General features: G+C 29.4%; 6 protein-coding genes and 1 long non-coding RNA gene across 10 annotated transcripts; 3 read left to right on the top strand and 4 right to left on the bottom strand.

Moving 5' to 3' along the window:
* Positions 1-1,112: 1,112 nt before the first annotated feature.
* LOC112785746 (BEL1-like homeodomain protein 8) lies at positions 1,113-8,787 on the bottom strand. The gene is made up of 5 exons (XM_025829184.2): positions 8,619-8,787; positions 5,210-6,234; positions 2,723-3,117; positions 2,547-2,607; positions 1,113-1,701 (listed from the first exon to the last, which is right to left on the bottom strand). Exons 2-5 carry the CDS (start codon positions 6,209-6,211, stop codon positions 1,222-1,224), a joined length of 1,938 nt encoding a protein of 645 aa, XP_025684969.1. The 5' UTR covers positions 6,212-6,234; positions 8,619-8,787; the 3' UTR covers positions 1,113-1,221.
* Positions 8,788-15,218: 6,431 nt separating this feature from the next.
* On the bottom strand, positions 15,219-22,550 carry LOC112785723 (uncharacterized). Its single transcript, XM_025829165.3, has 10 exons — positions 22,080-22,550; positions 21,624-21,674; positions 19,723-19,845; positions 18,388-18,912; positions 17,214-17,653; positions 17,029-17,128; positions 16,880-16,939; positions 16,710-16,799; positions 15,785-15,904; positions 15,219-15,708 (listed from the first exon to the last, which is right to left on the bottom strand). Exons 1-10 carry the CDS (start codon positions 22,476-22,478, stop codon positions 15,391-15,393), a joined length of 2,226 nt encoding a protein of 741 aa, XP_025684950.1. The 5' UTR covers positions 22,479-22,550; the 3' UTR covers positions 15,219-15,390.
* A 2,117-nt stretch (positions 22,551-24,667) lies between these two features.
* Positions 24,668-27,869, top strand: LOC112785734 (ATPase GET3B). Of its 2 annotated transcripts, none has more exons than XM_025829179.3 (11): positions 24,668-24,948; positions 25,302-25,501; positions 25,594-25,656; positions 25,763-25,876; positions 26,301-26,375; positions 26,490-26,558; positions 26,645-26,710; positions 26,822-26,884; positions 26,962-27,060; positions 27,152-27,283; positions 27,482-27,869. In XM_025829179.3, exons 1-11 carry the CDS (start codon positions 24,810-24,812, stop codon positions 27,617-27,619), a joined length of 1,158 nt encoding a protein of 385 aa, XP_025684964.1. In that variant the 5' UTR covers positions 24,668-24,809; the 3' UTR covers positions 27,620-27,869. The 2 variants fall into 2 exon arrangements, with proteins under 2 accessions (XP_025684964.1, XP_025684958.1); XM_025829173.3 differs by having other exon boundaries at positions 24,671-24,948; positions 25,290-25,501.
* Positions 27,820-32,365, bottom strand: LOC112785714 (ABC transporter G family member 28-like). Its single transcript, XM_029297543.2, has 9 exons — positions 32,336-32,365; positions 32,008-32,081; positions 31,039-31,883; positions 30,311-30,607; positions 29,680-30,168; positions 29,447-29,595; positions 29,074-29,363; positions 28,718-28,857; positions 27,820-28,412 (listed from the first exon to the last, which is right to left on the bottom strand). The coding sequence occupies exons 3-9, from the start codon at positions 31,866-31,868 to the stop codon at positions 28,256-28,258; spliced, it is 2,352 nt and encodes a 783-aa protein (XP_029153376.2). The 5' UTR covers positions 31,869-31,883; positions 32,008-32,081; positions 32,336-32,365; the 3' UTR covers positions 27,820-28,255.
* Positions 32,366-39,875: 7,510 nt separating this feature from the next.
* On the top strand, positions 39,876-43,091 carry LOC112785707 (ruBisCO large subunit-binding protein subunit alpha). The gene is made up of 8 exons (XM_025829150.3): positions 39,876-40,125; positions 40,218-40,392; positions 40,561-40,682; positions 40,797-41,004; positions 41,097-41,242; positions 41,354-41,660; positions 41,876-42,327; positions 42,566-43,091. Exons 1-8 carry the CDS (start codon positions 39,892-39,894, stop codon positions 42,851-42,853), a joined length of 1,932 nt encoding a protein of 643 aa, XP_025684935.2. The 5' UTR covers positions 39,876-39,891; the 3' UTR covers positions 42,854-43,091.
* Positions 43,092-59,492: 16,401 nt separating this feature from the next.
* Positions 59,493-63,801, top strand: LOC112785689 (P-loop NTPase domain-containing protein LPA1 homolog 1). 2 transcript variants are annotated; one of them, XM_025829140.3, is made up of 9 exons: positions 59,493-59,634; positions 59,742-59,760; positions 59,902-60,050; positions 60,649-60,983; positions 61,252-61,333; positions 61,503-61,925; positions 62,030-62,776; positions 62,922-63,038; positions 63,169-63,801. In XM_025829140.3, exons 3-9 carry the CDS (start codon positions 59,919-59,921, stop codon positions 63,577-63,579), a joined length of 2,247 nt encoding a protein of 748 aa, XP_025684925.1. In that variant the 5' UTR covers positions 59,493-59,634; positions 59,742-59,760; positions 59,902-59,918; the 3' UTR covers positions 63,580-63,801. The 2 variants fall into 2 exon arrangements, with proteins under 2 accessions (XP_025684925.1, XP_025684928.1); XM_025829143.3 differs by having other exon boundaries at positions 59,742-59,765.
* Positions 63,802-66,110: 2,309 nt separating this feature from the next.
* Positions 66,111-71,251, bottom strand: LOC112785683 (uncharacterized). Of its 2 annotated transcripts, XR_011876324.1 has the most exons (4): positions 69,624-71,251; positions 69,356-69,408; positions 68,459-68,554; positions 66,111-66,464 (listed from the first exon to the last, which is right to left on the bottom strand). It is a non-coding gene; the product is annotated as an uncharacterized lncRNA (long non-coding RNA). The 2 variants fall into 2 exon arrangements; XR_003194236.2 differs by lacking the exon at positions 69,356-69,408.
* Positions 71,252-71,835: the final 584 nt, after the last annotated feature.

Genomic DNA, 71,835 nt, shown 5'->3' with positions numbered 1-71,835 from the left:
TCCTATAATAAAAAAAATAAAATAAAATTTTTAAAAAAGACTAAAATAAAATTTATATATAATTTATAAAAAAAAAATTGAAATTTAAAAGGGATATCACCCCCTTTTGTTATATGTGGCTCCGCTTCTGTACATAATATATTTGTTACTAAAACCTAAAAAGACACTGTTACATTTTTTCATATATAAAAAATCGAAATATTAATAAATTTATTTATTTGAATAAATATTAAAAATTTAAATTTTATTTTGTGTAAAAAAATTTTTTGTGTAATAAAATATTTAAACATTAGTTTTAATTATAGATAAATTTGTTAGTATTATAAAGCTTTTATAAATTATTACGAAATGTATCTGAAACAGATTGAGCAAAAATAAAATTTTTTTAAAAAACAGAGACCATAAAAAAGATGAAAATAACTAAAGTGCAGATTTCACATTAATTTTAAAATGTCTAATGTTTAAATTGGCAAAAATTTAAATAAAATAAATGTAAAATAGATTAAAAATACCTTAAATATTAATATATTTTATAATAACTTGGTCATTATAAAAATAATTTTATGTAATATAATAGATAATTATTTCTCTTACTATATGAAAAATTACATCACATTGAAATAGGCTAATCTGTATACTAAAATATGCCCTTGTCATGATTTGGGCTTGTCACTTGATCGAGGCCCAAAATGATTGGGAGACCTTTATTTTAAATCTCATGATTAAATTATTTGGGTTAGAATATGAAAACAAATAAAAAGTTTAATTTGCTCATAAATATAAATAGAAAAGTAAAATTCAATACTTGCTTAAATAAGGATCAACTCACTCAATTTTCAATTCTTAAAATATTCAGACAAACTTAAAAGTTTATAATTAAAAATCATAAAATTACTTATTTAAAAAATTTAAATTAATAAAAAATATAAATTTAAATAATTTTTAAATTTTTTTTATTTAACTCTAAAAAAATCAAATTATAAATTTTATACTATAATTATAAAGATATTTATTTAAAAAACTTAAACCGATAAAAAAATCGCATCATCAATAATTATATCCCTAATAATAATATAACGCCCAATAAACTAGTATCTACATTACCCCTTCCATCCCTTTAATTTCTTTATCAATTAAGCAAATTAAATGTTTGTCCAATATGAGAAATTGAGAATATAGAGGTTTTCCAATTGTCACGAGCTTGGCACGTGATGTTCCTAATTACCCTACGAAATCATGAATCATGTGCCCTCCAAAGTGGTGTCTAAGCTGCTCCTCTTGTTGTTGTTGTTGTGATCCTTCAACTCCATGCCTTAATTCCAAAGTTAGTGACACAGGTCCAAGTCCCCGAACCTCGGCGCCGACACCGACGCCGGCGCCGCGGAACGGCATCAAACCCATCAATGTCCCATCCATGCATTCCAATTTAGACCTCTTCTCTTGACTCCATTGTACCTCTTCATCATTGGCCAAGGATGATGATGATGATCCCATTTCCAAACACCGAATTTGCCTCTCCGAGATAGCGAGAGGTTGATCAACTAATACTTTGGCATGGTTGCTACTTTCATTGGAGGCTGAATTTCCCTCCCCCATTCTATTGCTAGAAATCTGATTGGCGCCTTTTGTTTCGAGCATGTGAATTTCCTCAACCATTGGCTTCCATACCCGGACTCTAGCATTTATGAACCAATTTGATACCTACATTATATTCATTATTTAAATTGTTACATGTATAATGAAACAAAGTAATAAATATCCAATTCATCCATGCAGAACACACAACAAAAAATTTATTGGTAATATTTAATTAGGACTATTCTTTATGTCTCATACCACAAATTTAGCACTAGTTCATGATTAATACACACAAACTATTTAGATATGAATATATTTTCATGTGAAAAAATATATCAAATTATTTAATAATTTTCATTACAAGGTCAAACCGTATCAATTCTTAAACAAATAATAGCTCATGCTGTGAGAATATAAAAAAATGTGAGAAAGTTATTAGAATTTATTATTTTTTATTATTAGTTAGTCATTAATATTTAAAAATATAAGATAAAATATGTTATTGGATTACTAGATTAAAATAACTAAACTAAAAAAATTGAATTAATAACTGAATCATGGCCAAAACTAATAAATTCTAATGGATTCTAATATTTCTCAAAAGTTTACAGTACTCTATATTCTTGTTTTCTTCCAATTGCACAAGTAAGAATTGTAAAAGAAAAATGTCTTAACATTTGGTAAGGACCCACTTAAAAGAGGAGTGGATTCTCTCAGTAAAAAAAATTGGATAGTGTCAAGTGTTTAATCTAACTATTTATTATTCTCTCTCTTATTTATTTTTGATCTCACTTATAAAATTAAAGGAGAGAGATCCAGTAGAAAAAAAATGGAGAAGATCCATTTCCACTTAAAAGTTAGAAGCAACCAAGAAAGTATGTCAAAACACATATCAAATCAAGCAAGTAGAAATAAAAAAGATCATAGACAAAATTATGCATTCAAAAGGACCGCCTCCTTCTCCAAACCTGATTTCTTGATAGACCAGTTTGAGTAGCTAGCATATGTTTATCTGTGTCCGTGGGGTACCTGAAAAGAATTTTCAACACCAAAAAAATTTAAAAAGAAGTCAACAAACTTAAAATTTTGGGGAGGAAAAAATATAATTATTCAAGTGGATAACAAATATAGCTTAGGAACATACGGATGAAGAAAATGCTCAAACAACCATGATTTAAGAATGGCCACGGCGCGCTCCGGTAAGCCGCGCTGCGGCCTCCAAACATGTTGTTGAGGTTCAAAGTCCATATTACCCCCACCACCACCGGGTTTGTTCCTCTGTAACCTCGCCATGTTCGACTCGAATCGGTTACTAGTACTCGCGGGGGCCGGCGGCATTGTCGGATAATCCTCTCCCAAGGCTTGACATATAAGCTTGAGCTGACCGGAGATGGAGTTCTTTAGGGACTTGAAGTTCTTTGATACTAACTTGAGCGCCAAGGAAACGTATGGGGTTGCAGAATTGAGGCCTGCCACTGTCTCAAAGGATGAAACCACCATTTGCATTTGTTGATGGTATTGCTTGTATCTCCTTGTAACCTATTATCAAATTAAAATTTTAATTTCCCTAAATAAAAAAAATTATGTATTGACACATTAGTAAAAATAAAAAATTTTTGCTTATTATTTAAAAATCATCTAAAGGTATAAATCTGATTTAATAGTAAAAATTCAGTACATCAAAATTAAAAATTAGAACTTATTACGCTTCATTCTAAAAAAAATTATTAATTTGGAAAAAAAATGAGATGTCTAACATACATGATTTTTTCAAAAATTGAGAATTATTTTGAAATAACAACTCTTGTAGAGCAATGAACACAGAAAACATATGTCCATAAAATAAAATAGAACATATAGTAGGAAACTCCATAACTAGAAGAACAATTGCAATTATTATGGTAAAATTATTAGAAGATGACAAAACCGAAAAATAATTACTCACCAAATATATACGGCAGGATATTCCTCACCTTGTAACTATGTTTGATAGAGCTTGGAACAAACATATTATTATTGGACTTTATGAAAGTGACAATGTGCAGTGTCCTTGCTTAGACTTTGAACTCCAAGTTGAATTTATAAATAATTGTGAAAAGTGAAAGCTAAGTGAACCCCAGCTAATTTGTATAAATATGAATATGACAAATGAATAATTTAAGATATTTTCAGTTAAACTAAATTATTAGCAACTCATTTTACCTACTCCCAAAATGAAAATAAAAAGACTTAGCTTGATTTAACAAGTTAAAAAGATTAATAATTAAGGATATAAATTATAAAACAAAAAGTAATTGCTATAATACCTAAAAGTATTGTTTAACTTATTATAAAAAATAAAAAATATAAAAACAAATAATTTTTAAATATTTAAAATTTATCACAATGCAAAAAATAAATTAAACAAAATTTAGACATTAAATTAATATAGGCAACACACATAGAATTCACCAACACAAAAATAACATTACCAACAATGAAAAATTAAATAGTAGGTGTGCTAGTATGGCAATAAAGTAGATGAGATCTTAATTCTTCTGCCATAGTCAACTTTAATTAGCCATTCCATTCAAAGTTTCAAACCAACAGTGAGATTATCAAGAACAGATGGATTTAGAAGGCACATTTGAAGTGAGTTACTGACACATTGGAAGAGTAACTGTACACTATTTATCTCTACTACTAAGCAATGATGCAATTTGGGTTTTTTTCCCCCACATTATCTGGGTGTCACATAAATAAACCTAACTAATAGTTTGTATGTTTGTGACCTAACTTTATAGCATCCACGGTAAACTAACTGACACCAAATAAATTAAAAGAGAAGCCATGCATGCTGCCTTAAAACACAGCCTTTATGTCACAACAGTTAATTCCTGACAAACACTAACCATACCAAATACATATTACACATAAAACTTTGGTCATCTCCAATAATACAATACTTCTTGAAAATTTTAAACACAAGAATTAATTATACATAATATTAGTAGAAATATAATAATTAATATTATCTTTTTTTATTAATTTAAATTTTTAGAATAAATAATTTCATAATATGGTATGAGATCTCTATGTCCGAAAAATCAAGAATTTAATATTATTGGACCCCAAAAAGGTAAAAAAAATTATATAAAACAAAAAAAGAAAAAAAATTATATGCGAAAATCAATCAAACCTAAAAATCTTTTTCTATCAACTTAAATTTTTAGATGGAGTAGTTTCGGAGTTTTTAATTTTGATATTAGTTTTATAGTAGTGTTTTTTAATAATATGTGAATTTTTGTATTTTTTTTTTCATATGGAGATCACAAATCTGAACTTTCCATTTGTGAAGTTTATTTTTTTTAAATTTTTAAAACACAAAACCTACCCTTTCAATTTGTGTTTCAGTATTAAAAAAAATTTTAAATGTGTAAATCGAATCCTTGGATTTGTGATTAACTCTATACTAAATTAAAACACACTACTTCTCCATAACCGAGTCTAACACAACAATAATTTCCATATGAAAAAAAAAACAGCCAGTAGTTTCGTGACAAAGGTGATGTATAAAACTATGTTTATTTCTAAATAATTTAAATTAAAGCAGGTTACTGCATAAAAAAATGAGGGCAGAGAAAAAACCAACCTCTTCTTGCATGAACAGTAGTTTGGCCTTATTCTTTTGGCACTCTGGCCGAGAAGGAGAAGAAGAAGAAGGGGCATGGAACATGGAAGAAGATGAAGAAGAACCTGCTGCTCCAACATTATTATTATTATTACTACTACTACCACCTCCCTTTTCAGAAACAAGTAACCCATGATCACTTCGATCATCATCGTTATCATCATCATCATCAGCACAAGTAGTAGTAGAAGGCCATTCTGATGTTGATGGAGCGGAATGGCGGCGGCAATATTCATCTAACAACTTTTGACATGGCTTCAAGAACCTTGAACTCTTTAAGATTGTTGCATATCCCGTGAATGGACCTAGTGGACCAACACTGTTTCTGTAATAGTAACTTGATGATGCAGGAGAAGTAGTTGATGGCTTCATCATCATCATTGGATTAGTAGTAGTAGAAGATTTCACATGAACATTTAATGGTGATGATGATGAGAGTGATAAGGACAACCCCTGATGATGATTATTCCAACCACCAGCAGCAGCAGCAGTAGGGGTATAATTGTCAATAACATAAGGATGATGATGCATTTCTGAGTTATTAGAAGCTGGCTTAAGATTCAGAATATCTTGCAAAGCCGCATTATTATTATTACTACTACTGCTACTACTATTCTGTTGTGAAGAAGAATAATGTGCAACCGTCACTATATGGTTGTGGTTATTAGCCACACTAGGACTTAGTGTTGCAAAATTATTGACCATGCAATTACCCGAGTAATAGTAACAGTTGTTATTAATCATACGTTGTTGTTGTGGGGATGAAGAAGCATAATAGAGAGATTGTTGTTGTGGTGGTGGTTGTTCAACATCTTGAAGCATGTTGTAGATTCTGGAATCTTGTTGGTGAAGTGAAATTTGTTCTTCAAGGTTTGTTGGGAAATCTTGTTGTAGATTCTGGAATCTGAGCTTGTCACGCCGAATTTGCTGTGCAACATGCAATTCAGGCCTTAAGCTACTCATTCCGATCCAACTAATCAATCCTCCTGCAATCTCAATATTATAATTAAGAACTCATCATTTATATATAATTATGTATAGTATTAATAATGTAAAATTAGTTAAAATAACAAAATTAGTATATACTTGACATCATCTCATTAGAAAAGTGTTATTACTATGAACATATATATTTGCCTTTTCGTCTATTGTAGGTTTAAATATTCTATTAGGACAGATTTAATTATTATAATAGTTGATTATTTATAAATTTGGTATGTGGCTAATTTTTATTATTAAATAAAAAACTAATTATTTTTATAAAATATATTGACATATATATTTATACACAAATATATATAATTAATTATTAATATCTATATAACATTTTTGTATTGTATATATTCTAATTGATTAAAAGAAAATTAAATTGAAATTTTAAAAATAACAATATTTTTTACAAATATATAATAAAAAATCTTTTAAAAACAAAAAGTGTGCCTTAATCTTTTCTCAGTGCACATTAGAGATGATAAAACCAAAGGAATGATTAAGAAAAAGTATAGGATATTAATATATCATCTGTCAATTTATTATTAATAATAATTAATTATTATATTTTAAACACGTATATAAGGAGATACATCTAAAAAATATATTTATAAAGACACTTTTATTAGACATAATTATAAAAAAATATTTTTATTAGATACATTTACAAAAACATTTTCATTAAACATAATTATAAAAAATTCTATTAAACATAATTATAAAGAAGAATTGGCAGAAATTAATAGAATTTTTGTTGGTAACTTAGCGGAATTGAATGATTAATTAATCAAAGGTGATGAAGGTCCACACACTCCCAACTAGCGGTTACAATAATGCGTGAGATAAGAGAGGGGCCAGGTTGGGAGACAGCAAAATTAACTACCATGAGAAACCAAACAACAAAAATTAATTACTACTCAACAAGCTAGGATTAGATGTTATTGAAAGGACACAAATGTGACCAACAAGGTTTTCGGTACAAACATTTCTACTATTTGAGTCTTTTCCCTTCATCTATCTGTGTCATGAGAAGACATGCAACTTGGGGGAGACAACAACATTAACTAGGCCATGAAAAATGTTACTATTTGTAATTAAAAACCACATTAGGTGTTACAAAAAGACAGATGTATGAGGCCAATTAATTAGGTTCCACATCTAATAATAAAGAAGGTAATTATTAAGACATCCTATTAATAAAAAACATTATTATTAAATAATTAAATAAAAAAGGCAAATTGCTAATGCATTGAAGGAAAAAAAATAAAAAGCGCAATATTTAAAAAAATTTGATATGCTATTAGAGCAAACAATTGAGTAGATTTTAGACTTTTATTAAAAATGTAGTTAATAATTTGTATATAATATAATAGAAAGTAAAAAATTAAAATATATTTAATTAACATATACATCAGTACAAGACTAAGACACTTTACTAAAGAAGTGTTTAAACCTGAATCATAAAAGAACTATATGTGGTTTAATCAAATTTTTGTTTAGACTAATTATTTCTTCTTGTTGCTAGTTTTCAATTTTCATCCTCATTAATCTTTCTACTTTTAATAACTTAGCCAAAAACTAAAGAAACAAAAAAAGAAAGAAAAATGTATATACCCCTATATATAATTAACAAGCTAGCCCTTCTTCCGTACTAATAAGCATCATCAATAATATTATTAAATTTTTCTCCCTTGATATATGAAACTATTCCAACCACCAAAACAAAAACAGTGCATTATCTCAAATATTTCTGTCGGTAATAATAATAATAAACTATCACAAAAGAGAAGAACTTATCAACACAGAAAATAAGAACATAGAAGAAGTTGAAGAATAAGCTATCATATATATATATAATATTAAGTAATAATAATAACTCACGTATAAGCTAACACCACATATAATACACTCACTGAAACCCTAGCTTTGTGATGATCTCTCTCTCTCTCTCTCTCTCCAATTGGATCTATCTATGTATCTATGTATACGTGTGATGAGGTTGGTTTTGAGTAGACTCACAAGTCCACAGAAATCTTATTATTCTCTGCTTTGAAACCCCAAAAAGAAGTGAAAACAGAAACAGTAGGAAAGAAAGAAAGAAGAAAGAACAAGGAAGAAAATATATACTTGGAGACACCTTGATAAATGTGCATATACACCTCACAAAACAAACCACGTTCAAATTTAAACACTAATTAACAATATATATATATATATATATACAATATTACATACAGAAAAAAAGAAAATACAACAAAATATATAACCTAGGTAGAAGAAGTAGCAGAGAGTTCAATGAAGAAAAAGAAAAAGGATAGAACTAACAATTAAAAGGAATAATAATTTGAAAAAAAATCATGTGATGCACAAGTGGTGATACCTTGAATTGGATGAGAAGATCAGAGATGACGGAATTAATAGAGTAGCTGCAATTTTTGGGAAGATTCTGAGAGATAGAAGAGCGTGTTGGAATGAGTGGGGAATAGAAAGTGGGAGAGTGTGAAGGTAAGCTAAGAAGAAGAGAATAGTGGCACAAATGCTTAAGCTTTAATGTCACATTGTAACCTTTAAATATAAAAATATCTTTTTAAAAATAATAATTAACATTTAATTTAACATATGATCAACAAATATTATTATTTATAATAAATAATAATTTATATTCATATTTACATATATTTTCTATACAAAAAATATATAATTTAAATTTATATTTATCAAAATTTTGTACACATATAAATTAATATAATTTACACTTATATTTTTTAAAATTTATACATATAAATTAATAAAATTTATTTGTTAAAATAATTTAGTATTTGTATTAACTAAATAATAAATAAAATTATTAAAAATTACTGTCCTGGGAAATTTTCCTAATATATATATATATATATATATATTAATATTTTAGATATTATTTGTATATAAATTACTATTTTAATTTTTTTTATTTATTTTTGTGGTGTGGTGCTCCTCCAACATTTGTGGTCCCTTGTTCCGTTACTTACATCCACACCTTGTCTTCCTCTTTACCCTCTTTTTATTCTGTGCGTTTTCCAAATTCTGTCATTCTTCTGTGTCTTGCACTCATTTTCTTTCTTTTTCTCCCACAAAAGGATATCATGTTTCTTGTTTTCAATATTATTATCATTGTTTGTTTGCAACTCGTTGTTTTTATGTTCCCTTCAATTGAAATTTAGCTATGAATAATAAATTCCACATATATCTTTAATCAAAATTTTATCCACTTTATATAATAGTTTCTTATTTCATCTATTAATTTAAATATCCTTTAATTTAGGGCTAAAAAATGATATAGATCTTGATTGCACAAAGTATTTAAAATTTAAATTTGAGTGTGGAACCAATTTTGAGTAATATTCTTTGATAATTTTTTTTTTATTTTCTCATAATTTTATTTCAACTAGTACTATATATACATTACATTAACATAGATATAAGCAACTAACATATAGGGCTGGTAATAGGTAGGGTAGGGTAGGGTTTGGACTGTACTCTAACCCTATCCGCGAGTTGACAATTTTATTAAAATTCTACCCTATTATATTCGCGGGTTGAGAATCTCTCAATTCTAATCCTACCCGTACTCTAAAGTTCTAAACCCTACCCTACCCGTAGAAATCAAATTTTTTCAAACTAAATATAAAATTTAATCATTTCAAATTTTATACATATTAATAACATAAAAAAAACTAATAGTCTAAATTACTAAATTAACTAACTAATTTAATAGTTGTTCACTGTGTACCCTATCCTACTCGCAGGCATATCCGAACCATACCCTACCTAAACAAATTGGATCGAATTGAATATCCGTAAATAGAGTATAAATTGTCACCCTATTAACATTATTCTCACATGCACATGTGTTGTTGTGTAGGGGCTACCTTTCTTTCATTCTTTCATTTGACAGAGATGAACTACTAGAATGGAAAAAAAAAAAACAAAATAATATCACCTGAAAAGCTTTTATTTAGGACAATTTATTAGATACATATATAATTGTTTATATATTTTTTTAGTTTAAATTTTTAAAATAAATAATTTTATAATATAATATTAAAATTTGTAGGGTTAAAAAAATTAGATAAATTTCCATTTTTGTTATTCTTAAAAAAATAAATTTAAGATAAACTAACAAAAAAAAAGTATACACAAAATAACCAATGTTATATTATATAAAAAAGGTAGATATGGAAAAATGGAGATGCATTATATATGAACAGTGCAAGTAAAAGATGACTGCCTCCTGCAACCTGGGTTTTGAGAACCTCCAAAACTCTCACTTGTATTTCTCTTTCACACACTCATTCACTCTCTCTGCCATTGATGAGTTAAAAGGAGAGAGAGAATATGCAGGTGACGTCATCTTTCAATCACTTGCTTAGCTTCTTGTATCAATGTTGCCTCGTATGCCCAACTTCATCACTTCACCTTCCTCTTACACTCTTTTAACTTATATTCAAATATCGTAGGGTTTTTAATCAAATTAATATTGCAAAATATTCAATTATTCAATGTGCAATCACATAATCCTCTTGTCCTTTAAGAATCATATTTGAATTTTTTAATATTCTATTTATTATAAGAGTTTAATTTTGTGTTGTCAAAAAAATTATAAATTATTTAATTAAATTCATAAATTTAGATAATTTTTAAATAATAGATTTAAAACTAGTTAGTTTTTTACTGATATGATAATATATAATTAATTATTTATGTAAAATCTGACAAATCAATAATTAATCTATTGCGAATTTAAATTTTATTTAAAGATTAATTATTATCCTGTGAATTGCTACATAAATAAAAGGTTATAGATTTAATTACTTTGTTGCTTCCTATAATTTTGTAAAATTTTTAATTAGGTCTCTATATTTTTTTCTTTTAATTGGGTCCTTGCACCAAATTTTTTTTTCAATTAGGTCCTTCTTAGTAGTAATTGGCTTAATTATATAGGGACCTAACTAAAAAAAAATTGGTACAAGAACTCAAATAAAAAAAAAGTATAGAGACTCAATTGAAAAAAAATTGTTGCAGGACCCAATTAAAAGAAAAAAAAGTATAGAAACCTAATTGAAAATTTTACGAAACTATAGGGACCAACATAATAATTAAACCTAAATAAAACGAAATTCAAATTCTAACACTTGTTTAAGTAAACGAATAAAATAATCACTCAAACAATATTTAAATTAGTTTTTGCATCAAACTCTTTATCACTATTAATAACATAATATAAAAAAATTAAATTTTTATTATAATAACCACAAAATACTTCAAATGTTTATATTGCATATATTATAAACTTAAATAAATGTCTTATTTTTTCAATTAATAATCCTTAAGTATTATATTTTTGCAATTAAGTGTTTCAAATCAATGAAGCTAGAAAAAGAAAAGGATGTTTAAAGTTAAAACAAGGAAATCTTAATTGTAGTGAGGTAAGCCAATCACGTCATTACAGAAACCCTAGCTAGCTGTATGGCTGGGGCAGCTATAGCTAGCATATCACACCAAAAAATAAATAAAAAAATAATTATTATTATTAATAGAAACTCTCATAAAACCATTCCAGTTCCAGCATCTGCCTTCCCTCCCTCTCTGTGGGTCTCTGCATCACTCTTCAGTGCTTGTCAATGTCACCTTTTGTTTATTTATTTTTTTATTTCTTTTCCAATCTCACTACTCTACCTATTGTCTTCACTATTTTGCCACCCTGCTTTCTCTATATTCACGCCACTGCCACTCTCTGGACTCTACTGCCCTTGACATGAAACCCTGTCCCTTCATCTAAGAGTAACCACACTCATCAATATTTACATCATTACCACCAATTATCATAATTACAAATACTAATAATAATCACTTTTTATTTTTTAAATACATAAAAAAATATTTTTTATAGAAAGATGGATTAAAATAATATAATACTAAATAAAAATATTATTTACATATTAAAATTAGTTATTCTATATTTATATAAAAATATGTATATAATTTAATTTATTTTTAATATATATTTTATACTGATAATTAATTTTAGTAGTTATTTTTAATTAGTATAGGCCTAATATTATTAAATACTAAATATTTTTTTTATTTATTGTTTTCATAATAAATAATTAATGACTAAATATTGATATCTATATTTCAACCTAAAAAAAAAAGAGTTTACATTGTATAAAATAATAGAAATGTATTAAGTATTCTATACATAATAACAAGTACAAATGGCTCATGTCTATTGTCTAGTATCAAGCACTTGTGCCCTAGTAGTACCTAAGCTTTATTATCTGCTACAACAACATAAGTTAAAAAGGAAAGTAAATTAAATATTAATATAATCATTAATTGGATATGGTTTTATTATGATTATGTCTTTGCCCTCATGTTTTATTTGAACAAGTATGAGAGTTTTTTTAATATAAAAAAAATAAAATTTTCTTCGTCTCGTTTTGCATGTGTAATATACTAACATATGTACTTATGATGAGTTATTATACTTTCAATAACTGTTTTTTCTTTTTTGTAAATTCTAGAAAGAGTGAACATACACATGAAATATTTTGCTTCCTAATAGGATACTGTTGTGGATAATTATGTAAGCTTAAGTTAATCTTTGAAAATGTTGCAGGAAATTATATATATATTTTTTCTCAACTATGTGAGTGGAGTGGCATGATTAATCACAAGTTTCTAAGCATCTATTTTAGTAAAAAGAGTGACAAAAATAAAAAAATAAAAAAAAAGAATTTAGAAAAACAAAAATTCCTTATCACTGAATGGATGTGATTCCATGTACAGCAATAGGGAAATACGGTGTACATATATATGCTCCAAAGTGAAGTGAGAATATGTATATATATAGGGACGAAATTTCACAAAGAAAGGGTACAATTGGACATGATTTATCAGTCACATTTTGACCATTCATTTGCTTAATGACATGAAAGCATATAAAGAATTTATATGTGGGGTCCCTATGTACATTAGATGGAACATGTTCTGTTTTTCAACAATTCAACTTATTCATGCTAGGTACAGTCACACTTCAATTCAATTCACATAATTATTATTATAACATGCTTTCATTGGTTTCAACCTAGCTACTATATATCTTAGCCACAAGGGATAGTTGAGAATCACAATCATGAAACCTTTTTTACAAACATAAGATAGTAGAATAATCATTATACATTTTTTTCCTTAATTTTATGTAATTATTTTCTATCATTTTTTAGAACAATTATGTTATTTAAACAACATTATTGATAAAATGTATGACTAAGTTGAACATCATATATATAGAATGTTTGTGTGTGTCAGAAAATATACAAATGCCAAAAATATTATGTACATTATATATTTATTTGTGTATTAATATATATATTATTTTATATAAATAATTAATTTAATAATTATTTTTTATATATACATAATATGGTTGATAAAAATGCTTTGGCCCAAGCTATTATATTGGTGGAGCTTCAATTGAATTCGGATGTTTTGTAATGTTTAAGCCCAAATAAACATTGAAGTTAATCCTATTTGGGCCTACGTTGCATTATAGTGGACCCATTTGAAGTTTTAGGTAATGCCCAAACAACTAGCTCTGGCCCAAATATAATTGACCCTATATTGGCAATAAAATTTAAAAAATTAAATTAAATTAAAATTTTACAAAATATTACATCATTAATATAGTAATAGTTTTCTAGAATATTATTCTAAAATTATTTCAGGACACAGATCTAAGTATCTAACATACATAAATATAAACACTATATTTAAATGAGAGGAATGGAAATGTTGAAGTTGCAAGGAATAAGGTTGTTGCAATTTCCTTATTATAATTTTGTTCCAAAGTAGAAAGACAGCAAAGTGTAACAATATTCTGTGTGTAGCCAATTATTATTATTATTATAAATTATATCTCACCATGTGATGTGATCAAAGAGAGAGAGGGGGGTTCCCTACTTAGCCTTCTTTTTTAAGTTTTCATAAGGGGACATGTATGTCATGTAATCATATCTTTCTTGTCTTATAATCTATTCTTGCCCTAATTAAAGATAGTGTAATTCATACACAATAAAAATAAAAATCAAAAGAGTATTATAGTAATTAAACTTATATCTTTTTTACTTTTAAAATTTCTTTTTCTTAATGTAATAATAATATAGGTAAGGGAGCAACTCAGATAAAGACGCTGAAAACTTTTCTTTATAAAGGTGTTTTTTAATAATTAAAATTTAACATATATAATCAATTAAATTGTGTTATTTTTGTTAAAATTATGCTAGGCAAATTGATTTGACCAAAAAATGGTGAATCAAATCTTGAACTGATCTAAATTAATATTATTTTTTTATAGAAAATGATTATAATACCCTATTATAGAAAATGACTAAAATACTTCTATTATATATATATATATATTAATTTTAAGAATCCTAAATTTTAGTATTTTATTTTTGGATTTAGAATTTTTAAAATATATATATAATAAGAGTGTTTTAATTATTCTCCATAATAAGGGTATTGTAGTTATTTTTATAAAAAGATAATATTAATTTAGACTAGTTCAAGATTTGATTCACCATTTTTTCGGTTAAATCAATTTATCTAGCCTAATTTTGACAAAAATAATATGATTTAATCGATTATATATGTTAAATTTTAATTACTAAAAAATATCCTTTAAAAAAGACATTTTAGACGTCTTTATCTGAATGGCTCCCTATAGAAAAATATAGCTCTTCTATATTATATACTTCTCATTTAAACTATTCTCTACCCATGTCAAACTTTAAACTTGATATCTTTAGCAATCATTTATTAAAAGTAGCAAATGATATAACTATTTGTATTTTTTTTTATTTTGGCTATAATTAGCAAGACAAAAAATTACAACACAAATAGAAGACTAAGAAGAGAATACTAGAATAGTAGCAAATAATTGGTGAACTATACTTCTATAATTATTATTATTGACATTTAGATACCAAAAAAGTGCAGTCTATTAATTATAACAATTTTATATACATATTCCATCACCTTCAAATCATGTTTTGTGTTCTATAATTGACTAAAGAGCAAGCTAATAAGGAAGAGAAATGTATGTATTTTTATATTGTCAACAGATATTGGAATTCATAGTCATAGGGAATCTTGTCAACAATTGTAGAAGCCTTAACATTATTATTATTATTATTGGTTCTGAAGCAATCCACCATTGATTTCCTTAAAGTACCAGAAGTAGGTAACTGGTTACACACCCAATCCACCAATGAATCTATGTCTGATGCAAAATCATGCATGTTTCTGAGAAGTAGTTCTGGGAATCCAATCCTTTTTGTGCTTGTTGCCAAAATTGAAGCTTGAAGATAATCTAGTTTTGATTTCTCCAATTCAGATGTAACTCCTTCAGATGTGTATATCCTCACCTACATAAATAATCAATCATATGCTTTAATTGCAAAGTATTATCATCATTATTATTGATTAGTTAGAAACACTTACAGCTGGAGAAGAACGAGTTCCACAACAGAGAGCAAATGTGACATTAGGATCTATGGATTCAACTTCATATAGTTCACCAATTTTTGACTCTTTATCTTCCCGCTCACCCTTCCTCTGCACCTAAACCATCCATGGAACATGGATTAAGGTCCAGTTTGGGTAAACAACTTAATTAAGTTACTTTTAAAAAAATAGCTTAAACAATAAATGATTATATTAAAAGTAGTTTATAAATAAATTATTTTGTGTTTGGATTTTTAGTTCTAAAAGTATTTATTTTATAGAAATGTGATAAAAAGTAGTAGTATTATAAAAGAAGTCTTTTTTTTTTAACTTCTCTTGTAAACTACTAAATAGCTTCTTAGAAAGTTGCAATTTAATTTTGAAAATTGCACCCGACATTAATACTACTACTTTCATAAGTCAAAAATTTAAAATAGTTACTTTTAAAGCTTCCCAAACAAACCCTAATTTTTTTATTATTTTTCACTTTATTTAAATTAAAAGTTATTTTAAACGAGTAGACTATCATTTCTATTTATAAAAGTTCTTAATGTTGACAAATTTACTCATAAAAGATGAGAAACTATCATTTCTACTCATGGAAGTTTGAAATATTAACAAATTTATCTATGATCATGTTATGTGTACATTAAAATCATCCAGTAATATAAAATATATATTAAAATATAAATACACATTAAAAATAAATTAAATTATATATATATTTATTAATAACTAATTTTAGTGGCGAATTTTTATGTAATTAACGTTTGGATACTTTTATCACATAAAAATTATTTTTTAACAGTATAAAACTAGATTCATTGATTCATTTGTTATGCATTCTAAATGTTGATGGATAAAGATGATAATTTCCTCTTTTATTTCAAATCGAAGAGATTGGTTGAGCCTAATTACATACCTCTTTGATATTAGAAGTAGCTCTTTTCCTCAAAATGAAATGCTCTATTTCTTGAGCATTTATTATGTTGCCTCCTATATTGAGAGTTGCCTATATATACACACAAAGATTCATTCAATTAAACATTTAATGTCTAAACTCTTATTATGTGTAAGATCTTTCTACTCTACCTTGTTCATCAATGCAAGTAGCTTTTCTGGTGTGGATGGAACTCCATATTGTATAAATCCCTAAAAGAAAAAATTAATTAATTAAAGAATCAATAATATCATATAGAGAAATTGAACATAAAATTTAAAAAAAAAAAATTGTACCATACATGCATGATACAAGCATTGTACACATTAATCCAGAATGCTAACTTCTGTTGACAAGTAAGACATTTCAAATCAACTGTTTGAAGATTACTCATCAAGATCCTGCATATGGAAAAAAACAATGCTATTATGAATTGATAAAAAAATGTACTAATTAATCAAAGTCATGTATGTTAATTAAGCAGACCTTAATTTCCTTAGTAATGGAATAGAGGAAGGATTTGAGATGAACTTAGGATCCATAGAAGAAGAAGTGAATATAACCAAGTTCTTGTAAGGACCAATGTCCCTTGGAATAGACTCTTCAGTATCAAAGATAGCATAAGGGTCTTGTTGCCTTGCTTCCCTTTGAAGCATTAAGTTTGATTTTGTGTTTGATGTAGTGTCCACTCTAAAGCTTCTTGAGCTTAGTGAAGAGTGCATAGACCTTAAAATTGGACCTGATTTCTCCAATTCCATTGCTCTTGATGTTCTTAGAAGCCTCACATATATGAAATTCAAACACTTCATTATGCTCTCTGATAGCTTGTTGGGTTGCCATTTTAGATCATTTTCTTCTGAAAGAAGTGGATCAAGTAGTGATCTTGTTGGAAGATCTAGGTACATCTCTGGATTACGTTCCCTAAGCTTACAATTATCAAATTAGATAGTGATTGCAAATTAGTAATAATGTTCACATAATTGTTGCCAACAATAATATAAGGTACATGGCTACATGCATGTGGATAGAGGTGAGCACGGGTCGGTTTGGTTCGGGTTTATGGTAAAATTAGAATCGAATTGATCAAAATGTAATTGGTTCATTTTGGTTCGGATTTATAATTTTTTGTATATGTACTTGAACCAAACCAAACCGATTAAGAACGGATTGGTTCGGTTCAGGTAATTGGGTATTCGATGACTTTAAAATTTATAAAAAAAACTAATTTTTTATCTTAAAAATTCAACAAGTACAATAAACATGTAACATCAATAGAAATAATCCAAACATGTTAAACACCAAATACATTAAAAACTAAACTCATTAAGATCAAAACATATTAATAGTAAATAATTATTGTCTAATAGAAAAGCCATATATATTTTAATTTTTGTTATTTAATTATATATGATTGGGTTCGCAGGTTGGTTCGGGTTTCGCACTCCGGAACCAATACCCAAATTAATTACTAACAAAGGTCATTGGTTTAGTTTGGATTGGACCAATTACCTATTAGTTTCAGAACCAATTTAATTAGTTCGATTCAAATTCAGATAAGTAATTGGTGCCCGCTATCCGTGCTCACCCTTCATGTGGGGAAAATGAATGTATAGTAGTAAGAAAATGAAAGCTAAAAGAATAGAGTGAATATGTTACATACCTTAGGTGATGGATGGCGAGGGTCTCTCATAGGTGAAGGAGCTTTCACCATCCCATTATTAATTTTCCTACCAACAACTCTTTCTTGATGAAACTTGTTATTATTATTGTTTTCTTTCTGTTCAACTGAATTCTTCATCATCATCATGAACCCTGTTTTCTCATTAAGACTACTACTAAGCTCATTATTATTACTATTAAGAGCATAGTAATCACCCTTTATAGCTTTGCTTATGAAATGAAGTGCTTTGGTCTCATATGCCATTCTTTCATGAACACTGCTTCTATGATGAATAGGACTTGGAATTGGAATTGGAATTGGTGCAGAAGTAGGGAAATGATGATGATGATTGTTCACATTATAAGAACCAGAATTATTGTTATTGCTCAAATTCCATGATTTTGATTTTGTTTCCTTTGTGATCTCTTGTTCATGTTTCAAACTTGTTTGAAGATGGTTTATTTGGATTTCAAGTCTTGATATCTCTCCCTCAACCATTACTAACTCTGCTAACAGTTCTTTCATCTGCACAAACAATATTTCATGATTCAAATATTATTATCTAGTTTAATTATTTAATTTGTTGCCATATAAATACATACTTTTGCTCATTAAGTATGTAGCATGCATTTAATTTTTTTAAGATTTAATTGTTCTGTTAGTCTTTTCACCGAATTTATAATTAAATCTTTATACTTATTTCTTTTTAATTAGATTTCTACACTGCTTTTAATTTTGTAATTAGATTTTTTTGTGTCAAAAATATTAAAATTAACAGAATATTTCTTCTAAAAAATATATGATAAAAAATCTAATTAGATTCTTGATTGAAAGTGTCTTTAATCTGCAAAAAAATATTCTGTTAATTCTAATATTTTTCATACTAAAAAAAACTTAATTAAAAAATTAAAAATAGCATAAAGATTTAATTAAAAAATTAATTATAAATTTAATGAAATTATATAAATTAATAAAATAATTAAACTTTTTTTTTAAATGTCACAATATGTTAACTATTGTAGAATAGTATACCTTCCGTGCGTATTCCATAAGACTCTTCAAGATCTAATCTATCTAGCTAGAAGAATATTTTTATTGTTATTTATTCTCATAAAAAGAAAAAAAAAAACCCATTAGTCTATGACAGCATAGAAGGCATAAACCTCAACTGTTTGGGTGGCACTAAAACCTACTCTTCTGTTTCTTTTAATTTATCACTCTTCTTTTTCATATATATGTATATGATTGTGAGATTTTGATTAAAAAATGACCAACTACTATGAGAAATTAATCTAGCTTAGCCAGAGAAAAAGAAAAATAGAATAATGGCTTTACCTTGGGAGGAAGAAAATTGGGAATTGATGATAAGGTTGAAACATTATTTGGTCTATTATGCACCATCTCTAAAATCTCATGAACCTTCTCTTCTTGGTCCAATAACTTTTGAAGCATAGAGACCTGTTTATTACATTCAAAATTAAATCATCTATATAATTATTTTTCTAATTTAGGTGAAATGCTAAAATAGAATTTATTTTTTAATAAATGTTATTAGTCTTGATTAGATTTGTTTAATAAGTCCCATATTTGGCCTAACTTTCTTAACAATGCTCAAATTAAAATTAATCCTTGCCATGGTACCATATGAATTTTCCAAATTTGCAATCATTAATATAATTATATAAGGGAGTTGCTCCGATAAAGACGCTTAAAACGTCTTTTTATAAAGATGTTTTTTAATAATTAAAATTTAATATATATAATCGATTAAATCATATTATTTTTGTCAAAATTAGGCTAGACAAATTAATTTAACCGAAAAAATGGTGAATCAAATCTTGAACTGGTCTAAATTAATATTATTTTTTATAAAAAAATGACTACAATACTCTTATTATAGAGAATGATTAAAATACTCTTATTATATATATATATTAATTTTAAAAATTCTAAATCCTAACCCTGTGATAGAAAAATAAAAGACTAAAATTTAGGATTCTCAAAATTAATATATATAATATAAGTATTTTAGTCATTTTCTATAATAGGGTATTGTAGTCATTTTCTATAAAAAAAATAATATTAATTTAGATCAGTTTAAGATTTGATTCACCGTTTTTTGTTCAAATTAATTTGTCTAGCCTAATTTTGACAAAAATAACACAATTTAATCGATTATATGTGTTAAATTTTAATTATTAAAAAATGTCTTTATAAAAAGACGTGTTCATCATCTTTATCTGAATAACTCCCATTATATAAAGATGCGTTTAATTTGTGTTTTTATTTTTAGTATTTTTTGTTTTAAAATTTTGCAAAAATAATAATATCTTATTATTATTTTTTTATAAAATTCTAAAACAGAAAATAAAAATACAAACAAGGTTGAGGTTGATGAACTTTGAATATTACTAGAATAGTTAATTAATACTATATGTATAAAATTTCCAATTCAAAGGTGTTCCTTCATTTGAGGAGTATGGATCTCATTCACTGCTAGTTCTCCATGGTTTAAAATAGCAAACTTATAGCTCCAAGGTTTGTACTATTTTATTTCTATGAAGAGGAAACTGATAAATGAGTCATAGCTTTTTATCAAAAGAGAACAAACTATAAACTATATATATAGTGATCTAAGTTCATTATCACCATGATCTGATCTTTTGAATAATATGTACTTTCATAATAAATATTTGGTTATGGTTGACGTTTTATGGTGCTACTAAGTCAATTAATGGCAATAGGTGTTCCCTACAAATTAAAAGGCTACAACACATTGCTATGCTTTTCTTTCAAGGAAAGAATTAAACTAGTATATTCTAATTTTTTTTTAACTGATTAATCATAGCCCATGATGAAAAACTAGTTAATTAATTAAGGGTTATGCTAAGTAACTAATGATTTTCTTGAACAATATGAACAACGGGTTTTAAAATTAGCCCAATTCAAGTAAGACATATTACACTCTAAATTACTCATCTAAATCTTAATATTAAAATAACCATCCGCACACCTAATAAATTGAACATCAGATATATCTATTGTTCATATTGTTTCATATTTTTATTGTCTACCTATACTTTTTCATTAATTAATTAGATCAATGATAATTGCATTTTACATTAATGTTTACCACAAATTAATTAACCTAATTTGTTCATTAATTCTTCTAAATTAACACTACCCTATGCATCAATATTATTCCTACTATGGAATCAAAATATTAATCCACTTACCTCTCTTTCAAGTTCCTCTTTCTTTTGCTGCCCAGAAATTTTCTTCTTCCTCTGAAAACAAAGAATAAAAGAAGGGAAATAATAATCTTTAGCTTAATTAATTAGGGAAAAAAGGGATAAATTTATACATTATTATTACTTTATCTGATGATCATAAAAATGAAGCAAGTAATTAATAATCACAATAAGTTTTATCCACCAGTATCAAATTATTAGGAATTGCAACATAATATAAATAAATAAATTTTCTTTTTACATGTAAATTTTAAAATTAATTATTTTTGTTACCTAATAGCAACTTGATTATTGAAAGTTAGGACTTAGGATAAAAGAATTTTACTAAACCATCCCTATACATATATATATATTTCTTCAATAATGTTGATTAAAATCATGATAAAAGGTTAAAGATTAAAGATTGAATTGTGCTAATAATATTATATTAAAGAGACTTACAATAATATCATTGGAGGGAGAGCGAAGCAAAGAAGAAGAGGGTGGTTCTAGTTGGCTGGCCATGGAAGAAGAAACCTCACTACACCCAACAATGTTAGTATTAGCACCCCAACGCCTTGAAGAATAGACATTAAAACAACACTGTTGTGTTGTTGTTGGAGGGCTTCCTTCATCACCTTCATTACTATTATTTTTATTATTATTATTATGGTTAGAAAAGGAGGTTATTGATGATGACACAAACTTGTGACCCAAGAAAGACCCATCACTTCTTCTAATACTATTCTTCTTCTTCTTGTTGTTGGCTTTGTTTATTGCATGAAAAGATGAGAGGGAGCTTTCAGGGTGTTGATGAAGAAGAAGAGGGTGTTGTGGATGCTGGTGAAGGTGGGACATCATATCATACAAAATAATGAAATCAAATTATAAAATGGAAGCTATTGTGGCGGTTTTTGGTTTGCCGTCACAATTTTGGCGTAGCTTGCAATCTTGGTTTCTCTATATAGCGGTTGATGAACATGAATCATAAGAGTCTTCTAACTCTTTTTGGGTACATATTCCGAGGTATAATATAATCCAAAATTTTATATGATTTTGTTACGCTTTGGTCATTTTTGTTGTTATTAATTAAAGAGATATATAGATATATAACCTAGATAAAATAAAATTTCAAACATGGAAACTTATTATTATGTTGGAAACTCAGTTCGACTTCACGTAAAATTGATAGTTGAGAGTCGTTAGATGATTTGACTGATTTGACTAAATTTTTATCTAACAATTGTTAGTTATCAACTTCAGATAAAGTCGATTGCATTTGAGTTTTTACCTATTATTATTATTGTTGTTGTTTTTATTTGGTTGGTTGATGTAGTAAAAGGTGGCTTTGTACTTGGGAAACAAATTAAATAAACAAGAAATTATATGATGGGTCAAAGATGACAAAGTTTCCATATGGATTATTACTTTGCAACTCTACCGTACCAAATCTTAAATGTATGTGAATAGAAAATAATTACATTTGAGAGACAAAAAAGGAAAGGATTGTTATACCTTGGTTGGTGAATATATAAACGAGATCACTCTTTAATAAATTCCATCCACTTACGTACACTATAAGAATATTTAGTATTAGATAAAGAATAAGAAATTTATTTTAATTAATTAAAATTAGTTAACTTTAGTGTTTAGATTTATAATTTAAAATTTAAAGTTAAAAATTTATGATTTTAAATCTAAAATTTAAATTAAACAAAATAATTAAAAAAAACTGCTATTAATTAAAAGAATTCAACTATATTTATTAAGATCTTGTGATATGGAAGAGAAAAAAAAAAGAGATTCCTTTAAATCTAGGTGGCCGCCATTCTCTTAATAATATTTATTGCTACCATGAATTTATATGGACCAAGCTAAACTCTACAAAATTTCATTTCATCATGTTGCAAGCAAAGCTTCCTAAATCCTAAGTGAATCATAGCCAATCTATCTTTTGCACAAAAAACTGATTGTAAATTAAATCAAACTCATTCTATTATGATTATATCTAACAAATAACAACCACCAGAAATGAGTATTGCTGTATTGGAACAACTAGAAAGTGGAATCTATAAATATTTTCAAATCTCGCTATGTATACACATTATTTTAACATTAGTCTTTTTTAATTAAACATAATTTAAATATACAATAATTAACAACTGTATTGTCATGGGGATGTTGACACTTAAGAGTATGTGATAAGCCAATAGTATTATTTAAAAAAAGTAGTTGAATATGTTGCATGGGCTTCAAAAACCTTAAAGCCACAAATAGTTTATTTGGGTGTGATAATTGAATTTTTGGAGGCCCAAGAAAAGGTTCATATTTAAATATCGTTTAAATACCCAATCCATTTAAAGCCTTATTACACAACTCTAGCTATTGGGACATTACTGAGAGAAAAACAAAAAAGGGAAATTGGGAAATTTTTATGAAAAGCCAATTGGACCTTTATATATTTTGGTTAGGACATACCAAAAAAAAAAAAAGAAAAGAAAAAAAAACTAGAAATATATAAAAAAATTATCAAAAAATAAAATAAAAAATTTTATTAGATTGAAATTTTTGGATTTTACAAAAATAAAATAAATAAATTTTTATCTTATACTTTTAAAAATTTATTTGTCTAAATAAAAATAACAATATGATTAAAATAGAAATTTATCTATTTTAATTTTATAAAATTTAAAAATTTTAATGTAATAAGATTTTTTGTGGGACAAATTTTTGGAATTTGAATCTTCTAAAGTTTGAATTTTACTTTAAAGAGTAAAATGTGATCTTCTATTCTTGAATAATTTCTCTTTCATATTTATTCTTGGTCCTACCTATATAAAATAAATAATGATAAATCACACTTTATTCTTTAGAGTGAAATTCAAACTTTATAGGATCCAAATCCAAATTTTCGATTCGAAATTTCTTAGTAACCTCTTGATAAATCCTCTAAAAAGAAAAAATATAAATTGTGTGTTTGGGTTCTTATTAAACTTCAACGAAGCACAGAACAGAATTGGATTAAATTATGTTCCTGAATTTCTAAGTTCCAAGCTTGCACATATTTTTGACAAAGCTAAATATTTTTTCCCCTTTTTCAGATAAAAGAAAAAAATAAAACATATTTTGAAAAATTAAGACACTGCTTTTGTTATAGCTCAGCTGCTTCTGCAAAGTGCAAAATCTCTAACAATGGCGGCGCTGCTTGGGCACATTCTGAAGACACAAAAGCACTCTTCATTCATTCGCAGTGTTACCAGAAGAACCATTGACACTAGCTTCTTCTCTTCATTGCATGAACCAACGTTCAAAATCACTCCTTTGTCTCAAGGTATTTTTCATTCTCTATCACCTTTCACAACGGATCATATGAAGTCTATGATCTTTCAGTGTTTACGCGCCTGTTATGCTCTGTTTCTTTGTGGGGTTTCGGAAAAGATCGTAACTTTGGTAAAAATTAATAGCATTTGCTAGAGCTAGAGCATGCTTCACTTTGCAGAGGTGTTACACAGTCTTAGATAGTTAAACAAAAATCAAATTCATATTAGAATTTTACAACATATTGCACTTGCATGATGGATGATAAATGTGGGATAATATGCTCGGTTATTATTACACTTATTGTTATTTTGATCAGTGGCTAAGATTGTGCACTATATTTTAATAATGTAGTGAGGTTGCTAGGATCTTGCACAGAAGGTGTTTGTGGATTTGACGAGATGGTGACGGGGAAGGAGAGGAAGTATTACATGCTTGGTGGGAAAGGGGGTGTGGGAAAAACAAGCTGTGCTGCCTCCCTTGCAGTGAGATTTGCAAATCATGGGCACCCCACTATGGTGGTTTCAACTGACCCTGCTCACTCCTTAAGCGATTCTTTTGCTCAGGTACCTAAGGAGACCAAGAAAAATCTCTTGATTGTTTAGTAGTTCTTCAATATGGATAAAACTTTAGAAGTGTAATGCTACAATCTCGTTAGGATTTGACAGGTGGTAGGCTTGTTCCGGTTGAAGGAGTGGAGTCACCATTATATGCTCTCGAGGTACTCATTTTGATTGAAACAGAATTGAATATTAAACTAATAGTGCTCATATGTTTCTATTTGTGAAACCGTTTCTCGCGTTCTATTGAATCTTTGTTTGGGGCAGATAAACCCTGAGAAATCTATGGAAGAGTTCCGAGCAGCTAGTCAAAAACTGGGTGATGGCATGGGTGTAAAGTCTTTAATGCAAAGCATGGGACTTGGAATGATTGCTGACCAGGTAGTTTCTGCTTTTAATTATGAGTGTTTCTTAATCTAGTGTTAAGTTCTAAGCATTTTTAGGGGCTCATAGTTTGCTGTATATTTACCCCTATGATAATCACATGAATAAAGTACTACATACTTAGCATAGAATATTCTTCATTACTATCAAAGTAAAACTCATATTTTGCTACTATTGACTGTCGCGAAAGGAGCAAATCAGAAATTGCTAAAACATCTTTGAAGATTCTGAAAATTGAGAAATTCTCTTAAGTTTGGTAATCTGAATCGCATTGTTTGTCTTGTGATGCAAGTTAGCAAACCATAATACTTTTATATCCATTTTAGTCCATGTTTCTTTCTTGTCTGCATTAGGATATCAGTGACTCAATGTCGAATGTTGGCATAACATTCCTTTGTCTTCTTTAATGGAATTGCCAAAGTTAGGGGATTTGAAGCTGGAAGAGCTCCTGAGCACTCCTCCACCTGGAACAGATGAAATTGTTGCAATTTCTAAGGTAGGCTAGTTTCATCTCCCCCCACCCCCCTCCTCTCTCCTTCTTCCTTCTAAAGCCAAGCACTGAGGATCATGTGCTCAGATGATTTTTCTTGATTTTGTTGCTTTGTTCCAGGTGATGCAATTTCTTGAGTCACAAGAGTATAATATGTTCAGTCGAATAGTTTTTGATACAGCACCAACAGTATGTAACAGTTATTAGTTCACTTATTATGTATTTGGATTTATTCAGATAAAATGAAGATTTATGTCTCATAAATTCCTCAATAGGGTCATACACTTCGGCTACTGTCACTGCCCGACTTCATGGATGGATCTGTAGGCAAACTAATGAAGGTATATGATTCATGTGTGTATTAAACTCAACAAATATACACCAAGAACTAGCTCAACTAGTCATCTTCATCTATGTTAGAATTCACTAACAAAAGCAATTACCTTATCCAGTTGAAGAAAAAAATGGGTTCAGCCTTCAAATCTTTGCTTGGGAAAGAACCTCAAAATGATGGAGTAAGTTATTAAATTGTTATTGTAAAGGCTTTTTCCCCACTGTTGAAATTTTAAGTATTCCATATTTGAGCTTGCAGCCGGACAAGCTTGAAAAACTTAAGGAAAGAGTAGAAAAAATACGGGATCTCTTCCAAGATTCAGACACTACTGAATTCATAATAGTCACGATTCCTACGGTAATCCTAAGTTTCTATTCTGCATGGCTTATTGATTTTGATATTGAAATAACCAATTACATTTTGATCATTTGATTATGAACTCTTCAAGGTTATGGCAATCAGTGAATCCTCAAGGTTACATGCATCCTTGAAGAAGGAAAAAATTTCTGTTAAAAGGCTTATTGTTAATCAGGTCTTGCCTCCTACGTCAGACTGCAAGTTTTGTTCAATGAGAAGAAAGGTATTCATGAATGTGTATTATGTTCTTTTCATACTTTATTATTCTTGAATTTTTTTTTTGGTCATTTGCTGAGATTAATCTTTTGGGAGACAATTAGGATTTTTGCTAGTAACTCTTGAATTGAGTTGGGAATTAATAATATCTGTCTTTTTCAACATTCTTCTATCCTTTCTGATCACCAGTTCTAACAATTTGCAGGATCAAATGCGTGCAATTGAAATGATCCACAATGATTCAGAACTTGGTGGTTTGAGATTATGCCAGGCACCCTTAGTTGATATGGAGGTAAGGGGTGTCCCGGCTCTCAAATACATGGGGGATAAGCTTTGGAGGTAAAAACTTACATGATCGAAAATAGATACGAGTCGAGGACTTTTAGAATGTCTTTAGCAACTTCTCTAGAATGATTTTTGCTTTATTTAAAGAATCTAATAGGTTCTTTCGAATGCTTAATGTTTGTATAACTTTGTTTTGGCTCCTTTAACTACGTGCCGATGTATTGTTTACAGAACTAGCAATTCATGCGAGCATTTATTGAAGGAATTGAAAGAATACATAAATCTACAAATTGGTTTATAGTGTCATACATACATATCATACAACTTGGCTTATCTGCTGCTCTCATCACCTCCACACCAATTGATGGAGGCATCAAAATGATTATGCTAAACTTAAATTTGATGTTTAGTCTAATGCAGAACTTGCTGTTGAAATATTCTTGGAACTAATATTTTAGTTGAAAGTTAGAAGGGTAATATCTCTCTCTAATGCTACACTATCCACAGCTAACAACTCGTATCATACTTTTTTCTCTGATCATCATCTGTTCCTATGAGGATACAACTCATGCCACATTGCTTTACAAAGTTGTTGAGCACAGGTCATGAGTTGTAGCACTAGCTAGCCAGTGTTGTTTGAATTTGCCATGTTTACTCTGTACAACAAGAATTCAGAGGGGTTGAAGAGATGAACCTACTTCTTCTGGAATGTTATCATACAAAAGAATGCAAGCACACGACTAATTACTCCAGTTGCTACAAGAAGGCCTAAACATTGATACCAACGGTTGAGATCATAGCCACTCTTATAGAGTGCACCACATCGACTTATTAACCAAACTCCAGCATATCTGCATAGCAGAGAAATCCACTTAAGAAATCAACATAAAAACTCTCTATAGATGAAAAAAGGGTCTTAAGTACTTACTATACATAGCAAGAAAAGACATTCTTATTCATTAAATACTTAGATTCTTAATAATTGCATTAAAAATGTAGTTGTGTAACTATTAATGTTTCTTTTTATCTGTCATTGTCACTTTTTAGTACATTATTAAATCAATGTATCTGAGTACGAAAATTCAAGAATATAGGAAAAAAAAAAAGTAAGGACAAAAGGAATGGAGTAAGATATTTGAATAAAGTCCAAGTATACCTTTTGGCATTTGATATAACAAATGCTTCAAGAGCCCACCTTGCGTAGCATATGTCTGCCACAAAGCGGATGAATCCATTATTCTCAGAATTTTCATAGGTTGCGATGAGTGTCAAAACTACTGGAAGCAATGCAGACCACTGCATGATACACAAATTTTCTTGTCAACATGATAGCAAGACATTAGGAGAAACTTTTAGTGTACTTATATTGTTTCCTATAGTAAGTCAATATATACCCTTTCACTATTGGATGCGAATCTATTCTACGTGGATCCTGCATTTGGTCCAATAGTGAAAGGGTACATGTCAGTTAGGCGTACGAAGCCAGAAGAGTAAAAAGACCGTAATGCTAACCAGCTGGGCTGGACCAGGTTCAAGGAAGATTGCTAACACATAAGCTATGCCAGTAACACAGTACACCAAACATAGCAGAACAGCATAGTTGGCTTGAAAAGAAGATCTTGGATTGTTGAAGAAATAGAACATGGAGAGATACATCAGAGGTTTGATGAGTGTACTGAAATGATCAACTGTGTCCTTTGAAAGAAAATATGCAAGGCTGCTCATGCCAGAAGCACTCTCCCTCCAATAGTGCAACTTATCCAAGGAGAAGGATCTCAAAGCCGCGATCTTCGAAAGGAGTGCTGAAAGCAAAACATTATCAGATGACAAAGAAGCATTTTGGTTTGCATAACAGGTAAGGAGATTTGCTTTTGATGACACTCACATACTGCTATTACTGTGTATGTATAACCAGTTGCTCCAAATGATTCATCACTCATTTTGGCTAGTGTTCCTAGGCAAAGTCCTGCTAGAAGCAAGATCATAAAGTCCACGGCAAGTGATCTAGCTTCTCGTAGCCGCTGCTTACCAACTCTGCAGAAATAATAACAGATCAAATTCAGGTTCAATGGATGTATATTATTTCACTGAAATGTTGTTCTTCTTTTTGTAACTTACCTCCCAAGAAAGTACTTGTATTGGGTGAATGATCCAGGTGTCTTCCTATTGGACAAATCGTGCGAAGTCAAGAATTTATAACTGAAATTGTCCCTCTTCATCTCAACACTGGCCTTCACATCCTGCCAAAGTTCTCCAGCAAAAGATGGACCAGCATTGTTATCTGGAGTGGAAGCTGCTACACTTGGTGAACCAGTATTGTTAGTAGACATTCCTTCAATGAGTTCAAGCATATCCATCGGCACAGGGTAGCCGTTATGAAGCATCCATCTAACAGGTAGTTGTTTCTGGCTCACTCCTGACCCTGCTGGTATCTTTATGATTCCTTCTAAAATGTCAATGTAGTAATCCGGAGGGTTGACGCGGTCAGGGACAACAATTCCCAAGCCAGAAAAGTACTCTTCCACCTTGTTCACTGGTCCATGATACACTGTAAGTCCTCCTTTAGCTAGCAATATAAAGTCATCAAACATCCTGAACAATGTGTAACTGCAGATCACCAAAAGAAAACCATAAAAAAATGAGAGTATACAACTGTTAGAACTGATTGATTTGATTATGCAGCTCATGAACTCATAATGTTAAACTATGTTCAAACAACACTACTATTTGGCAAAGTTCTTGAGATTACCTAGGTTGGTGAAGGACCATACATATGTTAACTCCTTCAAGGGCTTCACGTCTAAGAGCTCTAAGAAGTAATTGAGATGATGAGCTGTCCAAACCAGAAGTGGGTTCATCTAAAATTAGAAGTGAAGGTTCCATCACCATTTCGAGTCCAACATTTACTCTTTTCCTCTGTCCTCCGGAGATTCCTCTCTTCTCCACCGTACCAACCATAGAGTCCCTAATTGCCTGCAAACCCAGAGCCTCGATGACTCTTTCAACCACCAAGACTTTCTCCTCTTTTGGTAGATCAGCCGCGAGCCTACATTGACATTAAAATGTAGTTGGTGGAAAAAAAAAAAGGGAGAGAGGATGCTTCATGAGCAAGAAATGCATTCAACAAGGACCATTCAATGTAGACCTTCTAATCTGAATGGCATGTGAATAAGAACAGCTAAACAGCTGTTTCTTCATAAATTCTCGAGTTAACTCATAAATTCTTGCAGGGTCTTACAAGTTTACGTCCACAAATTGAGTGTGCAGGATTTACTATTCATGGAATGCCTTTTTCTTTCCTTTTTTTCTAATTTGTCTTTGAAAACTTTTGACTATAAGCTGTTTTGAAGAAACATCTTTAAATGCAAAAATTAATGGTAGAACTCATCACAAACTATTTTGTAATGGAATGCAATGATGAGTGGACTGATCATAATCCAACAATTTCTCAAAGATTAAAAGTGATTTATGATATACCTGCATCTGGCACTGAACCACAGATTTTCCTCCACTGTCAAATTTCCATGAACAATATCATCTTGTGGCACAAATCCAATGATTTTCTTGTACGACCGAATTGGCGATTCCTGGCCGTTTACAAGAACTTGACCAGTTGTGGTGCATCCAGCCGCTTTCCCAGTCAAAGCAGAAAGAAATGTTGTCTTGCCGGCCCCAGATGGTCCCATAACTGCTGAAACCCGGCCGGGAAACAATTTACCTGTCACACTTCTTAATAGGTGTTTGTTTTTTCCTTTCAAAGTGAGTGTTAAATCTTTAAATGCAACCTCAATGGTAGGCCTTTTCCTTATCTCAATCTCATTAGCCATTGAGATAACTCCAGAGAAGGTCATGTTCTTCATTTGTTCCTGTAAGGCCTTCTCTTTCTCAATCTGATTATATGCATACTTGAACACTTGACTCTGAGTATGCAATTGCTTACCCTTTGGTGCTTGCTTCTTAACATTCTTATCCCCTATCTGAATATTAAAACCTTCTTGGCTATCAGGATCTTCCTCAATGTCACTTATTATCTTGCTGAGGTTGCTCTTGTCCTTTTTCTTTGCTTTTGCAGGGGCAGAAGGTGGTAAGGTTCCTGATCCCTTGTTAGTCTTTTGGCGTGAAAATGTTCGTGACAAACTCGATTGCAGACCTACTGCGTGCTTCTTGGCTATGTCTTTTGCTGATTTCCATTTTTCTCGTGCTTGTGTTTCTCTCACGTGTGCTGCAGCCCTTTCTCTTGATTTCGCTTGTCTTCTTTCTCGAGTTGCAAGAACTTGATCAGAGCAGTTATATATGATAATAAGCATGAAACACACTCCAGCCTACATTCACAATTTGAACAAGGTAAAATTCTACAACACTTTCCATAGACTCTAAATTCATTTGATGTCACATAAAGCATGCAACAAAAGAATTCATATGATTATATGTGTAAAGTTTACTTACAAAGACCAGGACACCATATGCAGTAATATTCTGGTTTTCTGATTTAGGTTCACATGTTGCCAAAGTGAAACATCCTGGGGAAGATACAAAATCAAGAAAAAAGGTTATATATAAAAAGAAATGGTTAGTGGAATGTTCATACACACTCGGAAAATGATAGTATCTTCAACATAATAATTAGGCATGTTGCATGCATTTACCCAACATTTTATGACACACCTAATACTACTTGAGAAAATAATGAGAATGGAACATAGAAGAACATGACTAAATATGATAACTTTAACTCAAAAGAAAGGAGATCAGATAAAAGGCAGGGAAATCATACTCTCTTGAGCAGTAGAACCTGTTCTGCAGTAATACCTGCAATTAGTACATGAAAGAATTCTCATTTTCACAACAATGTAAGAACACATATCAAAGAGAAACTATACATACATGGTTATAGAAACAGAAAACACCGAAATTAAAACAGAAACCAAACAAATGGTGTAGAAAGAAAGAAGTAGAAGTTGAGTGATAATAATGAATATATACCCCTTATTGCAATCATTTTTTATGATATTAGATGGACAGAATGCTCCTGGAGCACAAAAAACCTCTGCACTGCTTCTAATATCAGCCCAAATATCTGCTCCCCCACAAGAATGGGTTAACTTTCCAGGAGGTATCTGATAACGATATCTGCATTATTGATTCTGCTGATAAATATTAAAGTATGCCAAAAAAAAAGGGAGAAAGAAGAAGCAGTGAAAGTGTAACTAAAAGGGACTGCTGATAAATATTAAAGTATGCCAAAAAAAAAGGGAGAAAGAAGAAGCAGTGAAAGTGTAACTAAAAGGGAAGCACTTACGGTTGACATACTCCACTTGTTGCGTTCAGAGTTCCACGTGGACAATAAGCTCCCAATGGACAAGCTTTAAAACAAAAAATATATTAAAAAAAAAAACAAAAATTAAAATAACAGAGAATAACATTGTCATAAAATTATTTTTTTCAAAAATTAAGCTGATAAGAGGTAGTGCATGAATGATTATAGAACTATAAACCTTTTTATTATAGAAATTCTGATACTATATTATGAAATCATTTCTCCTAAAAAGTTAAGATGATAAGATAAAAAACATGAATCATTATATCTTTAACAAACATTAAATTTTATTGCTCGTTCTTAATGTTAATCAACATTTAATATCGAGAATGGTTATGAATAGACAGATACGTATTATGATGAGCAGTTTAGTCAATTTAACGATTTTCAACTATTATTTTTATGTAACTAGTTATTGAGAGACTTACGTATCATGCAAGTAAGACCAGGAGGGCAAAAGAAACCTTCACAACAAGGTTGGCAATCTGAATTTCTAACAGGTATGTCCTTCTGGGTGCTGTTAAGCTCTACTTTCTCATTAGCCTTACATGCCCATCCAGGCTCACACCCATTTAGCCACGTGCTCGTATTGCAGTTCACATTCGGGTTAACAAACCTTTTGTTGCTTTTAACCAGTGATGAATACATTTCAAGCTCTGAACCTATGCACATGCGCTGTGTAATATCTCCTGATGAATGGTAACAACAACATAACACACCATGCAAATCTATATATATAGAAACAAATCCAAAAAGAAAGTAGTACTTGAAACGAATCTATAAGATTAGATTCAACAATGTTACGTGTACAGCAAAATCAGCCTTCAAAGTCAGCTATCAGTAAAAGATATATATTGAAATACGAATACACAAATACAATTGTAGCTGATTTTAATAACTGATTTTGGCGTACAAATAACATTTTTGGATTATAAAGATTATATTCTCACATACCTTGTAAATTTTTGGCACAGTTGGTCAGAAAAGAGAGATCACTGGAGAAATTGAAGGCACCATCCCAATCTCGGTCCCTGAATTAATTAAGGTAGTTATTATGTTACATTATTTGAATGATCAATCAAAAGAACAACACATACAGAAATGAATGAATGAATGAAGGAATGAGAATACAGACGCATCCACAATGCAAAATCCCAAATGTTTCCTGATTGAATCCTTGAAGACGTTGGTGTAACTACCCATGCTTTTGTACATTTCCTGTGCAAATAACTGAACTGCAGCTTCATTGGGGAGGCCGGTGCCGCCGCCGGCCGCGGCGCCACCGCCGGGGGCTGTTTGAGAAGACGCTGGCCCCACAATGCAGCTCAATACAACAACAATTGTAACAAAGTTAACCTTCTTCCCTAATATCTCTATGTTCATCATAATTCTAATTAATCACAAAAAAGGATCTATTTATTATTTGTTAGTATTGCTATTATTATTTACAATGTTGTTGTTTCTGATGATGATGATGAGATCACAACAAAAGGGTGAAGAAACTCATAGGAATTACACATTGTGAAAGTGTGTTGAGGAACAATGGAGGGAGAGAGAGAGAGAGAGGTATTCGCATTTTCCAAAGAAGAAATAATTAATGGCGGCGAGTGTGTGGTGGGGGAGCAGCATGCATTTGCTTTCTTTCTTGTGCCTTTAATTAAAATGGAACGTAGAAATTGGCCATGAAATAATAATGGTTGAATAATAATGATGAAAACAACAAACATGCATGCATGCATGCATCAATGCTTATTCTTGCATTGTAAATAGCCTTGTCTTCCAATCACGACACGTGTCAAACATTTAGTACCATGCTCTCAAAATCAAATGCCTCCAACCTCGCATAGCTTATATTTTTTTTGTAACCTTATATACGGTCGACTTTACGTGAAGTTATAACCGAGAGCGGTCGGATAATTTGATTGATTTGACTGATTTGACTAAATTTTTATATAACGATTCTCAATTATCAACTTTACATGAAATTGACTGCACCTGAATTTTTACTTTTTTTTTCTCAATAATTTCATTTTCAACATTATATACTTAGGATTATTTAATAATTGTAATATATTCACAATATTAAATTTAATCAGATTTTTCTATATATTTACCTGCTTAGGAATAATAAATTATAAATCATTGTGTTTCACCATGAAAATCTAAAAACAAATATTTAGAAGTTAATTATGCGAGTGTGAATCCTTCCATTTTATTAAGATTACAAGATGTTCTTGTAAATGATGATAATACCAAATATATAGGCAGTGATTTCAAATCTAAAATTTAAGCATATTTTTTCACTAATTTATATAAGGTAGAGTTTTTTTTTTCTTTTTTGAGGTGATAGTGTTAAAGCTTGTAATACATTTTATACATTTAAGTTTTTTTGTTAATTAAGTCGTTTAAGACATAATATAATAAAAATCAATTATGACTACCATTATTTTAAATTTTATTGTTTAATTTAATTACACTTAGTTTATAAAAAACTAATTAAATGTGTAGTATTATTCTATAAAAATATTTGATAACCAAAAAATTACCAAAAATAGTCAGAATTTACCTTATTTAATATTTATTAATCTAAATAAGTCGGATTATTTTTTATTAATTTCAACTTTAATTCCAAAAATGATTAGTTGTTTGTTTTTTAGATTCGAATTTAAGAGTACAATTAAAATTATTGAATTTATCAACGCCTTTATTTGCATGAATATTTAATCAAATAATAATTTGATGTTTTCACTTATTTATATATTCTTTAAGAAAATAAAATAAAAACTATTCTATTGTTTTCTTAGTTTTAGACCATTGTCTACGAAAAACAACATTATGAATGAAAAAAGACGAGAATTCAAAGAATTATATGCAACATATAATATTGAGTGAATACTCCATCCGATCCTGACAATTATCTCGAAAGGATAACGAAGTCTTTAAGAAAAAAAACACTCAATCTGGCGTCTGTTATTTTTTTGGAACTGATTAGCCTGTGTGCAAAAAAAAAACATTAACTTTTTTTTGACAAAGGGACCTCGTTGTTCTTTCGAAGTAATTGTCAGGAGCTGAATTGAATTTTTTTTGTTAAGGACCTCGTTGTTTTTTGAGGTAATTGTCAGGGGTTGTTTTGAGTTTTATTCTATAATGGGAGCCACTTAGATAAAAATGTCAAAAATATTTTTTTAAAATATATTTTTTAAAAATTAAAATTTAATACATATAAACAATTAAATTGTATTATTTTTATTAAAATTAGACTGGACAAATCAGTTTAGTAAAAAAAATTAATAAATTAAATTTTAAATCGGTATAAATTAATATTTTTTTATAAAAAATTACTACAATATTCCTATTATAAAACACAACTAAAGTAATCCTATTATATATATATATATATATATATATATATATATATATATATATATATATATATTAAAAACTTTAAATTCTAACCCTATAACAATAGAGAAGAAAAGGGTTAGAATTTAGAATTCTCAAAATTAATATATATAATAAGAGTATTTTATTCATTTTATATAATAGGGGTATTGTAGTCATTTTTAATAAAAATAATATTATTTTAGACGAATTCAAAATTTGATTCACTATTTTTCGGTCAAATTAATTTATCTAATCTAATTTTGACAAAAATAACATAATTTAAGTGATTATATATATTAAATTTTAATTATTAAAAATATCTTTAAAAAAAGATATTTTCTATGTTTTTATAGGAGCATTCCCTTCTATAATATTCTATAATTGACCGACTTGATTTGAGTAATAAAATTAAAAAGGGATATTTAAACTCGAAGAAACAATAATGAAAAGCACAAAAATAAAGATCTTTCCAAAAGTTGGGAATTAAAAGGAAAAAAAAGCTAACCTAATTTCCTTTTATATTTATTTATTTATTTTTTAATAAATTATTACATATAAAAAATAAAATTTAATTTCTCAATATTTATTTAAACGGATAAATTGAGCCGATCACTCAACCAAAATACTACAGCAGATTCAAATAATACTGACAATTTTTTTTTTTCTATTTTGTGATGGTTTCGTAAACAGTCGCTAATTTTCCGCACGCTTATGTTGTAGTGCAAACAATTTACTTTTCCATTTATGTATTTGGTCTCAGCTGAAGCTCTTGATCATTGCTTGGATCACTGCAATTTCATTGGCAGAAAACCCTACACCAAGGTTTGCAAGAACATCATACTCCAACCACCCAGTGTCACCACCACCATTTTTCACACCTTGATTATCATTGGTGTTCGATGATGATGGTGGTGGTGGCACTATACTTTTGCCGCCAGTTGCAGCGGCTATGGAAGGTTCGGCGTGGCGCAAGAGCCACTCAATTGTGTCACCATGAGTCTTGTGCCCTAGCTCGCGCGTGAGCTGGAACACGCGCGCAGCACATAACGGTGGCAACAGAATGCGACTTTCTCTTCCATTAACCTTTCTGTGACGATCTTTATTATTAATATTATTATTATTATTGATGCTAACCTTATGAGGGGGTGGGGTATTATTAGAAGAAAACTTCATGAATTTTGGTTTTGTTATTACTACTTTTTGTTTCTTATGTTTTGTGTCTGTGTCCTTGGATCATTCAATATATAAAAGGGATCTTATATAGTAGTCTTATTCTCCCTTGAAGCAACGGTTCATTAATAAATAAAAAGAACTATTTATTGTTCAAAATATTCAAAGTCAATCTGAGGTTGATCGAATACTCTTATAAATGGTAGACTCATTGATTACTGTTACATATCATGCAATGCAAGTAATTAAATGAGTATGACCAATTGAGCATATTAGGGCCATTAAAAGTAAATATATAAAGTAAACATCCAATACGGTTTTTGTCTATTTTTACGAAAGGCAAAACGATTTCTGGCTAATAAAAAAGACACTTCGATTATTCTAATAAAAAATCCGTTAAATAATAATAAAAATTAGTTTTGTGAGGATTTTATTTATATTTTGTGAGGATTCTAAACCTCTACAAAATTCTTTTCAATAGTATAACTAATTACTACCATTACTATCATTATTTTTTTCATTCTCATTATTATTAGGCCTACCTCTATTATTTTTATTGCTTTATCATCGTTATTATCTCCTCTACCATCATTATCATCACCAATGCCAATATTATAAACATTAAAGTTCTCTTCTTTCATTTTTTATTTGATGTAATTTTTTTCTTTAAAAGGTATCTGTACTACAATTTTTTTTATGACATCATTTTTATTAATGGTTTTTCTTCACTTCACCACTATTGATAAATGAATTTTCCAAAAATAAACTTATCAATAGTCTGTGGAGGTTTAAAACCCCATAAAATACAAATAAAACTCCCCACAAAATTAATTTTTATTTTTATTTAATGGATTTTTTAATAGAGAAATTGTATTGTCCCAAAATAAAAAGGTTGAGGATCGAAATGTCATTTTTTTTATAGGAATGCTTTGTCCTTCGTGAAAATAGACAATACTTACGAATTTACTTATCTTATGCCTTAAACACACATGTTAAGTTTATAAATTAAAATTTTTTTATTAAAAATATAAAAATATTTATTTTTTGATATGTTCATTAAATAAAAATATTTAAAATTTCTCATTAATAATAAATTTATCATGTAACTTAAAGACATATATTAGTTAAATCTATATTTTATTAATCAAAATCATCTAATAGTTTATTGACATAATAAAAATTAATTTAAAAAATAAATAGACATATAAAAAAAACAGAAAAAAAGACTTGATTCGATTTAATTATAAAAATAACTTATTTAACCATATTTTTCTAAAATAAAATAATATACTTTATTGGTCACCAACTTAGCTATTTATATAAAATATATATTATAATATATATATAATGACTAATCTAATAACTACTTTTTAGTATTCAATAGTGTCTTTGTTTTAATTTTTTCTTCTATTTCTAGTTTTTAGTATTTTATGATTAAGCACTAAAGAAAACAATAAGTTATAATGAAGAATAAAAATTGAAACATGACCCTAATATACTTATTACTATTTATTTAGACCAAAATATCTCTTACTCCCTTATTAAACAAAAAATTACTAGTGTTTTCAAGTAAATTTGTTATTCTAATTCATATAGGAACTTTTTGTATAATAAATAATTAAATTAACAAAATAATAGATGAAAAATAGTTAAGAATTTGAATTATTATTGTAGAATTTTTTTTAAAAAATATGGATTGATTCTTAACCAAAAAAGTTAATTTATACCTATCTTTCTACATAACTAATTATTACTACTTTGACTTTTTATTGTTATAGTCTCTCTCATCTTTTATTTTGAGATTTCATAGAGCGCATTTATTTAGATTTTTTTTAATTACTATTTAAAATGACCCATTCAAACACACCCTTAAATCTTTCACTAGTTTAGTAGAAATATAAATATGTTTAGAGAAAGTGTAGATACAAAAGCAAATAATATATTTATATTGTACAATAAAATTTGAATCTGTCTAACTACAACTAAAAATAATAAAATAAAAATAAGATAATTTATTTTTTATTAGAAACTACATAATCAAGTTAACTCTTTTTTCTTTTCCTGTTAAATAAATTTGACATATATTTGATATTCACAAAAAAATATTATATTAGTATAAATAAATTTAATTATTCGTTTAGTACAAGATTAATTACTATTATATATAGTAATTTAATAATTAATTTTTAGATATGATAATCATATTTTTTAAAATTTAATTTTAATATACTGTCGGTGTAAAATAATTTTACACGTATATTTAATTACGTAATACCATATCATCAAAAATAACTATTATTTTTATTAACTGCGCGAATGATCATCTGAACAAATAGATATAATTATATAATTATATAAAATATTTTACATGCTTAGTCCATTAAAATTAAACTAATTTTTATTGGCATAATATGATGGACCCAAAAGTAAAAGGGTTGTTAATCCGAAATCCGACCCGGATGAGAAATAGGGCCTTGGAGAAATCTGGAGAGAGAGGAATGTTCTGGAAACTGAGATTTGGTATCCATAAAGGAGCAGGCCCAAACCCTAACTTTTGTGTTCACTTTCCAGTTTCAGACACTCTTCTTATCCATTCCTCACCCAACACACACACACTCTCTAAGTCGTTAGCATCAATGGCCTCCGCAAACGCTCTCTCCTCCGCCTCCCTCCTTCGCTCTTCTAACCGCCAGGTACCATACCATCTAACTAACTAACTAACTAACTATTACAACAACTCTTAACTACCTCCTCACACTTTCCAATGTGAATATTTCTTTTTCAGAGTTTAAGCAGCAACAGGAGGCTGAACCACCAAAACAATGGCAGAGTCAATTACCGTCGCTTCTCCGTCAGAGCCTCCGCCAAGGAGATTGCCTTCGACCAGAGCTCGCGCGCCGCCATTCAAGCCGGTATCGATAAGCTCGCCGACGCCGTTGGTCTCACCCTCGGTCCCAGGGGTACGTACAATCCTGCTTAATTTTATTTCATTTCTCGTTCGTTTTTGCATTTTAGATTCGAATCGTGTAATTTCGAGCACCTCTTAGAGGGACTGTTTTGATTTTATAAGAATTTACAATGATGCTGAGGTTTGGGAACTGTATTTGCCTATTTGGTTATTTTTGAAGGGAGGAATGTTGTGTTGGATGAGTTTGGAAACCCTAGAGTTGTTAACGATGGTGTCACTATTGCTCGAGCTATTGAGCTCCCTGATGCCATGGAGAACGCCGGAGCTGCTCTCATTAGGGAGGTATGCGAGGGATGGTTTCAATTTTTTCAATTGTAAAAATCTGATAATGGTTTGGTTATTTTGGTGTTAATGATGATGATGATTATTGATGTGTGGCGAAATTGTTTGGACAAGGTTGCTAGCAAGACTAATGACTCAGCTGGCGATGGGACAACGACTGCTTCGGTTCTTGCTAGGGAGATAATTAAGCTTGGACTGCTCAGTGTGACCTCTGGTGCTAACCCTGTGTCTCTCAAGAGAGGAATTGATAAAACTGTTCAGGGTTTGATTGAGGAGCTTGAGAAGAAGTCCAGGGCTGTCAAAGGAGGAGATGACATCAAAGGTGTTATATGCTATACCATTTCTCTAGGAATGTTTGTTATACCTTGAGGTTTGGTAGACTAATGATGGTTTATTGGTCTGGTAATGGAACAGCCGTTGCTTCTATCTCCGCGGGAAATGATGAGTTGATCGGGCAAATGATTGCTGAGGCAATTGACAAGGTTGGACCAGATGGCGTGCTATCCATTGAATCTTCATCCTCATTTGAGACTACTGTTGAAGTTGAAGAAGGAATGGAGGTATAACTTTTCTGCTGTGGCTAACGGGTCGCTTCTTTTCCACTCTCTAGGGAATCATGATGAGTTTATATTCACTTTGTAATTCTTATTATTTTGCATTATGTGATACAGATTGACAGAGGATATATCTCCCCTCAATTTGTTACAAACCCTGAGAAGTCGATTGTTGAATTCGAGAATGCGAGAGTCTTGATTACAGATCAGAAGATTTCGGCAATTAAGGATATAATTCCACTGTTGGAGAAAACAACTCAATTGAGAGCTCCCTTGCTTATCATCGCTGAGGATGTCACTGGGGAGGCTTTGGCTACCCTTGTTGTGAATAAGCTGCGGGGCATTCTTAACGTTGCTGCCATCAAAGCTCCCGGTTTTGGTGAGCGCAGAAAGGCCCTACTTCAAGACATTGCTATATTGACAGGTAGGTGAAATTCTCTTCTGTACTTGATTGGATACATAGCACATCAACATTTGTAATGGTGTATGGTGTATGGTGTATGGTGTATTTGAGTGCAAGGTGTATTGATTTGTCAAAATAATCAGAGTTCTGTTAAATTGTTAAGTATATATGATCATGAGATGGGAATTATGACAACGATGTGGCTGACAAGTTGATTTTGTGCCTTCAATTACCAGGTGCTGAGTTCCAAGCCTCTGATCTGGGATTACTTGTTGAGAACACCTCAGTTGAGCAGCTTGGTATCGCTCGCAAAGTAACCATCTCCAAGGATTCTACAACTATGATTGCTGATGCTGCATCAAAAGATGAGTTGCAAGCTAGGGTTGCACAACTAAAGAAGGAGCTGTCAGAGACAGATTCAGTTTATGATACAGAGAAATTATCGGAGAGAATTGCCAAGTTGTCTGGTGGAGTTGCAGTCATCAAGGTCGGTGCTGCCACAGAGACTGAACTTGAGGACCGTAAGCTCCGTATTGAGGATGCCAAGAATGCAACCTTTGCTGCCATTGAGGAAGGTATTGTTCCTGGCGGAGGTACTGCATTGGTTCACCTTTCTGATTTTGTACCAGCAATCAAGGACAAGCTTGAAGATGCTGATGAAAGATTAGGAGCTGACATTGTTCAGAAGGTGAGAATGCTGACAAGCTACATACATAAAGCTATAATCTTCTTTGTACTGCATAATGCACATGTTCCATTATTATGATAACACACCAAGTCCAACTATAAAACAGATATAGAAACCTCCTACATAAATTCCTTGTCTATTTCAGGTTACAATACACTTTAACAATAAACAATATAACCTTGAGTTTTCTCCAAGTTACAAGTTGATCTGATAACTCTGGAAAATTTTAATATTGTAGGCATTGGTAGCACCTGCATCATTGATTGCTCAAAATGCTGGTATAGAAGGTGAAGTAGTGGTGGAGAAGATAAAGAACAGTGAATGGGAGGTCGGTTACAATGCCATGACAGACAAATATGAGAATTTGGTGGAGGCTGGAGTCATTGACCCTGCAAAGGTGACAAGGTGTGCTTTGCAGAATGCTGCTTCAGTTGCTGGAATGGTTTTGACCACACAGGCCATTGTTGTTGAGAAGCCTAAGCCCAAGGCACCTGTTGCTGCTCCTCCTCAAGGCCTCACTGTTTGATTTATCTATTACTCTTTCAAGGTATTGTCATTACAATGTTACGGCAAAGAACAGTTTTGTGTAGAAAATGGTAAGAGCCCAAGTTTATGAACGAATGTTGAATTGAAAACAAAAGAATCGTAGTTGTAAGCATTATTGTTAGATTATGTTTGGATTGGCGGATAAGAGGTAGTGTTGATTGAGTTCTAAATATGTTTCACGAGTGAAATAAGAGTTATTTTCCTCCGTTAACGTCCAAGAATTAGTTCTACTTCACCATACATCGTGCTAATTTTTAACATTCATGCATGTATGAAAATTTTTCGAAAATATTGTGAACTTCATGATTGAGGCTATTCACATTGTAAAGTATAGTTCGGTTCAACATTATTGGTAATGTTAAATTGAGACATTCGCTCAGAAGTTTCTGACTCAACCATACTATGAAGTGCCAAAGATCTTGATTTTTAGTTACCCTAAAATAATCTAATACGCGTTAATCCAACCAAAAAAAAAGAAGTCCTATAGCGGTGGAATGATATCGTCATCATCACTATATATGCACGTATTACTACTTTAAATTGGTTTTTGAAATTTTTTAATTAAATTTATTTTTTAAAAAATTTTAAATTGGTCAAATTAATTTGTCATTTTTTTCATAGTCAAAGTTTATTTATATGGCATATTAAATAATATTATAATATATATTTAATAATTTTAATTGATTGTTAATATGATATTTATGAAATGAGATTAAATTAATTTTAAATTGAAGTATTTTAATGTTTTAAAATTCTTTTAATTTAAAATTTTAATTTGATTTAATCGTATAAATTTATTATGTTAGTAAATTTTAACGTTCTCAGTAATAAAAATGACAAAAAAAAACTAATATAACTAAAATTTAACTAATGTAACTAAATTAAAATTTTTAAAAGATAAATTTAATTAAAATAATATCTTTCGAAATTTATAAATATCTTACTATCTTTTCACTTCTTCTCGATGTGGTAGGTTAGTTTTTCCTTCGTCTTACAAAAATCATTAAATATGATCTATTAAGCAAAGAACTACTTTTAAAATAATAATAAACTTAAATAAGTTTTTGTTTTTATAAAATACCTCTTTGTCATTAGTTTTCTCCGAAAGTTAATTGCCGATGTGGACCAACATTAGAAACTATATTTCATAATTATCAACGACTTATTTAAATCATAATAATATTAAAAAACTACTTGGCATTGCTACGGGAGTACCGGGGTTTTAACATGGGAAGGGTAATAAAAACAAATTCCGTTAAAGAGACAATGGACTATTGAGTTAATAAATGAACATTTTAAGGATCGAATTCTTGAACTTTTAGATTTAGAATTTTAATATTATATTATGATACCATTCATTCCAAAAATTTCAAATGATAAAAAAAGATAACAGTAATGATTATATCTCTAATATTCTCTAAACTTCTATTGTACATATTGTACAAATATTCCATTAGATCAATAAGAATTGACAAACAAAAAGAATCGCCATAATATGTTATCCAACTATGCTATATGCTATGTATGTATACATTAAAATTAATTATTAAAATTAGTTACTAATATATAATACATATTAAATATTAAAAATAAATTAAATTATATAATATATATTTATATAAATATATTAATAAGTGATTTTAAGCTCTCTTCCTTTCCGTAAAGCAAAGTCAAATTAGCATGCTGATTCTTTTGGTGGATGAATGCATCACATATATACACATTTTCATTCTAATGACAACAGGGGCGGAGCTAGGTACAAGTAAAGGGGGGCAATGGTCCCCCCTAATTTTAATTTTTTACATGTAAATTATATATAAATTTCAGTTTAGCCCCTTTTAAAATTTTATTTTAGTCTTATTTTATTGTGTAAATATTTTTTGCCCCCTCCAATATTTTTTCTAGCTCCGCCCCTGAATGACAAACATCTTCTAGAGGAGAATCCGAAAATTCAATATCATTATATCAACCTACTATACTTCAAAACTACTTGCCGTGTATAAAAGTTCATTGCGGGAAAAATTCCCTCTTGAGAATGACTCATACGGTAAGAAAAGAGTTGATACCTTTCAAGACAGCTTGTCAACATAAGTCGGATTATAGATTATTCATAGAAATAGAAATAGAAATGATGTTTATACTATTTTGTTTATATATTTTTTTACATTTTTTATGGTATAAACGACTAATTTCTTTATCTTCTCTCATTTTTTATCAATTACTTTTAATATGGTGTAAAAAAAACATTAATGTATCATTCCTCGTTCAAAGATTCTTTAAATAGACATGTTTCTTTCTTTGGAAGTAGTAAACGATATACTCCTCAATAAATGTTGGTCAACCTTTTAGGTAGATCCGACTCACATGGTAAGAAGTTTAAGAAATTTTTGTTTTTTTTTTTAAATGTATATTGTTTAATATTTACTACTTTCATTTTTTAGAAACTTAAATTTTTTGTTTAATCTTTTCAAGTTAAAAATATTATGTGTTTAAATTTATTAAATATTTATAGAAATATATTACGTACTTGCCGGAAAAAAAAAAGCTAAAAATTACAACCTTATAAATCATAGTTGTGAATGAAGGCATTAATGGTGTGCCAAAACAAAATGCATAGTTTCTTTTTTTTTTCTTTTTATTTTTTATTTGTTTATATTAAATATATTTATTTTTTTATAACAAGTTAATAATTATTAAATTCCTGATTTTTTGTCATACAAACTTTAATATTATGTTATGAAATTGCTTATTTTAAACATTTAAACCAATAAAAATATATGCATGAATGATTATATATCTCTAATATTTACTTTGATGCAAATTGGCAATAATGATATTTATCATGTTTCGATTTCTTTTTATTTATTTATATGAAATTTTAAATAAAGAGCAAATTAAAGCATATATTTTAAATAAAGAGCAAATTATAAGAAATCACACTTTACTCTCTAAAATAAAATTCAAACTTTAGAGGATCAAAATCCATGTGTTTTATATCAATTTCAGCACCTTTATTTATCTCTATTCTCATCTTGGACCACAAAATAAAACACCCTTGACCCCTTCACTACACCAAATTATATTACTTTTTACATCAATCACTAGATAGAATAGACATTTAATATGTCCATATTATTAGAGTCAACATCTAAATTGGTCTTAGAAAAATTTTGACCGAAAATTTTAATTTCTAATAAATTTTTATTCTTACAAAAATTTTGAGAATTATTTTCTTTCGAACAAATTAATTTTTTTGTAGCTTTTAAATAAATTTTTAAATAGGGATAAGTAAATCTTTGACAAATCTTATTATAAAATAACTAAGATAAATTAGATTCTTTTTAAAATATGTGGGATCAATTTGTTCGACAAGAATAATTTTATTTTAAAGACCTCTAAAAACTATAAATTTATTGAAGACCAAAGTATTCAATCTAAAATTCTTTAAAATCAATTTTAACATTTATTCTGTCACCAAAAAAAAAATTTTAACATTTATTCTAGTATTTAATTAAATACATATATAGAATTGGTAGCAACAAATATGTTATATATAGTCAAAATGGTTCTAAAAATTTCGTCAATTTAGTTTTTGAAAAGTTAACACATTAAATTAATCTTAAAAAAATATAATAATAAATTAAATTAAATTTTTTATTAATTAAATAATGATGTATCACGAAATAATTATATTTAGTATTATTATTTAATTGATGTAAGTATCAATCTGATACATAATTGTAAATTTTAAAAATTAATTTGAGACCATTGATAAATTGAAACAAACTTGTTCAAAGATTAATTTGACTATCAACACAATGATCATATGTAAAAGTATTATTTTTAAAACAATTTAAATAAAAAAATTAGTGAACCGATCTCAATTTCTGAATTAATAGCTCAGCCACTAGCTACTTACAACCCCACCAATAATAATTTTCCAATCATGTATCAGATTCTTTACACTTTTTTTTCCATTTTTGTCAATATATCCCACCATGAACGCAAAATATGCATCCACCAAATCAAATAAGGGGATGGTTGATAAAGATGTGTAAAACGTCTTTTTGTAAAGACGCTTATGTATTGTATTATTATTAGATGTATTAATAAATTGATTATTTTTAAATTTTTTAATAAATTAAAATAAAACTGATTTTTTTATAATAATAATAATAAATTTAATTTCTTTTTGGAAATTTAATTGTATTTTTAAATTTTTAAGAATTTAAATGTCTGCAAAACAAAAAGTTAAAAATATATTTATTTTTTTATCAAACAATTTGGATCAAATCGGATCTAATAATTATAATGTAGACAATTAAATTTATTATTATTGTGAGTCACAAAAAAAATTATTATTGTTACTATAATAAATCGATTTTATTCTGATTTATTAAAAAATAAATTATTAACCGATTTAATAAAAATATTTAATAATAAAATGACACATATAAATATTTTTTAAAAAATTATATATTTTTAATATTTTTATTAAAGTGATCTCCATCAAATAAAAGCCCCTGATGCAGCGTTGAAGCATGAATATTTAATTATATATATAGCATCGAATTGAATTCCCCCCTTTCATATAAGATATAGCATCGTTGCATTTGCGAATAATAAGCTTCTTTTAACTTTAATTTAATTAAACATTTTTATTTGTTAGTGATTGGGGTTTCACCTTTCTTGCTTCCTAGTTTGCAACTTTTTTTTTTTCATTTTAATTTTGTTTATTGGTTTCATTTCCCATACTTCTTTTAGTTTTCTATTTATTAATTAGAGAAGGATCCACGTTTATGTCCTCCAATTTTAGCTGCTATTATATTTTTGTGATGGAAACATTCTTAAATGTTCAAATTTGGATTTGTCAAATGAAAAAAAGAAAAAAGTTAACATAATTGGGCAAGAATAAATTCCGTATCAACCAATGATGGAGATTAATTATATGAAACACACTTTACAGTTACAAGTGGATGTATATTCTCATGAAAAGAATATATAAAAATTCGAAAATTTACGCGCAGCTATTTTTAATTTTTTATGTAAAATTATTTATTAAAAATTATTAGATGATTTAACATATTTGACTAAATTATTATCGAATGATTCTTAAAATATATTTGAAAAGTATAGAATTAGAATTCTTTTTTTTTTGGAATATAAAAAAAATATATAAATTTAAACTCTTAAGAATTCTAATTCTCATCTTCAAGTCCAAAAATAAATCAAACCAAAATAGACTTGATTTGTAAATCTAACCTAACAAAATTTGAATTTAAAATTAAAATATTTAAATTAATTTTAACGTAATTTAATTTTTTAAATATATCCATTTTTTTTGTTTTCCTTTTCTCTCTTATTGGGAGTAGCATAGTAATATTACATAGAAAAAATATAAAAAAATTAAGTGTGTAACCAATCAAAAATTGAACAACTCAATTAATTATAATTATTAATATACTACAAGAGAATTGGCTCTTAGCTGCGACAAATTACCAGCGTTCTCAGAAAACGCCACAAATCAAGTGAGCTGCTGCGATTCTTGTTGCGTTCCCAGACTCCGCTCCAATTGACTCCGAATTGGTGGCTGTTTTGGACCCCAAGCGCATCTAAAAACCTAGTGGGGGAGGGGTTGTTCCATTAAAATACCCCACCAAAATAATTTGGCGCGTTTAACCTTTTCCCCTTTTGGCGCAAACCCTAGCAGAACAAAGGCGCCAATCGCTGGTCTCCTTCTCCCGCCGTCGTGACTCATCCCTGCGCCAGTCCTAGCCACCACGTCCGTGTCGTCGTTCTTCCCCTTGATTGGTCGCTTACCTCCACTGTGTAGCTCCCGCGCCAAAAAGGTAAAGTGAAAAGGGAGTCTTCTCCTTCTTCTGTGCATATCCGTGCCGTCGTCAATGGACACTCCAACCATCCGTCCCGGTCTCGTCGTCGACATCCCTCCCCCTTACCCTTGCCCTGTTGTGCGTTGCCGATTGAACACTCTCCCCTCTCTCTCTCTCTCGCATGTTCCTCTCCCTTGTCTCCATTTAAATTCAAAATTTAAATAATTAAAAACTAATTAATTAAATCTAATTAAAAACTATAAAAACATTCTCCTTCTCTTTCATATTAACCTGCACACTCCAACAACAATACACACAGATTCTCTCTTTCACCGTCAGGCCCTCTCCACCCCTGCCTTCACTAGGGCTGGAAGTGAGTCAAGCCAACTCATGAGCTAGCTCGAGCTCGACTCGTTAATAGCTCGATAAGCTAAGCTCATGAGCTAGTGAGCCAAGCTTGAGTTTGGAATTGAGCTCATAAATTAAATGAGTCGAGCTTGAGCTTGGATAAGCTCAGCTCATTAGCTCGTGAGTTGATTCGATTATATATATATAAAATTATTAATACACATATCATATATGCATTTAATCTATATTTTTAATATTATATATATACATATGAAATTGTACTATATAATTATATATATTAATCTTAATTATTTAAAATTTCATATTTATTTTTTACATATAATTTTGATGTAGGACATAAATAAAAAATTTATAATTTATTGATAGATAACAATATATAAAATTGATCTTTTTAAATATTTTTTAAAATATATAAGTTATAATTTATTGATATAAAATTATAGATTATGTATTTATGTTTCTATTATTTGAGCCAGCTCGTGAGCTTTCGGTGAGTCGAGTTTGAGCTTAAGAAATATGCTCGATTGTTAATGAGTCGAGCCATGAGCCAAGCTCAATTATTGTGAGCCGAGCTTGAGATTGGTCTAGTTCAGCTCACTTCCAGCCCTAGCCCTCATGCAAGACGACCTCAAGAAGTTCGCCACCGACAAAGCCGTCGAGTATGTCAAGTCCGGCATGGTCCTCAACGACAATTCCTGCCTCGATCTTGTCATCGACGGTGCCGATGAGGTGGATCTGACCTCAACCTTGTAAAAGGCTGCGGCGGCACTCTTCCCTGCTGGAGCCCACCTTTGACAAGTTCATTATGGTGGTCGATGAAACAAAGCTCGTGTTAGGACTCGGAGGAGCGACCTTGCGATGCCGATGGAGGTGGTGCAGTTTTGCGAAAAGTGGTGGAACACGGGATGTTTTTGAACAATTGCAAAAATATATAAAAATAAACATCCATTTAATATAAAAAAACATTCTAATACTTAACAAAAGAAATGTCCAGCTATAGGGTTTAAAAAAACATATAATTCTTAAAAAATAGAAATATCTGCATCTATAATATAAAAAAATTCGAAAAATACATTAAAAAAACATCTATTTAGTATAAAAAAGAAACATCATAATGCTTAGTAGAAGAAACATCTATGTATATCAACTTACTTTTGTTAAGACGAGCTTCGAGATCCAATCCATTAAAAAGTTAACAGAAGTTGACTAGACTCTAGTTGGTTCCCTAGCAGAACTCACATACATATACTTCAATCATTTTTTTTCTATTTATTTTTTTCCAAATTAAAAAATTGGTGTTAGAATTGAATTGCAAATCAATTCTTGCTAGAATTCAATTTAATTCCATCTCATTAAAATTTTTAAACACACTTTTTAATTATTAACTTCATATAAAAATAACTCTACGTGAATTTTTATCATAAAAAATAAAGCTTTTTGCTAGTGACATACATATAAAAAATAAAAATATAAAAAATTATTTTAGTTAAAAAATTTTAATTACCTTTAGTATTTAAGTTTATAATTTAGAATTTAAAAATAAATATTTATTATTTAAAATTTATATTTTAAAATAAACAAAATAATTTTTAAAAAATAAACTAATATTAATTAAAAACAATTAGTTATCTAACATTATTCATAAAAAAGATTTTAATGGTCAAATGTCAAGTTATATATGCTCACTCTAAACTCTAAAGTATCTTTACTTTTTTAATTTAAATTTGAATTCTACTTCAGAAAACAGTTATTATTGGAACTATTTCAATGTTACAAGAAGATAAGATATCTATATTTCAACATCAAAAGATTATATAAATGAATATCAATAGACTTTAATTACACTTTTGATTATTTCCAAAACCTTCCGTGTACGGTGAGTCAGTGAGTATTACTGGCACCGTCAAACTTTAAAAGATTTATAAAATCAGTTTTTTTTTCCAGAAAAATATATCTTTTAAAAAATAATGGACGTTTAAAAAAAAAACTAGTTTTATAAATTCTTAATAATTTTATTTGGATATATAGAAATTTTTACTTATTTTTTATTTTGTACTGTGGTTTTTTTTCATCAACTTTAATTTGTAGTTTTTTTTTTTCAAAAAAAAATATAGAAGAGGTTCATGATTAACAAAATAAAGATTTCATAAACTGAAAGGAAGTAAAATATGGTCAGCAAAATTTGGAGTTGGGAATAAGTTGGCTTCAAAAATTGCAACAAGTTTGCAATATTTAATTTAAGATATTTTAAGTCAATTATTTGATGTGCCTAACTTTCGTAAGTCTTTTACTTTTGTTGACTAGACGAAATGTTTACTATAACCTGTTCGAGTTTTCGTTATTCTTCCAATTTTCTATGAAGAAATAATAAAACAAGAGACATAAGTTTTTTTTTTTAAATGTATCTTTGTTCTCAAGTTATGCATTTCCTTATTTTTAAATTAGAACAACAATAAGAACTCTTTGTGCCCTTTTTTAGATAATCATGCCACTTTTAGTTTTTTTAATAGGGTTCCTAATATGCTCTGTAAGAATTTTTATAGCCATTCTATTAGGGTTCTTCTTTTTTTTTCTTCTAATCAATCTCACCCAACTTATATTATTTTTCTTCTAAATCTAAATCTATTATCTTATCTAAATCTAAATCTATTATATATTTTACTTATATTCTAATTTTATCCAAAATCTTCGTATTTTTACTATGAGTATCCAAAATAGAAAAAAAAAATCTATCTTAAAGAGTACTCTAATGATCATGCTGCGACAACAGTAGAGGGTGTCAGCCTTTAAATGACACCCATAAAGTCATGAAGCTACCAGTTTAAAATTGTTGGGTTTGAGAAGATTCCTCACAATTCACAATTTAAGAAGAATTTGTAAATCCCACTCTCTCGAAGTTGTTTTTCTTTGTGAAACCAAAAATTAACCTCGACAAGTGGAAGCAAAGCTTAAATCTTGTGGTTTCAAAGATTGGTTCATTGCGGATCCATCAGGAGTTGTCGGTGGCCTTGCTTTGGCATAGAAGGAGAGATGCAATGTTCAGAATATTAGTTATGACAACATTTACATTATTGTGGTCTCAATGGTGGAAATGAGCACTAATATTTCTTGAGGTATTATTGGAGTTCATTTGACCTCTCATGATCAAGGTAGGCGAGTACAGTATAAGGCTCTTCAACCTATTATTCAAGCATTTTAAGGACGAATGATAATCAAGGGTGATTTTAATGTTATTTCTAACCAGAATGAAAAGGTGGGCGGGAGAATGAAATCAGCAGCTTCTATCGAAGCCTTTAATTCGTTTATTGATGACAACTATCTAATGGATATTAGAATGGTAGGCAAACCATTTACATGATCAAATCGGAGGTCTAGTCCAGATTTAAGGAATGGCTTGGCTGTGTGCTGGTTGGTTCTAAGTGGCAGAAACTATTTTCTAATACTACTGTTCTTTGAATTTCTGAATCAGGTTCTGATCATACTCCTCTTCTCACTTATTTAAGCCCGAGAACAGAGAGAATTAAACGGCAATTCAAATTTCAAGAACGATGGTGTTCTAATGATGAGGTAAGACAGATTGTGAATGAGATATGGAGAGAGAGAATAGAAGGCAGCCCCATGTTTATTTTATTTCAAAAATTTAAGAAGTGTCGACACAGTTTTGTCTTATGGCAGCAGTCTAATAGAACGAACTCTAAAGAGAAAATTAATTATCTTCCATCTCAATTAAAGGAGTTTTGGGCAGCAGGGGTCCATAGAGATAATATCATCTCAGATTTAGAAAGCAAACTAGAAAAGGCTCTCCATAATGAAGAATTATATTAAAAGCAGAAGTCTAGGGTCAGATGGCTTCAAACGAGAAATCAAAATACTAGTTACTTTCATTAGAAATTTTGTAACCGCACTCGTCGGAATAAAATATGGCACTTGACTGGAAACCATGGCGAATTATTTTCTTCAAATGCTGATATAGCGGCAGTGGCAGAATCTTATTTTAGAGATATTTTTTCCTCCTCTTGTCACAATGATCCAAGCCCACTATTCACTAACTTCACGCCTAAGGTTACAGCTTCCATGAACCGAAGGCTTAGACGTCTGGTTACTATAGAGGAAGTCAAACGGGCTACTTTCAATGCTCACCCTCAGAGTGTCCCAGGAGATGATGGGATAACAGCTAAATTCTTTCAACATTATTGGAACATCGTCAGTGGTGATGTATTTCGGGCAGTTAACAGGTTATTTACGGGAGGTTGCATATTGAAAAGTTTCAACCACATACAAATTGTCTGATCCCAAAAGTCTCAGATGCTAAAGATATGTCCCAGGTGAGACCAATTAACCTTTCTTCGGTAGTTTATAAAATTATTTCTAAAGTCATAGTTCACAGACTTTAAGAAATGATGCATAAACTTATCAGCCCTTCTCATAGTGCTTTTATTAAAGGCCGACTGATCTCTTATAATATCTTAATTGTCCATGAATATATGCATTCCTCAAGAACAAAACACAAGGTCTGGAACATGAGATGACCCTCAAATTGAATATGAGTAAGGCCTACGATAGAGTAGAGTAGAACTTTTTGTAGTTTATATGGGAGAAAATAGGATTTGATCCCCTTTGGATTATTTGGATTAGTGAATTAGTGACGACTGTTTCTTATTCTGTGATTGTGGAAGGACAATCCTATGACTTTTTCAAACCACAAATAGGTCTCTGCCAAAGAGCTCCTCTTTCTCCTTATCTTTTCTTATTTTGTGCAAAAGATCTCTCTTTCTTACTACACAAAACAGAACAAAGCAGTCTCATTGAGGACATTCATATTAACAGGCATTGTCCTAAGGTCAATCATCTTCTATTTGTGGACGACTCTATTCTTTTTGGTAAGGCTAATTCAATTGTTTGTGAAAATATCCTTGATTTATTAACTACGTACAAGTGCTTTAGCAGTAAGAAAGTTAATCTTGACAAATCTGTAATTTTTTCAGTCATAACACTCCTCTTGACTCTCGTGCTTGTCTGGCTATCTCTTTAAACATTTCACATATAGGAGCTCAAGATAAATATATTGAGCTGCCATCTGTTGTTAATAGATCAAAGAGAGCCACTTTTAATATGGTTAAGGAGAAGGTACATAAAAGAATTCAATGTTGGAAGCGATTGTCTATTGGGAAAAGATTAGTTTTATTAAAGACAATTGAGGAGGCCATCCTGATTTATACTCTTTCCTGCTTCAAATTACTAGGCAGTCTAATATCCGATATTCACTTCTTGCTGACTCAGTTCTGGTGGGGTCAAAAAAAAAATGAAAGGCGACTGGTCTGGATTAGCTGGGACACTATGACCCAATCAAAAAAGGAAGGAGGTCTTAGTTTTAAAGACCTTAAGGCTCAAAACCTTGCTCTGTTAGAAAAATAGTATTGGAGAATAACAACACATTCTAATTCTCTACTGGTCAGAATTTACAGATCAGAGGTAAATATTTCAAAAATGGAAATATTCTAAATACAGAATCTGGAACACTCTCTTCTTGGAGATGTGGAGAAGTGTTTTGCAAGGTAGAAATGTGGTGGAGAAGGGACTTATCTGGAGAATAGGTAACGGTATAAACATTCATACGTTTGATGACCTTTGGCTGCCTCTCTCATATCCATTCATGTGCCAATAAATGTTCAACACTCGGTCATTATTGCTCCCAGAGTAAAAGACCTGATTATTGAATAAAGAATTTGGAATCAACCATTAATTATAAAGATCTTTTCAAGTGATATTTCAATTAGAATTCTATCTTTGAAAATTGAAGATGGAGATGACACACTCCAATGGACACTGAACAAACAAAAGAAATATGATACAATATCAGGCTATGGAGTGGCGTACCTATTCTTACACCCTACGCTTGAACTATGTCCAACCCATATGCAGTAAAAAGTTCCTGTATCAACCTTTGGAAGATGAAGCTCCCTCACAAAATTAAACTGTTTATTTGAAAGTGCCTTCATAGTTGTCTTCCGGTTCTAACCCAGATTTAATGGAGATTTCTTGCAACACCGGTACCGTGTCTCCATTGCCAAGAAGAGGACGAAACAATCCCTCACCGTCTTATGCAATGTCCAGCTATAAGGGATGCTTGGTCCAATAGTTCTCTGAGTTTATGCCTCCCCACCCATCCAATTACTGAATTTTGGTCTTGGTGGAACACCACGACGGAGCAGTTCGTTCAATGGGTGGTGACAATCGGAACCAACAATTACTTGCTATTCTATGTTAAAACTGTTGGAAAGTTAGAAATCTCTTTGTCTTTGAAAAAATCAACACTGTCCTAATTTCTATTCTCGATACTTCTAATAAACTCTTTCGAAAGATTTAACATCTCCATGTAGCTTCTCATTGAGTTAGTTCACAAGTCCTATTCTCTAGAAAGAAATCTACTTTCACTTTTTATATTTTTTTTTTCTATTCTTCACTATTAGATTTTTTTCTATGTATAGTATATTTGAGAGATCCCATCATTTATTATTTTTTTCTGACATAGACTCTATATTTCATTTATCAAATTTAATGAAATATATTTTTATCTTTTAAAAAAAATTAATAAGAACTCTTTCCCAACGCATGTAGCATCCTTATTTTTAATATCTTTGTTTTAGTTCTCTTTTTTAACATTTTAAAATATTTTGCGAGTAATTCCATTTTTTAACCTTCAAACTAATAACTTTTGTGATCCATTTCTCATGAAATTTTCTCTATTTTTCATTGGGTTTAGCCCTAAGAATAGACATATCTTAATAAGGTTTATTAATTAAAAAAGATTTATGAAGAATAATAATTTTAAAACTTCTAGACACATATTAACCAAACTTATTTATTTCACACATTTAAAAGAATTCTTATGTTTACTACTCTGGTCTTTAATATAATATTGGATATAAATCCAAATCCAAGAAGGTATTCTCTCCCACAAAACAAAACACTTGGGATAATCCCTCACAGAAGAAGAAAAAAAAAAGAAAAACAGTTTGCAGATGCTTTATTTTTTATTTGTTTTCTATTATTTTTTATTTTTGAGATTTATTATAAATCGAATTTTAAATTTTTTTATATAAAATTAAGATATTATATTATAAAATAATAATATTAAAAAACTAAAAAATAAAAAAAATTGAAAAAAAAATCTAATAATTAAAAATAACTAAAATTTATCTTATTTAATATTTATTTATATTTTGACTCAAAATATAAACTCCGGTCCACTAAAAAAATATCCTCAACCATTTACTCCATTTTTTTAAAAAAATTGAACACCGTGACAAAAAATAATATTATTTATTTAAATAAGTAATTATCTACTCAAATTTTTTTTACTATGTCTATCTTTTCTAAAAAGATAAATCTCAACAAATTTTTAAAATAAAAAAATAGTTATCATCAATTAAAAGTATAATTATTCTAAAAAATTATCACACTCTACTATAAATATACTAAAATTCTTTAAATATATTTACGTTCTAATTTACTAAAAATTTGTTTAAATTAACATATAATATACTAACATAGAAACAATTTGGACGCTGTTCCAAGAAGGAGTCAAAATTTTATACTCAAATCCAAATCAACATTTCAATAATTCTCAAAATTAAACAATATTTATTAAAATTAATCTCAATAGAAAGAAATAGGATGAAAAGTTATATATTTTAATAATGATGAATCATAGTTAAGTTTCTTTAATGAAACCGCCAAGGTTTGGAAGAGTGATTATTAAAATGTGTGCCTAGTTTGTAGTATGCAACTCCACGTGTTGTTCTTTCTAAACCCTAAACAAATCAAAACACACGTGTTATCACCAAGACTTTCATCACCATTGCTCATGGAGGTTGCTACACCAAGTCACCAACACAATATACTAACTAATATTAACATTATTCTTAATTCACTTCCCCAATATGCCCACCATTTTTATTTTTAATTACCAAATCTACCACACTCAATTGCATTTTCATTTTCTATTTTTCATTATAAAATTATATTAAATATTTAATGTAATCAAATGAAAGTTTATTGTTTACAGACCCTACGCCCACGGTTTGCAGTCTGTTTCAAACAACTAATATTGTTTTTATAATTTTTTAGTCCTTCATTAATTATTAGTGCCATATATACTTATGTTTCTCTGTCACATTCTTCCCTTTCTAGACAAAGCTTGAACTACACGTTAGTCGTAATATGAACGCAATTAATAATTAAGGGTAATAAATTTTTATTTTTAACAACGGAATATAATGAATAATTTATCAGAAAAAAAATCAAAATTAAAATTTTCAGCAAAAAATGAGTAAACAATTTTTAGTTTATTTAAGATTTAAAATTTTGATTTATTTGTATTTTTAAAATTTTTTCAGTTTCATATTATATTATTTTATAATTTAAAGTTTACTTTTATTAATATTTAAAAAATTTAAATTAAATTAATAATAAATTTATAATACTAACATAAAAAACAATTAATTAATCAGAACATTCATTTATTCTAAGTGGATGCAAGAATTTTTTTGAATGACGTGCATGTATTATATAAAGTATTTTAAGTGCATTGAGAGTATCAATACACAAATTATTTTAACTACTGATTTAAATTATAAAAAATATATAAAATATATATTAATTGAAATCAACTGTTAAAACAACTAGTACATCGATACACTCCAGAGCACTTGAAATATTTCCTGTACTATATATATATTCATCTAGAATTGGTTGTTGAAGTCATCATTGGATGCTATATATATATGACCGCTATTGCATTGGTGTAGTGTTTCTTCATCAGTGCTCTAAGATCACATATATAAGGTACGTATTATTTAATTTTATTATTTTAAGATAAGAATGAAAATAATAAAATATATAAACATTAAAGTAATAGAGAACTTACTTCTTTTTTATTTTTAGAAAAAAAAAACTTATTTCAAGTGAAAAATATTTTGTGTTATTCTCCAATTATATGTTTGTATACAATTTCATATATATTTTTTAGATTTTAATTTTAATGTATTAATAATCTAAAATATTTTATAAAATCGTGCAATCATAACTATTTTTTTAAATAATTATTCACACAGTTAATATAAAAAATAGTTATATTTATTAATATAATATTATATAATTAAATACACGTATAAAATTTTATATTTATAATACATTAAAATTAAATTTATATTTTTTATTCTAAAATATTTATCCAAGAATGATATTATGTAGGGTGGACTTCAAAGTCCACGCCCTAAAACGGAACAAAAGCAAAAATAAGAAGTCATATTCATGTAATAGAAGGTGACAAATGAAGTAAACAACATAAGAACAAAGACAAATTAAGTAGCATAGACCTGCTTCCACATATATCACTATCTTCTTCGTTCAAAATCAAGCTCTTCTTTACATGAGACATCGATGACAATAATTAACAATAAAAATTTATAATAACAACACCATTTCACACTGCAGGTTGTCTCCTTTATCCACCATGAATGCATTTTTGTTATTTGATTAATATTTTGTGGGGTTATAGTAGCTAGCAGGTAGGTATGATATTTACAAAATCGATGATGCAGTTATTGAAAATATCATATATATTCAATACATTATTCCGGTGAATGAGATATTTAGTTTGTATTTTATGGATGAAAATTGTCATTCAACCAAACATATTAGATTTTGCACAAGCAGGATTATCCTAATAATGCTTTTGGAAAAAAAAAATTCTAAAACTTAAAATGTTTGATATATATAACTAAACGATAATCAATGGAATTAACTAGTATACAAAATTATCTTTAATTAATTAATATTAGTCAATTTTTATTTTATTTTTAAAATTTAATTAACTGATATTAATTAAAATAAATTGACTTTTCAATTAAACTCTAAATGATAACAAGATTGAATTGGCTAGCTACTATCCATTTATTATTATTAATGGTTAAGATAATGTTAAGTTTAATTCATTGAATAAAGAGTGATAGATGGTTCTAACCAAAAAATAGAGAAGAGTGATAGATCATAGATGATGACACTGGCCCCTCACAATCTGGAAGGGTAATTTTTCAAGTTCTCTTTTTCAATATTAAACTTCTTCCTTAATTTAAAGGGGGAAAAAAAAGCAATTAATATAAAAAGAATAAAAGTATAATAAATTAATAATATTAAATTACAGAATCTGAATCTTTCCTTCTTTGATCCTCATTTAGGGCCCACGCTTTCTCCACAGCGTTCCAAAAATCGGAAAAAAAAAATAAAATAGAATATAAAAAAATAATAATACGCGGCAAATGAAAATTCCTTAAAATCGGAGGGCAAGTTCGTCATTTTCACGCACACGCTGAAAACCGTTTATTTTTTGGAGACAAGAAAGCGGTGCAAAAATGAAACGAACCAAAAACAATCAAAGAGAGAAGAGAAAGAATGAAGGAAGGAAGGTTGATGGATTAAGATAGAACGAAGAAGAAGAAGAAGAAGCAGAAGCGATTTACGGTTTCAAAACCTAAAACCACGACAACAACAATGGCGTGTAATTCCATCAGAAACAATTTAATTAAATTCAAATTGATCAATCCATTATTATTATTCTCCTGATTCATTGTGCTTTGTTCCGTGATCATCCTGTTTCGTTCCCAGTCGCATTGTTGCGGTTAAGGTTAGGTACCTCTACTTTTTATCGATTTCAATATAATCGCAATCGCATGAATACATTTGGCTTAGAATGGAAGTTATTATTTGTTTTTGCATGATAATGAATGAATGACGATGGCGAACGATAATTGTGTGTGCGTTCCAGGTGCAGGATAAGGAACGATGTGCGAAACTCCAAAGATATTGTACATAGTGGTGGTGGACGAGAAGGAGAAGGATTCGTTTCGATACACGCGCTCTGTTCTTCAGAGCACTCTTCAACTTATGGGATGCAAAGCTCGCCATGCCTTCAAGGTTTATTTTATTTGTATTGTTTTTAAATATTTGTTGTGAATTGGAATTTTGATTCTGCAAAATTATTTTGGTGATACTAGATTTTGAATAATTTAGTTTTAATTTCCTGAGAGCTGTGATTTGGTAACTTAGCTGGTTGATCTGGATAATTTTGTTCGAGGCTCTGGGTTTGATGTGCTTTGCTGGAAGTTTTAGTTGAAACTATGAGGTTTTCGAGTATTTTTAGTGGTGTTAGTTATTTGTTAGGTATAGGCCTGTAGTGAAGCTTTTGCAATTTGACGTGTTTGTTCTTTTGCTTTGTCATTTTATTTTTTAAGCTTCTTTTAAGTCTTCGGTTGTTGTGTTTGGTCTTTGTTTTTATTTGTATTGAATTTCTTCGACGGGGTTGCATTTGCTTCCGCATCAATATTTCAATGGCGTATATATAAATTAATAAGAGTTTCGTATGCACACAGAAAACTATGTATTGTGAGTCAATTGCTTCATATCAAACAAACCTTTGATTTTGAGTAACAAATCGTAATTAACATGGCCTGCTCTGGGATATTTTCCCCACTACAAATTATTCTGATTATCTTTTTTATTTTCCTCGTAACAGATCAGCAAAAGAGTATTTGAAGTCACAAAGGGGGAGAGTACCACTGGTACCCCACAGCCTGAAGCTGTAACGCTATCAGGTTCATACACACCAAGTGAAAATTTTGTGAATAAAGATGGTAAGAATGCTGGTTTTTGCTTGGCTAAAACAGACTTAGGAGACCGGTTATGTAGTCTGGCGAAAGAAAAAAATAACAGTGTACCATTTGAGTCGTACAAAAGGCGCACAACAGCATTTGTTCAGAGAGAAACATTTTTAGATATGGTTTGTGATGCTATGTCTGAGTACAAGTATCTCGGTCCCAATCAGAGAGCAGATTTGGTGCTAGCCTGCAGGTATGCCATTGTTTTCATACCTTGTTGGGGCCTATGTTGATTTACAATGCAGACAAATTAGAGATCATTTTTCATGGTCAAGATTTTTACAATACCACTAACCATATAGCACATCTTCAGAGACTGAAGTGTTTATGATTCTATTCAATGCCAATAAAATTTTATGGACTCATTTCCAATTTTCTTTTTGTAGTTTGTTTGGAAGAAATAAGCATATTGATATATATGTAACACTAAAATTGCATATATCTTCTATTTTTGGTTATAGGATGCGAGAAAGGAAGGAGTCTGTGACAGTGCTGTTGTGTGGCACTAGTGGCTGTGGCAAATCCACATTGTCTTCACTGCTGGTAATTTATCTTCATCTTACAAGAAATGTATCTCTTGCAAATCCAATTATGTTATCCTAGTTTGTAGTAATTGTTGGATAGGAAATATTTTGGCTTGCCATTGAAAGATGAACAGCTAAGAGCTATTTATACCTCAGTCAAATATTTTGGGTACCATTTATAACTGCAGGGTGGCAGATTGGGCCTCACCACAGTGGTGTCAACCGATTCTATCAGGCACATGATGAGGAGTTTTGCTGATGAGAAGGAGAACCCCTTGTTATGGGCTTCTACTTACCATGCCGGCGAGTGTTTGGATCCAGTTTCTGTTGCAGAAGCCAAGGCCAAAAAGAAAGCAAAAAAGCTAGCAGGCGTGGCACGTTCTCTTCCCAAGGATGTAGCAAACGAGGGTGGTCATAGGAAATCCGATTCAGGGATATTGGAGATAGGCCCTAACATTACTGAACTGCCAAATCCAAAGCAAATGGCTGTTGAAGGATTTAAGGCACAGAGCGAGATGGTGATTGACAGTCTTGATAGGCTAATCACTGCCTGGGAAGAACGGAAAGAGTCTGTTGTTGTAGAGGGTGTTCATTTGAGCCTAAACTTTGTTGTATGTCGTTATTGTTTTCTTTAATATTTCTTTATGGAATTCAAGAAGTACTTCTATATTTTTCTGATTGCCTGGAAATAATAATAACTTTAATACTCATGCAGATGGGGCTTATGAAGAAACATCCTTCAATCATACCGTTCATGATATACATTTCAAACGAGGAAAAGCACCTGGAAAGATTTGCTGTACGTGCGAAGTATATGACACTTGACCCAGCTAAAAACAAGTATGTAAAGTATATTCGAAATATTAGGACAATTCAGGATTATCTCTGTAAGCGTGCCGAGAAGCATTTAGTTCCCAAAATAAACAATACAAATGTTGACAAGAGTGTAGCAGCCATCCATGCAACTGTCTTCAGCTGTCTTCGGAGGCGTGGAGCAGGGGATCAACTGTATGATCCCATTAGAAATACTGTAACGGTTGTTGATGAGGAGTACAGACATCAATGTGCAGCAAATACTTTAAGCTCGAAAGGAATGTTCCGGTTGATCCAGAGGAAAGGTTCTTCAAGGAGTCTGATGGCACTTGTTAATACCGATGGATCTGTTGCGAAAGCTTGGCCTGTTAATCGCGTTGACTCTAATGGGAAGCCTATTTGGGGCCTTGGACCAGATAATGGAATTGGAAGTCCAATGTATGGTCCCTTGCGGATTGGTAAGGCAGAACCGATAAATCTTCAGTTTGGTTTTTATGGGATCAGTGCTTGGCCCAGTGATGGTGGTACTAGTCGAGCTGGAAGTGTTGATGAGTCGAGGGCTGATGATTCTGGTAGTAGATATGATTCTGGTAGTAGATATTTATCCTCTTGCTGTAGCTCACCGACCTCGGAAGGTCCTGCAAAAGAGGTAAATTTGAACAACTCTTTTTAATTTATCTTCTTGTTCAGTGCAAAAAATTAAAGGCTCGTTATTGTTGGTGACGAAAAAGTTGGAGTATAAACTAAAGACGTTAATCTTTTTGTTGCCCCTTTTTTCATTCTGTATTTTATAGCTCAAGGAAGATTTCTCGGTGCATGGTAGTGATGAAGAGTTAGACGACGATGATCAGCTAGAGGTAGGTAGTGATGATGATTTAAGTGATGATGGTCACAAAGACGTCCATGACGAGGTAAAGTTAAAGTCTCCATATTAGTTTAAATGATGCACCAATATGAACTGATTGTGTGCGTGCACATGCATGTGTATATACTATCAATTCTTCCTAGAGAGGAATTTTAGGCCTTTCCATTGCTGTGCAGGAAGGGTCAGTTGATGAGGAATCTACAAAGTCAGATGAGGAGTACGATGATCTTGCAATGCAAGATCAAGATTATGGGTATGTGTGGCAGGATGACGAGGAGGAGTTGAAGGATAAGCTTGCCGCGGTTGCAGCGGAGTTAGAAACAAAAATGCAACTGAATAATCATAATCGGAACATGGATGTATTCCATAGAACTAGAAGTGAGCCAATCCCTGTGCCAGGTCCAGGTCCAGGTCCAGGTCCAGACCATCGTTCTTACTCTTCCTTTCTCGTGGAAAAGAAGAGTGAAAGGAAAATAACGCCGAGGGGCAAAGCCAAAATGAGAAAACGCTCTCTTAGTATTCCTGCATTTGGCAAGCATAGTTCAGCAATCAATGATCCTATCCTTTCTGGTGCTCCCCAAAGGTAGTAATACCATCCGTTTCTCTTTTTTGTATTTTATTCATGTCTTAAATGTACCTTAATTTGTAACTATGGCCGCCCCCACCCCCCCCCCACCCCCAAAAAAAATGTACAGCTTCCAAAACTTCCATCCTTTACTAGTTGTTTCATTACTTCATCAGATTTTGAGGGATTATATATAATATAGTTGAAAAATATGCAAACATGCCAGAATGGCTGGTTCCTTTTATTTATTCTTTTTCCTTTCTAACCTTTAATTGGCCAACTATGTAAATGTATGCATCGTATAGAATTTGCAAATAAAAAAATGTCTGCTATCATAACGTTAAGACTATCCAAGGAGACTTGGGTAAATTCCCCTACTGCTCTAATGACTTTAGACAGCAGTGATTATGAAAAAATTCACACGCTGGAATTTTAGACCATGTTTATTTATATTTTTGGTCAAGAGACCATTTTGTTTTTTCTTTACAATTTGAGACCATTAACATTGGCAAATAAAGCTTTTGGACCTTATTGGGCCTTGAAATAAATCATTTTTATAGCCGACACTTGTCAAAGTTAACCAAAAATGATGTATATTTGCAGAGATTTTTTTTTTTCGTCGGGGTTATTTGTGGATTTTCATATTTAAAGGGTATCTATTGATCTATCTATAAATTTTGTTCCTTGTAGGAATAGATAGTTTTATGGCTATTATGGGATTTGTTAGAGCGATGGGTACTTTTAATCTCTTAATTAGACGTCTTGAAAGGAGATTGTAACCTTTTCTTTTTTCTATCATCCATTGGATTGAGTGAGTCAATTTTTAAGAGAACCCAAATATATCGGCCCAGTGAAAAACAAGAATAATAATAATAATAACAATAATACCAACAAATCAGCTAGAATTATTTTTCTTATTTAATCTTGTAAAGTCACATGTTGCTAAATTTGGCATAAGTAGCTTTTTTCCCTCCATTTTGTAGAAGTGACCGAAGTCCTCTTTAATTATTCAACTATCAAGCCATCACATTATATTCGAAAAGGTTCGCGGAAGCTAGCTAGATTTGTACAAAAGACGGAGTCTGAAATCTTAGTAAAAATCTCAAATCTGGCAAAAATACTGGAAAATTTGCAGGTTGTATATAGTTCGTACAATCACATATAGCAAATATCTTTCCATAAGAAGGTTACACTGTTATAGAACCATCTTAATTCATAACACCAAATTAAGCCCCTGCCATTATTCTTACCAAACAATAATTTAATTGTTAATGTTTTACACTCAATATTCGCATTTGTAAAAATGGTCAAGGCATTATATGCATAATTAAGTTAATTAAATTCATTGGTATAGTATTACATTAACCTCTCTAACTATATGCATAATTATTACCACATCCTAGTACTGAAAGAAATGCATTAATTTATTAGAGTAAAAGAATTAGGGTGTTTAGAGATATTGATAATCTAATTACCCGACCAAAACCAACTTAACTTGATTATATTAGTTCTGTACCGACGAGTAATCAGGTGCAATCGAATCAGATTTGATCCAACCTGTGCTTTATTGGTTCTAGGGTTAAAAAAACCCGAGCCAACCCAATTATCATATTAGGCTTATATTAATTTTAAAAATATATATAATAGTATATATATAATTTTATTCTCTTCTAATTATGATATTTATTTAATTATAATTCTAATAATATATCACTGTTTTATTTTTTATACTATTACATATTATTTTTTATAATTTTTTATTTTTTCTTTTATTATTTCGATTTTTTTTAATTTCATTTTCAGTCGAAATCTTATTATTCAAACCTATTCGACATGTATTTCATCATTTTGGATTGGTTCCGGTTTAGAATCTCAAAATTTGAACCAATTAAAATTTAATCGATTCGATTATTATTTTTCTTTAAATTCGATCTGTTAACAAGCCTAAAAAGGATAAAATGTTATAAATTTGAAGGAACAGAAAAGGGTTGGATATTGGTGTACAGGGAGATCTAAGGTATGGGACCCTAACACAGTCCTTGAGTTGCATGTCTGCCATATGTACACCAAATATAATGCCACACTTTGGGTCCATATAACGTACCATACGAGGGGACCTCATAACCCTATATTTTTTAATTATTTCCTATAGTTTATATAGTAAGATCGGTGAATTTCACGTGAAGTTGATAGTTGAAAGTCGTTAAATGATTTGACTGATTTGACTAAATTTTTATTAAATGACTCTCGACTATCAACTTCATGTGAAGTTGACTGCACCTAAATTTTCACCAGTAAAATTACATATTTACAGTTTAGTTTTCAAAAATTAAAACATTTTAAATTGATTTTAGACATATACAATAAGAAATTAAATAAGTTTTTTTAGTAATTAGATAATTACATGTTTTAAAATAATTATATTATGTATTATCATCTAACTGGTGATTAAAAGATTAAGAATCTGATTTACAATTACATTGTCCATATATTAATTTATGACATTTAAACAAAAACCAAATAGACAAAAAATGCTTAATTTCTCAAAGAACATTGTAGCTATTAACTCATATTTATCACTTAGCAGTTAGCATAATGATTAATTTGAAGTCTTAAAAGCTTTTCATACATAAAGCAATAATCAAAATTAAAACTAAAATGATTATGTGAATGGAGAACTAATTTTTATTGTTCAAATAATTTAAAAAAAAAAAGATAAAAAAGGTAGAAACAAAAGCAGCAGAGAAGTACCAATGTGGCGTCCACATGTCACATGAGCTTAACAGCCATCAGCATCATCTTACTCATATTCCTGCCCTATTTTCTGCATTGCAGCCACTCATACTTATTTTGTCTTGAATCATTTCCAGCTATGACTTCTTCCTCATTGATCTGTTGGATCTTTTCCTTCAATTTTAAAATATTGAATCACACATTATTTGGATGTCAACTATCATCAATGTTTAGTACTACTTTTAGATTTTAATTTTAACACTTAAATTATCTTATTTTGGGCAAATTATGGTAACATTAATTAGTCAAATAACTCTAAAAATTGTATGTCATGACTTCAATGTAAGAGCACTAAAGTAATTTTCATGAATTTTTATAGCCATCTTTAATTATTTTACTTTTTATTTATCTTTTTTCTATAATAAAAATTGAAGTTTTGATCTTCTGTTGATAACAATAATTCTGATATTATGTGATAGTGAAATCACTAATTTTAAAATCTTAAACTGACAAGGAGAGACATGAATGGTTATATTTAATAAATAAAAAAATTACTACTATTTATTATTATCTTTTAGAAAAACGATAGTCTTTCTTTACCGTATGTTCCAGAATAATGAATCCAGAAATCTCTTTAACACAAAGGATACTAGACATACAGTGTGTTGATAGTAGTGATTTTAAATAAAATTATAATAATTTCTTGATTAAATTGCATATCAAATCATATGTTCCTGAAGCTATTAACACAGCCGGGGAGGGCTATAAATTCAAAAAGAATATTTAGTATAAAAAATATGAATGAAAGTTGCATTTAATTTCATAATGACCTTTTTTTTACCCCTCTTTTTCACTTAAATGGTTTTCCCTCTCGAATTCACAGATCTGTTAATTTAATAGAGTATGAAAGCTACAATTTGTAAAGTAAATACCACTAATGGATTAATGAAAATGTATGTTGTATATATTCAGAAAAAAAAACAAGAATAATATAGCATAAAATTCAATACTAAATCTAATCAGCCAGTCACAATTTCAGTGATGATCATCAATTCCCTTCATCATAATATATAAGAGTTTGAAAGAAGCAAAATTTGGCAAAAATGTATTATTGTATTCAGTATCTATTTCCATATCTAGGAGTGGTTAGCATACATCAAATATAGTACATGGTAGCATGTGTAGTGTTGTACTATATAGGAGTATCTATTTTCTTTTCTCTCATGCATAAAATGTGTATCTGAGTGCCTCATAACATGACATGTGGGAATCTCATCACAACAGTTTCTGTACGGAATGATGGAATCATATACATAAAATTAAATTTTAGTCAAAATATCATCAATGATGATTAATGTATAGTGTATTTTTGTATTAATTTGATGCTATACTATTTTTTCACAATATCTTCTAATCTGATAGATTAAAGACTAATTTATTACGAATTTAAATTTCATTTAAAGATTTATTAGTCAATAAATTGCTGCATGAACAAAATGAGATTCGAACTGCTAATATTTAATTAAGAACTAATAAACTAACTATTAGATCAATTTAAGTTGATTTGAAAGTTAATCTGATGCTATACTACTTTGAAACAATGGATTCTTCATGATTTAGTTAGACTTTAGATTAGACATACACACTGAGAAGGGAATCCTCTTCTTGCTTGCTAAAGAGAAGAAATAACCAGACATTGGATGATGGAACCAATATTGTATAGTACATATGGTAGCATGTGATTATGTCCATTTTCACCTAAAAGGTAAAAAAAGCCCATAATTTTTATATTGTTTTCCTATGATGAATGGTTCTTACTTCTTACACCCCATCCTTCTATCTAAATTTTATTGCATAATAAGTCTATAAATATACACACTAATAAACTTAGAAGCAAGACAGGCTCATTCAAGTCCTTTGGTTTAAAAAACATCAATCTTAGAATAATTTAAAATATATTAATGAGTATGTCTTCCTATCACTGTCTTTTCTTCTTAATAATATATATGTATATATAAATTAAAATAATTACTATTGCATAATAAATTTCCTTAATAGACTTTCTTTTATTAAGTATGTAATTAAATAAATCTTGAATTTCAAAGAGGAAAACTCATACTAATTATAGTAGTGTATATAATATGTAATCAATGACTATGAGCACTCACAAGGTTTGGTGATAGAAACTGGCCTCCTGAAATTAGAAGAGATTATATCTTTAAGACTTAGTTGGTTACTCCCCAACATGAAGCATGTATCTACCTCTGTCATTTTCATTCAATAGATCAATCAATATAATATATAACAAGGTAAAAACTCAGGTGCAGTCGACTTCACGTGAAGTTAATAGCTGATAACCGTTCGATAAAAATTTAGTCAAATTAGTAAAATTATTTAACGGCTCTCAGTTATTAACTTCACGTAAAGTCGACTGCACCTAAGTTTCCACTGTATACTAATACCTACACTCAAAGATAAAAGATTAGAGGTTAGAAATTTCATCATCATTTGAGATACATTATTACCCAATCAATGTGTTATGATGATCATTTATTTCCACCTAATAACATTTAGGATAAAAACTAATTAAGCTTAATTGATTATTTGTAAGTTATAGGATTGTAATGATATTAAAGAAAATAATGCAATTAAAAGGGCAAGTTATTGACTAAGAATAAATAAGTAAAAGTAAGAGAAGAAATTGCATTTATATTATATCCAAAGTGATGAAGTTTGTAAGAGTTATATAAGGGGGAAAAAAGATGGTAGGGATGAAGTGGGTGTGAAATAATAATGATGATAATAAAGAAGAGTGGGCCAAAAGGGTTATATTTGGTTCTGAATCTGGGTACACACAGGATGAGATCAGAAGAAGAGTGTAACGGGAAGCAGCATTTGCAAGAATATGAGTGAAACCAACCAAGTGTTGGACAGTGATGGGTGCACACAGATTTCCATGCATACCATCATGAATCATCACTATCATCAATAATCATCATCCAACATTTTCTTTTATTTATCTCTAATAATAATATTATTATTACAATTAAGACATACACTATTACCTGCTGGTAATTTTTGAGCCTCCAACCTCTCAGATTAGTCCATCATCAACATACTGTTTTAAAAATATTCTTAAAATTTAATTTCATTTTATTTTTAACATTTTAATTTATTTAATTTTGTTCATCAAAACTATATTCTTGAACATTTTTTATTTTGGCCTAAACGTTTTAGATAGAATTAATGTTTAAAAATAATTTTGACACAAATAAAAAATATTATGAATAAAAGTAAAGATTACAAATATTAATGACAAAAATCATAATTTACCTTATCATATAAAATATAGTAAGTTACTACTGCCAAATCCCCTTGATCATGGAACTCATCACATAGTGTCATTGATTTTGCATAATCCAAGTTCCCAAGCCAACCCAGCTTCAATTTTCAATGATTTTTGCTTAATTTCATTGCTACATCATATGCAAACCCTCGCAATAATCCACATATACAAACATTAATATATAGTACATGTACAGTACTTAACACTATATGTATGCTATTAAATTATTAATTTGTACATATGTTATACTAAGCAATATAATCAACAAGCATGTAAATATATATTAGATTTTTAAGTTTTAGTTAAAGGTAATTAACTAAGTTAAAATTTAGAAGAAAGAATTTTGTCATCACTCTAATAGTCTTGGTTAACTGAAGTCATGTAATACTAAGCTCACTACCAAAAGAATAAGAATTATTAATCATAATTAAATGTATAACTTGTTATACTAAAACATTATTGTAAATAGAATAATATTGCAATAACAAGTACAGAACTGCTTGTGACTTATGATGACTATTGGAATTATCCATTCACATTCACAATCACAAAGCTTTAATTTCTTCATGAACTCTTAGAAATTAGCAGTGAAATTTCAGGTGAAAAAATAAAATAAAATAAAATCATATAAGATAATTATAAAATTTAGTAGTATTACTACATATATATATAGATATAGATATAAGTGAAAATTATATATGAACAAACAACATCACCAAATGATGAGTACCCTAATAAACTAAAATCCATATGCTCCTTTAATTTCTCTCTCTAGATTTGTAGAATGGGATATATATATATATATATATATATATTTTTATATAATGCATGATAATCTATATTTAGAAAGTTAAAAGACGCCATGGTATGCAATTTATGAATCCCTGAAATTTGTGTTGAAAAGGAACATTCATAGATCTGTGAAGTCAGCACATAAAGAAGACCTAACAACCACATCCCCCTTCCCCTCCCAAATAACCCTATTTTGACAACCTAGGACTGTCTGCAAATTGCAACAACACCTAATTTATTAATGTCCCTATATATTCTAATATTATATACTTATCATCCTAAATAAATTAAAACACAGAATTAAAGAAAAACATAATATTAGACATTTTGTACTAATCTGTCCAATCCAATTCAATTCAATTATATATACACATATTTGTAGTATTGTTGAATTTCTAATAAAATATTGCAAGACCATACCCATATATAATTATATATCCATTGTGAATGTGGCAATTAATTAAATAAAATAAAGAAATGTGTATATAATACTAGAAAACTAAAACGAAATTAAAAAAAAAACACCTGACAACAACAGAAAGTGAATGAAAGTGGAGGAAAAAAAGGGGGTCATCACCTTCACCAGTTGCTGAAACTCAATTCTTCTGCAGATTAGATCTCTCTCTCTCTCTATCTCTTTTTTTTATATATATAATAATAATAATAATGGAGACAATTATATATATATATATATATCTGATCTGGTTGTTGGGGTTAAAACAGTAACTTACTATTGAACTAACAGAGAGAGTAAATAGGAACAGCATTTTGAATGAAGAATTGAATTGAAGGCGTTTATTGCCGATGCAGCATCATCAAGATTCTCACTATTATTGGTACATCCATTATTATTTCTTTTTCTTTATTCTCATTGGTTCAACTTAGCTGTATATAATTCTTTCTCCATTTAAAACCCTAGCTATATAAATATTCCAACCATATTATACCTACACAAAATATTAGTTAATAAATTCATTATTTATATAAAATATATTAAAATACAAAATATATATTTGCTAAAGTATTATTTTGCTATTTATTAATAATGTTTCAAACATTTTATCTCAATTTAAATTTAACATTATAAATTTATATATTTAAGAATTAATATAATATTTAATTTTAGTATGGAAGTAATATCGATTCATCAACTAATAATAATAAATAGTGTAAAAACTTTTCTATTAATTATTCGAATCAAATTTAATCGTAGAAAAAATATTAAATTTATTTAAAATATTTTAAAATTGAAACTAAATATTTGAAATGTTAGAGACTAAATTAAAATTTAACTTTAATAGTATTAATAAAGATCAAATAATACTTTATTCAATATACATTTAAATAAATTAAATAATGCATATAATTATATATAGGTCGCTGATCTTTAGTGTACACATAATATAC

The sequence above is a fragment of the Arachis hypogaea genome, chromosome 3 (genome assembly GCF_003086295.3).
Source record: "Arachis hypogaea cultivar Tifrunner chromosome 3, arahy.Tifrunner.gnm2.J5K5, whole genome shotgun sequence".
Lineage (NCBI taxonomy): Eukaryota > Viridiplantae > Streptophyta > Magnoliopsida > Fabales > Fabaceae > Arachis > Arachis hypogaea.
The sequence above is the reverse complement of the archived record's forward strand: the minus strand, read 5'-3'. Positions and strand labels throughout refer to the sequence as shown.

What these genes read in the sequence shown, in the direction of transcription:
- LOC112785746 (XM_025829184.2), bottom strand. Translation starts at nt 6,211, where the DNA reads ATGAGTAGCTTAAGGCCTGAATTGCATGTTGCACAGCAAATTCGGCGT. An exon ending in TACTGTTCATGCAAGAAGAG is followed by an intron (nt 3,118 to 5,209) that starts GTTGGTTTTTTC and finishes ATTTGATAATAG; the next exon opens with GTTACAAGGAGATACAAGCA. An exon ending in TTTGAGCATTTTCTTCATCC is followed by an intron (nt 2,608 to 2,722) that starts GTATGTTCCTAA and finishes AATTCTTTTCAG; the next exon opens with GTACCCCACGGACACAGATA.
- LOC112785689 (XM_025829140.3), top strand. Translation starts at nt 59,919, where the DNA reads ATGTGCGAAACTCCAAAGATATTGTACATAGTGGTGGTGGACGAGAAG. An exon ending in AAGCTCGCCATGCCTTCAAG is followed by an intron (nt 60,051 to 60,648) that starts GTTTATTTTATT and finishes TCCTCGTAACAG; the next exon opens with ATCAGCAAAAGAGTATTTGA. An exon ending in ACAAAGACGTCCATGACGAG is followed by an intron (nt 63,039 to 63,168) that starts GTAAAGTTAAAG and finishes ATTGCTGTGCAG; the next exon opens with GAAGGGTCAGTTGATGAGGA.
- LOC112785734 (XM_025829173.3), top strand. Translation starts at nt 24,810, where the DNA reads ATGGCGGCGCTGCTTGGGCACATTCTGAAGACACAAAAGCACTCTTCA. An exon ending in TAATAGTCACGATTCCTACG is followed by an intron (nt 27,061 to 27,151) that starts GTAATCCTAAGT and finishes GAACTCTTCAAG; the next exon opens with GTTATGGCAATCAGTGAATC. An exon ending in TTTGTTCAATGAGAAGAAAG is followed by an intron (nt 27,284 to 27,481) that starts GTATTCATGAAT and finishes AACAATTTGCAG; the next exon opens with GATCAAATGCGTGCAATTGA.
- LOC112785707 (XM_025829150.3), top strand. Translation starts at nt 39,892, where the DNA reads ATGAGAAATAGGGCCTTGGAGAAATCTGGAGAGAGAGGAATGTTCTGG. An exon ending in AGGAGGAGATGACATCAAAG is followed by an intron (nt 41,005 to 41,096) that starts GTGTTATATGCT and finishes GTAATGGAACAG; the next exon opens with CCGTTGCTTCTATCTCCGCG. An exon ending in AAGTTGAAGAAGGAATGGAG is followed by an intron (nt 41,243 to 41,353) that starts GTATAACTTTTC and finishes TATGTGATACAG; the next exon opens with ATTGACAGAGGATATATCTC.
- LOC112785723 (XM_025829165.3), bottom strand. Translation starts at nt 22,478, where the DNA reads ATGATGTCCCACCTTCACCAGCATCCACAACACCCTCTTCTTCTTCAT. An exon ending in ACAATGCTTGTATCATGCAT is followed by an intron (nt 16,940 to 17,028) that starts GTATGGTACAAT and finishes TTTTTCTTTTAG; the next exon opens with GGATTTATACAATATGGAGT. An exon ending in GAACTCGTTCTTCTCCAGCT is followed by an intron (nt 15,709 to 15,784) that starts GTAAGTGTTTCT and finishes TTATTTATGTAG; the next exon opens with GTGAGGATATACACATCTGA.
- LOC112785714 (XM_029297543.2), bottom strand. Translation starts at nt 31,868, where the DNA reads ATGCTTATTATCATATATAACTGCTCTGATCAAGTTCTTGCAACTCGA. An exon ending in ATGGTCCTTCACCAACCTAG is followed by an intron (nt 30,169 to 30,310) that starts GTAATCTCAAGA and finishes GGTGATCTGCAG; the next exon opens with TTACACATTGTTCAGGATGT. An exon ending in ATACACAGTAATAGCAGTAT is followed by an intron (nt 29,364 to 29,446) that starts GTGAGTGTCATC and finishes TTTTGCTTTCAG; the next exon opens with CACTCCTTTCGAAGATCGCG.